At 36.3% G+C, this 50,897-nt stretch overlaps 5 protein-coding genes and 1 pseudogene across 5 annotated transcripts; 2 read left to right on the top strand and 4 right to left on the bottom strand.

Annotated features, from left to right (window-relative positions):
• Positions 1 to 5,008: 5,008 nt before the first annotated feature.
• LOC138888394 (serine/threonine-protein phosphatase 7 long form homolog) lies at positions 5,009 to 5,791 on the bottom strand. Its single transcript, XM_070170251.1, has one exon. The coding sequence runs from the start codon at positions 5,789 to 5,791 to the stop codon at positions 5,009 to 5,011; it is 783 nt and encodes a 260-aa protein (XP_070026352.1).
• Positions 5,792 to 10,793: 5,002 nt separating this feature from the next.
• Positions 10,794 to 18,527, top strand: LOC104223058 (homeobox protein knotted-1-like 2). The gene is made up of 5 exons (XM_009774408.2): positions 10,794 to 11,295; positions 11,534 to 11,653; positions 11,790 to 11,931; positions 17,495 to 17,733; positions 18,232 to 18,527. The coding sequence occupies exons 1-5, from the start codon at positions 10,990 to 10,992 to the stop codon at positions 18,382 to 18,384; spliced, it is 960 nt and encodes a 319-aa protein (XP_009772710.1). The 5' UTR covers positions 10,794 to 10,989; the 3' UTR covers positions 18,385 to 18,527.
• Positions 18,528 to 26,073: 7,546 nt separating this feature from the next.
• LOC138888393 (uncharacterized) lies at positions 26,074 to 26,484 on the bottom strand. Its single transcript, XM_070170250.1, has one exon. It carries the CDS (start codon positions 26,482 to 26,484, stop codon positions 26,074 to 26,076), a length of 411 nt encoding a protein of 136 aa, XP_070026351.1.
• Positions 26,485 to 30,523: 4,039 nt separating this feature from the next.
• Positions 30,524 to 34,267, top strand: LOC104223059 (cysteine-rich receptor-like protein kinase 42). The gene is made up of 6 exons (XM_009774410.2): positions 30,524 to 31,784; positions 32,245 to 32,364; positions 32,472 to 32,822; positions 32,914 to 33,148; positions 33,336 to 33,480; positions 33,667 to 34,267. Exons 1-6 carry the CDS (start codon positions 31,007 to 31,009, stop codon positions 34,063 to 34,065), a joined length of 2,028 nt encoding a protein of 675 aa, XP_009772712.1. The 5' UTR covers positions 30,524 to 31,006; the 3' UTR covers positions 34,066 to 34,267.
• Positions 34,268 to 39,440: 5,173 nt separating this feature from the next.
• LOC104223060 (SUMO-conjugating enzyme SCE1-like) lies at positions 39,441 to 42,748 on the bottom strand (annotated as a pseudogene).
• Positions 42,749 to 47,406: 4,658 nt separating this feature from the next.
• LOC104215687 (histone-lysine N-methyltransferase ATX4-like) lies at positions 47,407 to 49,422 on the bottom strand. The gene has a single exon (XM_009765545.2). The coding sequence runs from the start codon at positions 49,420 to 49,422 to the stop codon at positions 47,407 to 47,409; it is 2,016 nt and encodes a 671-aa protein (XP_009763847.2).
• Positions 49,423 to 50,897: the final 1,475 nt, after the last annotated feature.

Below are 50,897 nucleotides of genomic sequence, written 5' to 3'. Positions count from 1 at the left end.
TGAACCCGTGAAGGAGCTACTACTAGAGTTTGAAGATGTCATGCCACAAGACATGCCAAAGCGACTACCGCCTAGGCGCACTGTGGATCATGAAATTGAGCTGGTGCCGGGCGCGAAGCCACCTGCCCGGGCGCCTTACAGAATGTCACAACCCGAACTCACCGAGCTTCGGAGACAATTGACGGAAATGCTAGACACAGGGATTATCGTGCCCTCCAAATCCCCATACGGGTCCCCTGTGCTATTCCAAAAGAAACATGATGGTAGTCTACGACTCTGTGTGGACTATCGGGCTCTAAACAAAATTACTGTGAAGAACAAGTACCCTATTCCGTTAATGGCAGACTTGTTCGATAGACTGGGTGGTGCGACAGTGTTCACCAAAATAGACCTGAAGACAGGTTATTGGCAAGTTCGGATTGCAGAGGGTGATGAGCACAAGACGACCTGTGTGACAAGATATGGGTCGTACGATTTCCTAGTTATGCCATTCGGCTTGACTAACGCCCCAGCTACATTTTGCACTTTGATGAACCAAGTCTTCCGGGAGTACATTGATGAATTCGTGGTGGTCTACTTGGATGACATTGTGGTATATAGCCAAACATTGGAGGAACACCTGATGCACTTGCGGAAGGTCCTAGCTCGATTGCGGGAGCATGAACTATATGCGAAGCTATCTAAGTGCTCCTTTGCTCAAAAGCAAATTGACTTCCTCGGACATGTCATTGGGGAAGGGCGGATCAAGATGGACCAGCAGAAGATTCAGGCAATCACAGATTGGCCGCCACCTAAGGATATCCACGCCTTGAGGGCGTTCCTTGGTCTATGCAATTTCTATCGGCGATTCGTGAAAAACTACTCCCTCATTGCAGTACCATTGACAGAACTCCTCAAGAAGATCACGCCTTGGGAATGGGGACCCAAGCGAGCGGAGGCCTTTAACGCATTGAAAGCGGCTATGTCTAGTAGCCCCGTCTTGGCCCTTCCTGATCTGGCCAAGCCATTCGAAGTACAAACAGATGCATCTGACTATGCCCTCGGTGGCGTCTTGCTACAAGAAGGGCATCCTGTGGCGTACGAGAGCCGGAAGCTAAAAGATGCAGAGCGGCGCTATGCCGCCCATGAGAAAGAATTATTGGCTGTCGTCCACTGCTTGCGCCTCTGGAGGCACTATCTGCTGGGAACCCCGTTCGTGGTCAAGACAGACAACACAGCTGTTAGCCATTTCATGACCCAGCCGAAGTTGAATGGTCGACAGGCCAGGTGGCAGGAACTCCTAGCTGAATTCCACTTCAACCTGGAATACCGAAGTGGGAAGACCAATCATGTTGCTGATGCGCTCAGTCGGAGAGCTGATCTAGCATCAGTGTGCTTACTCGCCACCCTAAGGGGGAGCGAGGTAGCCACCTCCATCAAGGACCAGATACAAGATCTACTCATCAGAGATCCTGCTTCACAGTATTTGGTTGATTTGGTAGGACAAGGCAAGACTCGCCAGTTCTACATGGAGGAGATCTACGAAGGACTCTTCTGGCGGAATGTCATGATACTCTGTGGGCCGGCCATCCCGGTGAAGAACGCACCATGGCGTTACTTCACCGTGCATATTATTGGCCTCAAATGGCCGATGACGTTGCTCAGTATGTGAAGACTTGTCTAGTATGCCAGAAGGACAAGTCAGACCGCTTAACACAGGCGGGACTCTTGGAACCACTAGCTGTCCCAAAGAGACCTTGGGAAAGTGTTTCCCTGGATTTCATCACCGGATTGCCCAAGGTCGGAGATCTAACAACTATCTTGGTTGTGGTAGATCGGTTTTCCAAATATGCTACCTTTATTGCTGCCCCACAATATATATCAGCAGAAGATACAGCTCGACTCTTCTTCTCTCATGTCGTCAAATATTGGGGCCTACCCAAAGATATTGTTAGTGATCGTGACTCACGCTTCACTAGCAACTTTTGGACCCAACTCTTTAAGTGTCTTGGGTCGAAGCTGAATCACAGCTCAAGTTTTCATCCGCAATCTGATGGCCAGACGGAGCGGTTCAATGGTATGTTGGAGGAATATTTGCGTCATTTTGTAACCGGATCGCAGAAGAATTGGGTGAAGCTTCTGGATGCTGCTCAACTGTGTTTCAATTCACAAAAGAGCTCTAGTACAAACAAAAGCGCTTTTGAAATTGTTACCGGACAGCAACCGCTACTCCCACACACAGTCAATGCACCAAATATGTCTAAATCTCCTCGAGCTGCTAGCTTCTCTAAAGAGTGGAAGCAAAATTTGGAGATAGTGCGGAGCTATCTTGTCAAGGCTCAAAAGCGGATGAAGAGGCATGCTGATCAGAATCGTCGCTTTGTTGAATACCAAGTAGGAGACAAAGTGATGGTCAAAATTCCAAAACGTTACTTATTTGCAGGGGTCCATGACCCTCGCTTATTGCAAAAATATATTGGACCCTTGTCCATTGAAAGGCGTATTGGGAAAGTTGCATACCGGGTGGATACCCCAGCTTGGTGGAAAATTCATCATGTCTTCCATGTCAGCCTCCTGAAACCTTTTCGGGAAGACTCGGAGGATCCTTCAAGGAGCCAGCTCACAATACCCAGTATTCGAGGGCCCAATTCAACCGGGAAAAGGCGTGTTGAAGCTATCCTTGATGATAGAGTGATTCATGCCTCAAGGAAAGATCACCAAGAGTTCTTGGTAAAATGGCAGGGCTGTGATGCAGAGGAGAACACTTGGGAGAGAGGAACAAACCTCAAAGCCTACAAGAACCTAATTGAAGATTATCTTGCAAGTAAGGCGCCGAGGACGTAGCCAACTCAGGTGGGGGAGAATGTCATAGGCGGCTTTCCAGCAGTGCCTCATGACCCCTTGGGCGCGCCCCGTGGCGTCCTAGCAAGCCTTCCAATGCCTAGCGCCACAGACGGCCCCGTGGTCTTGGCCGCACCAAGTGACAAGCGCGCATGTACCTCTGTCGCCCCACCGATATCCCTCGCCAGCGCCCAACCGCAGGCAGATGCCAACAGCGCCGCGCGCGCAGACCCTGATGCAAAAGAATATGCTGCTGACAACGGACCTGTTTTCTGCCTTATAGCAAACTAAGTCTTTTTCATTGTAAATATAGAGTAGTTTTATTCCATGTACTTCCATTATGTTTCTCTAGTTTAATCAAGTCTAGTCATGTAGCTTTGGATTATTTTTTTTAAGCATTATTAGGGGGATCAAGCAATCAAACTTTCTAGCAAGCAAACATTTCTCTGTACTGGTGTCTCTCCCCCTCGACACCGCGTTGCCTTTCTGTAATAGCTTTCATTAATGCAATCAAGCTTTATTTCATTCTCAATTCTCATTCTTGTTCTCTCAATTGCTCTTGACATTGGTTTTCCCGTACGACACTGACAATCTAGTCTAGCGTACGGAGGGGACCTTAGTTGGCGGACAGCAACTGCACTGACATCAGTTGTTTAGCCTTACATCGCCCTTCCAAGGAATCTCAGGAAGGTGCCGCGTAACAATACTTGCGCCTGTGGTAGATCCGCATCGACCGCCGGGGATGAGGCATAACTCAACCTACGCCCGCCATCCACGTCCCGGGTGGGCCGATCCTCAGCTGCGGTATATGGGCATGCAAAGTACTGGTCTACATCCCCGTCGAATGTACCCGTGATCGACAATGCTCCTGACGGGGTGACCTGCGATGCTGGCAGAGATAGCTGAAGGTTGTATGAAGGCATGTTGCTGGAAGGCTCATCTACCTGAGGTATATAACCCGACTGATCATCTCTAAGCGCCTTAACTCCAAAGTCCTCATCATGTCCCTCAACAGGTGGGTCGACAGGTGCCTCAACGCCCCCTTGCTGTGGACCACCTCCTCCTCGTCCCCCACGACCCCGTGGGGCACCCCTGCCTCGTGGGGCACCCCTCCCCCGTGCCCTACCCCTACCTCGTGGGACACTCCTACCCCGATGGTAGTCCTCTGGCGCCGCATACTGAGCCTCATGGTCCAACCTTGCCGTATCTCTCGCCTGAAACAGGGTCCGACGAGCCAACTGTGCCACCCGCCGGCCATAGTCAATGACTGTAGGGATGTCGGTATGCTGCTGCATCTCCTGTCCCAACTGGTATAGGTGATGATGCCCAATAGCCTGTGAAACATTTAAAATATTAATTAAATAACGCTATATCACAATTATACGGTATTAATAAGCCAAAAAACATACCAGTGCCTCGTGCCTCCCGGCGTATGGTCTGTAGCGCTCGCCAAGTACATGAATGGGGTTCCCGATAATCAGTCGGGTGTGACGGCGGTACCATAATGCATACAGATGAATAGTGGCCTCTTGGGTAAATGTAGGTGATGGCGGAATACGGTCAACTCGCTCCTCCCAAATATGGACCTGCTGCTCTAGCCATCCCATATATATATAGTTCAGCCTGGCACGGTCATCCCGCTGATAGTGTGTATCCACCCATCCAGGCTCCCCCGGTATAGGCTGGGGACAGTGAAACTGGAGAAGCACACGCTCTGTGGCATGATACTCAACCATATCGAAGAAGATCATCGGGACGGAGGTGCTCCAAAGCAGTCGATCGACTGAGCAATAAACAGACAACTAAGCTAGCAACTCGTCGTTGTATGACGTCCAGATGAACTACCAAATAATAACATAAAAGTGAGTATGCGCAACACAACTTAATTTAAAACAAGTAAGTGTAGGTACATATTTACCTGTCCGTCCACCAGCATATCTAGCACATCCCTGACAAGGGGAGATTATGATGAGCATCGGTCCCTCAGTAGTTCCCACGCCGGAGAATCCACCTAGAATCTAGAGGGAGAAACGGATAAGCCTCACCGGACGCAAGTGGTGGTAGAGGTGGCTGCAACGGCATGATCCGCTGCCAGGCCCAAACCTAAAATAAAAGGTTGATGTAAAATTTATGAGTCATTTCGACCATATAGAATTCGGAGTAATGAACAAAGTATTCGAAAATGTTGTCACCTGTAGGAGGGGCAGAAAACCACATATGTCCACCGCTGGTCCCATGCTCGACCGGCACAAGCTCCTTTCAGGTATGCGAGAACAGCAGCACCCCAACTGTACTGGGGTAAATCATCCAACTGCTGAAGATGATGGAGAAAGCGCATACTCACGAGACTCCTCGAAGTGTTCGAGAACAAGACACACCTGAAAAACAGGAGCAGCGCCAACCGCGTGTACCTCTCAATATGGAGATCCTCCGTCTCATCGGTAATGTCTGGGTGCAAAACAGCCATATGATCTCCGATGGCTGACAAAGCAACGCGACTGCCCCCAGCGTCACCCTGAGGTCTATAACCAGTAAACTGCCCCATCATATCCAAAAACTGTGCACGGGTCATGGATCTAATGTACTGGGGCAGTGCCACAACCTGTCCATCTACGCGTAGCCCGTCCAAAACCTGAACATCCTCCAGCGTGATGGTGGCATCTCCAGTGGACAAGTGAAAAACGTGCGTCTCCGGTCGCCACCGCTCTACCAAGGCCGTGATAAGAGACCAATCAAGCTGCATCCGTCCAAGCTCAAAAATCGTATAGAAGCCTGTAGCCTGTAGGCGCGCGACTACGCGGGCATGAAAATGATGCTCCACGATGAACTCCCACAAATCGTCAGGTCTCCTAAGGCGGAGAGCCTGCATCGATAGCTGTCCCTCCCATACAAAGGAGGACCTATGGTCGCCCTGTAACACTAGTAGCTGATCCTCGGTAGGTCCAGGATGCGCAGGCGGAGGAAAGTCCATGTCGTCTACTATAATGTAAACAAAATTAATTGTGTGTATTAGTTTAAGGAATTAAATAATTAATTATGTTTAATATTGGACTGAATAATTATGTATGATTTCAGGCTCGATATTTGAGGCCCGGTAGCACCAAGTTATCCTTAATTATTATGCGTGTCAATTTCAACATTTTTAGAATTTTGTTAGCTTAATAAATTAAATAATTAATTATGTTTAAAATTGGACTGAATAATTATGTATGGGTTCGAGGCTTGATTTTTGAGGCCCGGTAGAACCGAGTTATCTTTAATTATTATGCGTGTCAATTTCAACATTTTTAGAATTTTGTTAGTTTAAGGAATTAAATTAAAAATTATTGAATTGGACTGAATAATTATGTATGGGTTTCAGGCTCGATATTTGAGGCCCGGTAGCACCAAGTTATCCTTAATTATTATGTGTGTCAATTTCAACATTTTTAGAATTTTGTTAGCTTAATAAATTAAATAATTAATTATGTTTAATATTGGACTGAATAATTATGTATGGGTTCCAGGCTCGATATTTAAGGCCCAGTAGCACCAAGTTATCCTTAATTATTATGTGTGTCAATTTCAACATTTTTTAAATTTTGTTAACTTAATAAATTAAATAATTAATTATGTTTAATATTGGACTGAATAATTATGTATGGGTTCCAGGCTCGATACTTGAGGTCCGGTAGCACCAAGTTATCCTTAATTATTATGCGTGTCAATTTCAATATTTTTAGAATTTTGTTAGCTTAATAAATTAAATAATTAATTATATTTTAAATTGGACTGAATAATTATGTATGGGTTCCAGGCTTGATTTTTGAGGCCCGGTAGCACCGAGTTATCATTAATTATTATGCGTGTCAATTTCAACATTTTTAAAATTTTGTTAGTGTAAGGAATTAAATTAAAAATTATTGAATTGGACTGAATAATTATGTATGGGTTCCAAGCTCGATATTGGAGTTAATTTTACAACATATATTAATTTGTTACTTTTGGAAGTTTATTGTTATAAATTAAATAATTAATTTTATAAAGTGTAATTGGATAGAGTTTGCAGTTACTACATACTTAAACTACATAGACTCTACGCTAAAAGGCTCTATATTTTACTACGCTAAAAGGCTCTATATTTTACTACGCTAAAAGGCTCTATATTTTACTACACTAAAAGGCTCTATATTTTACTACGCTAAAAGGCTATTTATTTTACTACGCTAAAAGGTCACTATTACATATAAAAACAACTAACATAAAATACAAATATGAATAACAAACAAAATAAATAATATTAATTTTTTAACAATATAAATAGTTTATCAAATTTTAATAATTTTTTGTACCAAAGCTAATAAATCAATCTGGGTATAAATAAGATACAAATTTAAACACAAACATAACACAAATTAACGTGGAAACACATTAAACAATACAAATATGCATGTACTATACGAGTTTCGACATAAACAAAATTGAAATACCTCGATTTAAGTTTTTTGAATTTGATTGAAATCGAATTTTTGCACCCGAAAGAAGGAATCCAAAGCTTGTCTTGTGTGTGGGACCTACACTCCTTGCTCTTTAGGTGACGGGTGGGGCCAATTTTTTTTTTTTTTTTAACTTTGACGCGGGGGAGGGGGGACTAGCAGTGCTCGATTAATTTTTTAATGGGGGAGTCGGTTCTGTCGTTGTCCAAGGAAGAAGAAGGAGTTTTATTTTATTAAAGCAATTCGCAGTATTATACTGTATTTTAGTTAAACGCAGTATAGTACTGCGAATTGCTTTAATAAAATATAGTTGAGCCCAAATTATAAGTAAAACACAGTATAGTACTGCGAATTAGTTAAAAAAAATAATTTTTAAATAATACGCAGTACTATACTGCATTTTACCTAGTTATATAACTTTTTTTTAACATTAGAAACGTGCTTTTTGTCCAAAAAAATTTCGGCGATTTGAGAGAGAATTTGAGAGCCTTTAGCTTAAAATATGTGTAGTACAAACTTGTTTACCAAAACGAGCCCAATTGTTGCTAAGAAAAAAGCGAGTTTTTATTTTGGCTCCTCATCTAGTTAGTAGTTACTCCCTCGGTTTCAATTTAATTAACACAGTCCGTTTAAAAATGAAAAACATAATTTTATATTTAGAATCAATTTACTATTTTATCCATAATGATAAGCTTTTATAGTCCTTGGCCCCACAAAACTTTAATCTCTTAAGCTTTTAGGACGGTATGTTTCAAAAATCTTCTTTTTTCCTTAAATTTTAAGTCAAATCAAAGTACATCATCTAAATTAAAATAGAGAAAGTACATTCAACCTCAATATCAAATTAGTTTAGTGTTGGCAACTGTTCATTTAGTATCATATTAACAAGTACAGTCAATCCTCTCTATAACAGCCCCTTTTGTTCCGATAATTTTTGGCTTTTATAGTGAATGGATGTTATACACCTCTAAGAACATTTGACGTAAATATTTTTTGGCTGTTATAGATAAAAATTATCCAAAAATTAATTATTTTTTCTTTTTTAAGGTTACATATAAAAGATAAGAAAATTATTCAAATTTAGAATCTCAAAAATTTATGCATATTTCACTAGTTAAGTATAAAAAAAACTAATACATTATTAATTAATTCATAACTAAATGTACAAAGATTTAAAGTTTAAACTCTAAGGCAAACATTTTAAAGCTACCTGAAAAAATAAATTCTTTCAAGATTGATAGAAGAACTTTTTAATTGTAGTTTTTTCGTAGATTTCATTCTTTTACTAGCGATACAACGCCTGAACTGGCGAAGATTCATGTCCAAATTTTCTACAAAAAGGTATCCAATGGTAAAACCTTACCCATATCGCGTGTTTATACCAAACTATATTAACTCACTATGGTTGATTAATTTAATTAGATGAGAACGCATATGATTTACCATGGTTAAAATGATTGAAGTCCATATGCAGGACACATGTCATGTATTAGTTTGGTGTAAACACCCGGTACGGGTAAGTTTTTACCGTATCCAATAGCTTTCCCTTGAAGACAATCTAAGAGCTTAACAGTTAAATTTTCTATCTATCTATCTATATATATATATATTGGAATTTGTCCAATGGACAATATATCATGTGCATATCTTCAAATCTTATATCTTATGAAAGATAGAAACTTTGTTAATCTTAATAATTCTATATGATTGTTATAGAGGGGTAATTTTAAAAAGAGCGTACTATTATAAATATGGCTATTGTTGTTATAGGTAAAAAGCAGTTATAGAGGTAAAATATAACTTAAAAATTGTTTTTGAGAAAAACGTGACTTTTATAGTGAATGACTGTTATACAAGTTTGTTGTTATTGTAATTTGTTGTTTACGGTAAATTAACAAATTAGGGATCCGTAATATCACAAGGTCTCAATCTGAATCAATCCAATATAAGTTCATAAATGTATTCTTTTAGTAAATTTTTTTATCACTAGTTATGTGCTCTTTATTATAAGTAAATCATTTATATTTTATACAAAATCTTAAAACCATAAGACATTGTTCATTTAAAAATTCATATAAATATGCCTTTTATACCACTATTCTATCCACTACAAGCACCCACCACCACCACCCTCTAACTCACAATCACCTTCTAATACCTCCGGCTTTTACCATCAGTTATCCACCATCAACCATCTTCATTGCCAAAATCTTTGTAATACTGACTATATGAATTTTCACCTTTTTACTAGAAATTTAATGTCTCATCTTGTAATTAATTCCCAACTTATTTTTCCTTCTCCTCCCTCTATGTTAAAAAATAGGACCTAAAATGACAAAATTAGTATAATTTAATGATTAAAAATTTATATTCTAGATAGTTATTCCCACTTCTCCATTATACGCTCTCATGGATCAGCCCAACTTCAAAAAGAAATTAACAAATTTAAAAAAGAATTGAATAAAGTATTGCAAAACAAGCTGCAAGCAGTAAAGTGGAAGCTGCTTTGATTCTGTGTGAAATTCTAAATACAAAGTCAAAGTATGCACTCCAATTAAATATTTAATTGGACTGACGCACGACAAAGGTCTCTCAATGGGCAGTAGCAGATGGAGTTAGAGAAAGTATTTCCACTATGAAATTTAAAATAATAAAGTTCATTTAGGAACATCAAAAGTGATACTTAAAATCGGGGAAAGAAGCATAAACAAAGTACGTGCTAGGAATTGGGAGGGAAAAAAAGTGGAATTAGCTTAATTAACAGTATCTTGGGCACCATATTAGTTAACAACAACAACAATCCAAACCCCGACATCCTTCCCTCCAAGAACTTCCCATCTTGCTCTTGGGGAGACTCTTGGTTGGAAGTGGAGGTTACTTACCATCAGAGCAACCCCTCTTGTCCACGATATTAGTTAACAAAATTTTTAATTATGATATATTTGAGAAAAAGAAAAGGAAAAAAAAAAAAGAAGAGAAAAAGAACTTTGGTGATTGTAGGCATTCTCTTATTCTTTTGTAACAAACGGATCTGGGAACATAAACTTTGAAACCAGTCACTATGTATAACTTGAATTCAATTTCTTCGGACTTAAAGTTAAATATATTGAGAACTTGTATACTTTGAGTGTAATCTAGCGGTTAAATTTTACGATTGTTGGGGTCAATTTTTCGTGATAATGTTGAGAAACCTATACACAATTAGTGCACAAGATTTAAAAGAGTTCAAGTTTTATGTATTGACGTTGAAAAATTAACACGAGCTCAATTATGAGATATTTACACGTAAAATATCTTAATAAACATTAATTGATAATCTAATAAAAATGGCATGTAATCAAGTTAAAGTTTAGTGATGATGTAAAAAAAATCTTTATAAATCCATTTAGAAGATTAAAAAAAAGATGAGAGTGCTTCCTTTTCCTGATCATCAGGTGCTGCAGCTATATAACTTTCTCCAGGTAATTCATTTATTTGTAGGCAAAAGTTTCTCTCTCCACCAAGCATCAACTCGGTCTCCTCCTTTCCACCTCTATTTCTCCTTAATTTTTACTTCTGAAAGGTTAATTAGTAACCTTATTATTCACAAATTTAAAGCAAGAAAGTAGCTAGCTAGCCTAAAGATTGTTTCTCCTTCTTGATCACAACAACGGAATTAAGAGCGAGCATAGTAGGAAATTAACATTACTTATAAATGGAGGAAATGTATGAATTTGGTTCGAGCAGTAGTGCTGTTTACTCCGTCGACGACCATTTGCAGCCGCCATATTTTGGATCGCCGCCGGCGTTTTGCGATGAGCTGCTCCCTGTGGGATTTGGATCCGGAAATATGTCGTCGGTGTGTTCGGAATCTTCGGCTGCTAATTCAGTAGTTGATAAAAGTGGGACGTCTTCTTCTAATTTACAATTAGAAGATCATCATGAGACGAATATTAGAGCAAAGATCTCTTCTCATCCTTTGTATCCTAAGCTTCTTCGTACTTACATCGACTGCCGCAAGGTAAAAAAAATTTCAGTTCGGAAACTGTTTAGTAAAAAGAGTAGGCCTAGAGAAAGAAAGTAAAAAAGGCTTATTTTCTTATGTGTTTGAAACACAATGTTCAGCTATGATTTTAGGGTTTTTGGATTGCTATATACAGTATGATTCTAGGGTTTAACCAAGAAGACCTTGGTGTTATCACTTCTTCTGTGTCAATTTTTCATCAATATTAATCTTATGGTATATATAACGTTTGCAGGTAGGAGCGCCATCTGAGATTGTTGATATGTTGGACAATATTAATATTGTCCACGAAAATGATCTTTATAGGAGATCAAATAGACTGATCACCGGTGATTCTGAGCTGGATGATTTCATGGTCTCTCTCTTTTTTCATCTCAATCCTATGAGTAGTATATATTTATCAAGCTTTCATTCCTAATTGGGGATATGCATGGGATCTATGTGTGTAGATTTGTTTGTGCTTATTTAGTGAATGGTGATATATACTGCAGGGAACTTACTGTGATGTGTTAGCAAAGTTCAAGTCGGATCTTGAAAGGCCTTTCAATGAAGCAACTACTTTTCTTAATGATATTCAAATTCAACTTACCAATCTCTGCACTACTCCGGTCACTCCGAGTAGCAATATCTCAGGTCAGTTTCTCTTTAATTATATATAAACGCCTATGTCTAGCAGCAGTTAATTAATTTGTTAGCTTTAGTTCATCGGCATGTTAGCGTACATGGAGCTCGTGTTTTTGCAGGATATAGTACATGAAATGAATTCTTTTTAATTTCCTTAATTAATAATCCTGTATGTGAGAACTCTTTCTATTTGCTCTAGTATCAGTTACAAAGATTTCAGTTATATACACTGACCCATATTAATCGTCTTGCAAATTAACCTAATTAATCTTTCAGTTTCTATCATCAGTCATTGCACATTTTTTGGGTGACTTGTGCTAATCCTCCCGAATTGAGGGGTTTAGAGACCAATTAATTTAGCAAAGAAATGCTACCTAAATATAGGTCTCAATCTCTAAATCTTACTACCTCGTATTTAGCAAGACTTCGACATTAAGCTAAAGCAGCAAAGGACTAGGTAAACCCTACATTGATGATGAGGATTGAGAGCTCTTTAAATTGATGCCATTTTAATTTCTTAAAATATTGTTCTGGTTAGGGTGTGGCATCAAAGGTCGATTGTTTCAATTGATATGTTTTACTTTTCTCTTTAGTTTGTCTAGAAAATGTCTCTTTCAGCATTTATTAAGTTTTTAACTTCAACATTCTCTTTTTATCATTAATGACACTCCCTCAGAGAAATGAGAAACGACGGACAAAATTTAAAGGATATTGTTATACACACATTTAGCTTAAATCACATGATTCAAAAGTTCTCCTTGTATTATTAAATTTTGTGCGGAGTTAAATTAAGACACATAAAATAAGACGAAAAACATAGTACTGTGTTTTTCTTTTTTTATGGCTCAAATGCTTCTCATTACTACTTTTCTTCTCGGGCTTTTTTGTTGCTTCTAGTAGTAATGGTGAAAAGTAAAAAAGAGGAACTGTAAAAGAAAAAAGAAGTGAAATGCAGAACGTCGTCTTTTAGAAAGAAAGAACAAACATTCTGAATATTGTACAAAATTCATGACCTTAAATGAGATAAATGTCCAGATTTAAGAGTGCTTTCCACAGTTGCGGGGTGTACGAAAAGCCTAGCTAGCTATGCTAGCTTTTCTTAGTTCTATCCACACTTCCTATTTTCTTGAATTTATCTGCATAAATGGGGTAAATAAAACAACTACTGTCTCACGGGCTCTGAGTGACTTGACAATTCCTAGTGCTTTCATCACTGAAGAAAGAAATGTACCACGTTATTCAGTAGATTCTTCTGAGTTTCTTTCCTTCCCAAGTCCCAACTCCTCTAAAAGTTAAAACAAAAATTCAGTTCTAAGTTTTATGCACCAACATAGAAAAATATATATATATATTTATACTATCACATACTATAAATTTTATTGATAAGTATAGTTGGGTAATCTCATAAAAATGATAATTAACTAATTATTGCACTTTTTTTTTATATTTAAGTCAAGGAGAGGGAGAAAGGGGAAGGGGATGATATGCTGTTGATGAGGTTTGAACCCTTCACTTTAACTGTGAAAGATGGAGAGTTCACCAAGGGAGCTCACCCTCAACTCCGCTATCGCATGCTAAACTCACTAGTAGAATTAAAAAAATTACATTATCAATATATGTAACTTAATTAAATCCGTGAAGAAAGAATTTTATGTTTCTGAATAGCTTATAGGTTATTATGTTTCTGACGTTTGCGAGATTATTGCCCAGAAGTGTCTCTTTTCTGTATATACAATACAAATTTGGTAATAGAATTTTATTTGCCAAAAAAAAAAAAAAAAAAAAATCCGTAAAGAAATCCTCTTAATTAGACCCCTCGAAAGAAAGTATCACCTCCACTTTGTCAAGAGAAATAGTGACGTTGGTTGGAAGGAATTGTGCAAAACTTCTAATGCACATAAAATTAAATAAATAAATCCTAAACTAAATAGAGCCTTTTCTTAACCCTCATCTTAAGCAGTCAGAAGCAGAGGGAATCTTGTTAATTATAGTGAGCATGTGATATTGTGGCAGAAACAAGTACAAGAAAAAGTTACATTGTCATGGCTTTGCATGATCTTGTCGTCCTTAGACATCCAATAAGTTTCAAGCTTCGATTCATGAATGTCTGTTGATCTTTACTTTAAGGCTTTATAACTGATATATCTAGCAAAGTTTGTGGCCATATGCATAAAGATATTCAGTTAGTACACAATGAAGTGCTGTTCAATTCAATGTCTGATACTTTTTGTTTTTAATTTGTTGTTTTGGTTAATTAGCTAGGTGGAATGGTTTTACAAATTGTATGGTCTTTTGATTATTTTAAGTTATCATCCAGTCTAGAAAAGCTGCTATTCCATGTATTGTTGAAGATAAACAGTCGAAAGATTATGACACTCTATTTTTATAATACTAACTGCTTAGTGTAAAGCTCATATATATGATGAAACCTCTCTAGTTTCGAAAAAAGGGGGGATTGCATTCCTTGCATGCAGGATTTCTGCTAGTTTTCCGAATTAGGACTACTTAGGATTTCTAGGGCTAAGTCAACTGTTTTTATCAAAGTAAGGGTTCGAATCAGACACTCTACATAATTTTCTTACTTATTTAACACATATATACGCCCAAAGAAAACGAAATTGCTTCATATTAAATGGGTTGCTGTTTTCTTCTCTTTTTCCTGTTAAGCTTCCTCTTTTAATTAATTTATTTACATTTGCATGTCTTTGAACCTTTTTTTTTTCCGTGTAATATCTTTAATTTGTGTGTTGCATGCATGTTCAATGTATAAATGGCTTTAAGTGATCATCCAAACATGACAAGAAGTTGAGTACTCCATATGTCAAGTTAAATGTCTAATAAAATTTAGATGTTTGTAGTATTCTTTTGGTACAAAGGTGGAATATCTCAGGATATTCTATGGAGTGGGATATCCCATTTTAGTGTAAAAGTTATATGATAATTAGAAACCAAATATGGGATAAAGTTAATCCCAAACTTTATTCGGAAAAAATTTATTCTTATCTCATGTACCAAACGACCTCTCATAGGTTATCACCACTTCAATTTCGATAAAAAAACAATTTGTTTGGGGGGTTTGGGGGGGGGGGTTACAACTCCTCTCTATTTTTGATAAATAAATTCATGGTGTCTTTCGTATAAGAGCTTGATCTAACTTTATATATGTTTTACAAGTCTGCTATTTAGAACAGTGTTAAGCCAAAATAATTTTAGTGCTCATTGGTGATTACACATGAACTGATGAGATAGGTACTGAGCAACATATGAAAAAATCAAGGAGTGCGTAGAATGCGGGTTATGTTAGATTAATGGCTGCAACCATGTAGTAGTACAATCTTTTTCCTATTCACTGACTCTGAAACGACAAAACGAACCTACGCCTTTGTATAAAAAGTTACCCTCTTGTTGTCCTTTTATGTTAGTATATATTCTCCTCAGTACTCACAATGAACGTCACATTTACAATGTGATGGGTTTATGCAGTTACCAAACCCAAGTGGTCATAATATCACGAAAATGTCCAAATTATCATCATATGCGATACGTTTTAAGAAGAAAATAAAAAAAAAATTGAAAATTTTGAACAAATCATAGATTATTGCGTGATTTCTTATATGGATAAAATAAATTATTTTTAAATATATATAGAAAGATTATTTTTACGGACAAAAAAAAATGCTTCACATAATATGGGACAAATGGAGTAGTTAAATTGAGCAATTAAGCTAGTGTTTGGATAGATTCTCAAATTTGTTTTGAAAAATCTGATTTGGGTGAAGTTTGGTTTGAAGATGAAAATGTGTTTGGACATAAGTTTTCAAAACATATTTCACTTCTTTTTTTCAAAAAAAAACATGAAACACGATTTATACCCACAAGTTCTAAAAAATATCACAAATACCCAACAGTACCTTTATCAATAACATTCATTATATTATTGCAAAATCATAGTCCTGAATATAAATAAATTTGGTGCAAAATTATCATTTTTATTAGGGGTGTACATAGGTCGGGTTGGTTCGGATTTTACAATTATCAAACCAAATCAATTGTGTCGGGTTATTAAATCTAAAGACCAAACCAATCCAATAAAACTCGAATTTTTCAATCTCGGGTTTTCTCGGATTTTCGGGTTATTCGGATTTTTTCGGGTTTTCTTCCAATAAAATCTTTGTAGAATAAAGCATATAACTTGTGCTCAAAATATTTCTTTAATCCTAGTAAGATACAACTATATAAAGTATTTTTCAAGAAAATAATATAAAATATGAGATGTGTCATGACATTATCCTAAATATTCAACAATAAAGACAATAAAATTATGTAATATAAATATTGTTAATTAAAAAGCCATAATAAAAATAAACATAATATAGTAGTACTGAGTCATTCTAAAATAAGTAGACTAATAAGGGAGTGTTAGTTACATGACTAAACACTAAAGACAAAATAGAAATAGGTTATGCATCTTTATCTAAATTATTGCAAAACAAAAAATAGATATCTAATATTAATGACTATAAAACTTATTGGAACATTCAAAAGTTCTAAGTACAACCTTAAATAACACCTTAAAAGACAAAATTATGAAATTTTTTAAGAAATATTTAGAATTTACACCACAATAAGTATATTTATATATTATATATATGTAATGTCGAGTTGGTTTGGTTTCGATTTGACTTTCTTTAGTTAAAACCAAACCAAATCAATTATGATTAGGTTCTTTTTTCCAACACCAAATCAAATCAAACCAAACCATAGTCGGGGCTTTTTCTCGGTTTGACTCGGATTATCGGGTTGGTGCGGTTTGTCGGTTTCTTTTGTACACCCCTAATTTTTATAATGAATTACATAATATACTATCAGATGACCGAGAAGATGAAACAACTTTGTTACAAAATAATAAATAGTGGGCTCTTTTATAAAATATAAAAGTTTGGGGTAATTTTAGAAAAAAATATAATATTGATATTTTAGGCCAAAACCAGCTAGTTTTGGGATTTGGGTTTTGGATTTTGGGAATTTGCCAAAATGTAGATAAAATATATGGCCAAACATGTATTTGCCAAAAAAATTCCAAATATATTTTAACAAAATATATGGCCAAACGGGTCCTATGGGGTCTGGGGAGGGTAGTGTGTACGCAGACCTTACCTCTACCCTAGGGTAGAGAAACTGTTTCCAAATAGACCCCCGGCATCCTTCCCTCCAAGAACTTCCCACCTTGCTCTTGGGAGACTCGAACTCACAACCTCTCGGTTGGAAGTGGGGGTTGCTTATTCTTTCAACAAAAAAGAGGTTCAGATTTACCCCTTTAACTTTTGTCTATGGTTTAAATTATCCTTAGATTGGAGTTCTCTTAGGGATTAAGGCAAAAAAAAAACTATGCAAGGGTAAGATTAGAACAAAATTACGCAATTTCTAATAGTAGAGAGACAAATTTGACTATTTTCGTAATATGAACTATTATCTGTTTTTACATTTCCCAGTTGTTACATTGTTTTCGAAGCCATAAGAAAATGTAATTAACTACACTAATTGTGATGGGTACTTTAATTTGTTTCAAAAGATGAAGGAGCGGCGGGGTTGGAGGAGGAGGAGGATACAAGCGGTGGTGGTGGAAATACAAATGATATGTGCAGATCAGAGAATGAAATTAAGGATAAGTTAATGCGTAAGTACAGTGGATATATAAGTAGTCTAAAGCAAGAATTTTGCAAGAAGAATAAGAAGGGAAAACTCCCAAAAGAAGCAAGGCAAATCTTGCTTGACTGGTGGACCACTCACTACAAATGGCCTTATCCTACGGTAACCATTTTTATTTTTCGTGAATAGAGATATTATACTAGCAATTAAAAATAGGATAAAATTATACTGAGCATCTTATAATATGCTAATTAAATGCTTACACCCATATATATGATTAAAATCCCGCTCAAATATAAAGTATTATTCCTATTTGGTAAAAGCAAACGTTTAAACTCCATTATACATCCCTTATGTAATTGTATATTAATCATAGAAAAATTACTGAAGCAAGGACCCCTCTCTCTATATATATGTGTGTGTTGTTCTTCTCATTAATCGAGTCCAAAACTTTGAAATTTTCAGTAGAAATATCTCGATAGAAAGAAGAAAAAAAAAAACTTCATAATGAAAACTCACCATCAGTAAACACATTTGATGTTCATTTGAGATGCTGTACAAATATTTATATGAGTTACAATATTGATAAACGTAAAAATATATTGTTGTGTGAAAAAAAAAAAAAGTGAATAATACAGTTATTGAACTTGGTGAATGCAGGAAGGAGAGAAAATATGTCTAGCTGAATCAACAGGTTTAGATCCGAAGCAGATTAACAATTGGTTCATTAATCAGCGAAAACGTCACTGGAAACCTTCAGAAAACATGCAGTTTGCTGATATGGAAAGCATATATGGTCATTTTTCTGAATAATTTAGCTTAGAGGAATTAATCTCTTTCCGCAATGTTTCTAATCGGACAATTTTGTCTTGCTAACAATTACATCATCCGTTCCAATTCATGTGAACCTGTTTAACTGGACACGGAGTTTAAAAAAAAATAAAGACTTTTTGGAATTTGTGGTCCTAAACAAATCAAAAAGAGCCCCAGAGTATTTGTATGGTTATAAAAGCTTCTCATTAAGGGTAGAATCGCAAGTTTAAGCTAAATTGTTTCCAAATTTAGAAAAGAGTCATTTTTCTTGGAATAGACAAAGAGGAAATAGGTTCACATAAACTGGAACAGAGAGAGTAATATAATTCTAATTCAGTTACCTTATTGCCTCTGCGATAATCTTTATGCTTCAGCTCAAGTCCCATGATGTTACTTAATTTTAGTCAAAGGTGGATTTAGGGGTGTGAAATGGGCGGGTTGAGCTGATTATGGGCGGATTAAAATGGTTGAGTCAACAAATGGGCGGGTCAGATGGGCTAAAATTTGTGTCATAGTTCAACCCGTCAAATTCTTACTAAGCCTTTTTTAATTAATGTGTATTATTTTCTTATTAATTATTTTATCAAATAAGATTTTTTTTCTTCTGTATGGTCATATATAACATATCAAACAAAAAAAGAACGGAGAAGGGCCTAAAATACCCCTTTACTATATGAAATAGGACATGCTAGCCCTCCGTTAAAAGTTGGTCTCTATTCCGCCCTAACCGTTAACAAATGGGCTCGTATATGCCCTCCATCACTAACGGGAGACTCATAAGGCTACGTGGAATATATGTGAGGGCAAGTTAGACCTAGTTTGAATTGTACAGGGGCATATATAAGTCAGTTATAATAGTCATTTCTCAAACACTTCAAAACTCCATATCAGTTTACTTTGACATCTATTTGACAACACTAAACTAATTATCACAGCAAATAAACTAAGTCATAGACACAAACATTCAAATGAACGGTAATGACTTCATTAAATCTTAGTAGCTCAAATGGGTCGAATCATAACAAAAGACAATGTCGGAATGTTCTAGTAACTCAAAGGGGTCGAATAGGAGGTGTCATTACGGACTTACTACCAATTATTTCATGGCATGGACACCTTTAAATGCTGGGAGAAGGTTTTTCAAGTGCCTGAACCATGAGGTAAGAAATATTTTTGATAGGTTCTTTTAGTTATTCCGATTTGCTTGTAAATCTGTTTTATTTATTTTTGGTTTTTAGGATGAAAAATATTCTTATTGGGAATGGCAAGATGAAGAGCTTCCTCCTAGAGTTTCAAATCTCATATGTAGTTTAAAGAAGGAAAAGGAAGCTCTAATCCGTGAAAGAAATGCTCTCCAAAGGAAAATTTGATCTTGAGAATGTTATGATGCTCATCGATCATGGAGGAATAGAAGTCTTGGAATTGGAAAGAAATGTCCTAATGAAGAAAGTGACCGATTTAGAGTACTCAATTGTGCTTGATGCTAAATTTCGGAAGAAAATGTAGATTTTCATGTGTGTGATATTAGGATGTCTTATTATGTTCTTTGGATTAGTGAGAAATAATATGTAATTTTAGTGTTATTGTGTCTTAGTTGTTGTCTTTTATTATGTAATGAAGCTTTATGTTTTTGTACAAGGATTTAATGAAGTCATTGCCGTTTATTTGAATGTCTGTGTCTATGACTTAGCTTTTATTTGTTGTGATGATTAGTTTGGTGTTATCAAATAGGTGTCTAAGTAAACTAATATGGAGTTGTGAAGTGTTTGAAAAATGACTATTATAACTGACTCATATATGCCCCTATACAATTTGAATTAGGTCTAATTTGCCCTCACATATATTCCACGTGGCTTTATGAGTCTCTCGTTAGTGATGAAGGGCATATACGAGCCCATTTGTTGACGGCAAGGGCAGAATAGAGACCAACTTTTAACGGAGGACTAGCATGTCCTATTTCATATAGTAAAAGGGCATTTTAGGCCCTTTTCCGAAAAAGAATTATTTTTTAAGATATTTTAGTAACGTTAGTCATGCATTAGACCAACTTTAGATGGGCTGAGTTGAACATATGATCGGGTCAATGACCAGCCCAACTTTAGATGGATTAGATGGGTCGAACGGGTTTGGGCTCAAATTGCCAACCCCAAAGAAACGTAAAAATAACATGGTATAGCCAGTTTTCGGGCTGATCATTCAAAAATAGTCAGCGTTTACGAAGTCAATGAAAAATAGTCACTATTTTGCTGTAATAGAGACCGGTCCAGCATAATATACTGGAGTTCGGTGCACCTATGTATGAACTCCAGCATATTATGCTGGACCAGTATACTTTGCTGACTCCAGTATAATATACTGGAGACTGGAGCACCGGTGCTCCAAACACCAGTATATTATACTGGACAATTATACTTGCTGGAACTCCAGTATATTATGCTGGAGTTCTAGTGTACTTATGTCACGACCCAATTCAGGATCATGACCGGCGCTTAGGAGTAAGTGCTCCCAAGTACGCCTCATCGGTGTTTTACAGAAAATCGGACAGAGTTTCCCCTATTTTTGGACTATCCCAAAAACTTTTCCTGTCTCAAATTAGCAACCAAACATCCTAATAGCAATTCAACAATCGACAACATATCAATTAACCAAAATAGTCTTCACCATTACTAATCAACCCACTAACAACCAGACATACTAATTTATCTCCGACTTTGAAAATAAAGAATGATACTCGACATAAGACTAATAGCAATATAATACTCATGACACTAAAAGAATGATTATGGAGCGACTCTAAAAATTCAAAGAAAAGACCATAACAATTGATGAAATCTCCGCCCACGCGAACAAGTGCGAGGCTCACCAAGAATTCTCAATCTGTGCACTCTAATTAACGAGAACCTCGCCTGCGTCAACTGTTGTCTCTGTAAAAAAAAATAACGGGGAATGAGTCGCTAGCTTAGTGAGTAATAACACTTAACCACAACCGTTTTTAATTTGGGGACAAGTCAGAAAACATGCTAGTATATCAAACAGAAAACAACATAAAAATGTCCTTTCAGAAACAATAAATAATTTTTAGTCTCATCACGCTTTTCTTGTAGTAAAATATAATTAACAATTCAGTAATAAGCTCGGTAACCATTGCATAATATCAGTATTCACATTTTGAGAGGTTTCAATGAACGAATCATATAATCGGTAAAACTGTGGACTTCTTCGCAAGAAGTCAAATATAACGATAGTCCCTACTCGAGGGAAATCGGTAGTGGTATGCTAGTTCTACCTTCCCACTAGCGAGGACTATAACTGTACTCTATAATCGGTAAATACAAGGTGCACCAGGTCTAACGAATCCGTCGTTAGCTACAGGATCCTTCAAGGTCTACTCCCATTTATACTTGTCTCTATAATCCGTATATACTCATAGAAAATATTTTAAAACAATATAGGGCATTTCGGTTCTTATCAAATCATATAATTTCTTTTCGATAACAGCAAATTCAAGTAACGGTAAAACAGATCTAGTGACAAATGAAAATATTTAAAACAATGGTAATCTTTTCCAATAACTATTTCGGTATCATATCGAGTAAAAGACTTGTCCCACATGCAACTTAAAATAATAGGTAACATATTCATATTAAAAATCATGTGTAAATCATGCAAGTTATGAAAACACAAATTGCGGTAAGATTACTACTCATAGTAATCGAGCCGGAATATAAACTTGTCACTTGCGATCACTTCGTGTGACTTTCTTCATGACCTATATTGTTACAAAATCAATCTAGGTATAAGCTTCGTGAACTACCAATATAATCAATTCCAGATCTTGTCAAATCTAATCCATTTTTCTATTTTCACTCCTCGAAATATGATCATCTATTCTTTGTTAATTAATTTAATGGAACTTAACTGGAAAGGAAATTGGTTCTTGCTTATGTGTATGTCAATATGTATATAGATGGCTTATACAGATACTTGGGAACTCAATTCCTTTGCAATATTTCACGTACTGCTTTGCAAGCCCTCAGAGACTCTCCACTAAGGTAGCATGACTAATAGATTCATTACTTCTCAATTTAGAATAATAACAATCTAATCTCATTACAATTCACTCGAAACTCAATATAACCAGTTATCAATATCACTGTTTAGCTAAAATAATCTGGATATACCTATGTTAATGGATAAAAAAAATACCTTTAAACTTGAATTAAACTCCGCTGATAGTGGCTCTCTTGCGGCACCAAATCGCTAGACACTATAAAGACCTTCTTGATTTCCTTTTTATAGATGTGAACTTGCTACTAACAACTTTTTTGTTCCTTCGATTTTTTTTTGTTGTTTTTTGAAGGAGCTTTAATGCCCCAACTCTCCTACTTTTATTCCTTTTTCTTTTAGATTGCAAGGAATTGGAATTTTACTCATTCCCAAACTCTATACGATGCCATATATCAATTATTTCTTGGGCTTTGGCCCCCCTCTTTTTTTTAGTTATTATTATTATTATTATTATTTGCTAATGACCAATACACCCTTACTTAAAATATAGGGTATTACATCCTCCCCACCTTATAAAATTCGGTCCCCGAATTTAACTTAAGTACGTACCTGTAGACTGAAACAAATGGGGGTACTTGACTCACACAACATCCTCTATTTCCTAAGTAGCTTCTTCAACTGTATGATTTCGCGATAGGACTTTTATGAACTCAATTTCTTTTGACCGTAGCTTCCTTTCTTGCCTATCGACAATAGCTATCGGTTCCTCCTCGTAAGACAACTTCTCATCAAGTGGTATAGTTGGTGCTTCAAGCACCTGAGATGAGTCTGATATACATTTTCTTAACATTGATACATGAAAATACTGGGTGAATAAAAGATAACTCAGGAGGAAGTTCCAAATTATAAGCCACCGCTCCCACTCAGTCTAGTATCTCATACGGTCCTATAAACATGGGGCTCAACTTGCCTCTTTTCCCAAACCGCACCACACCTTTCATAGGGGAGACTCGTAAGAACACTTTGTCCCCAATTGTGAACACTAAATCTCTTCTTCTCTTATCGGCATAAGACTTTTGTCTACTTTGAGCTGCAAGTAATCTCTGTCTGATCAACTGGACCTTGTCCATAGCTTCTCGTACTAGGTCGTGTCCCAATAAGTTAGTCTCACCAGCTTCAAACCATCCAATAGGAGAGCGACATCTTCTACCATACAATACTTCGTACGGTGCCATTTGAATACTGGACTGGAAGCTATTGTTGTAAGCAAATTCAGCTAAAGGTAGATAAGCATCCCAACTACCTCCAAACTTAAGAATGCAAGATCTCAACATATCCTCCAAGATCTGTATAGTACGTTCAGACTGCCCGTCTGTCTGTGGATGAAATGCAGTACTAAGATTTACTCGTGTACCCAATGCTTCTTGAAAAGATTTCTAAAAGCGTAAGGTAAATTGTGATCCTCTATTAGAGATGATGGGTATTGGAACTCCGTGAAGTCGGACAATTTCGTTCATAAATATATGTGCATACCTGACTCCACCATATATAGTCTTCACCGGCAAAAAGTGTGTTGATTTCGTCAGTCGATCTACAATCACCCATACCGAGTCATAACCTTTAAGGGTTCGTGGTAGCCCGGTGACAAAATCCATAGTAACTCTTTCCCATTTCCACTCTGGAATCTCAATTTGTTGTAGTAGTCCTGCGGGTCGCTGATGCTCAGCCTTGACCTGCTGACAAGTCAAACAACTAGAAACAAAATTAGCAACATCTTTCTTCATACCTTCCCACCAATAAAATTGCTTCAGGTCATGGTACATTTTTGTGGATCCAGGATGTATATTGTATTTAGAGTTGTGGTCTTCTTTAAGAATAGCATGTCTCAACCCATCTATGTCTGCTACACATAGCCTGTCACCCATTTGAAGAACACCATCACTTTCAACAATCATATCCTTGCTTTTACCAGCTAAGACCTCATCTCTGTATTTACATAATCGTTCATCCTCATATTGGATGGCCTTAATGTGCTCAACTAGTGAAGACTTAGCCTGAGCACAAGCCAACAATGCCTCTAAATTTTCGACACTAAATCTGATACATGTATCTTCTAGTCTCTGAATATCTTTGGCCAAAAGTCTCTTTGCAGGGGCTATATGTGCCAAACTCCCCATAGATTTTCTACTTAATGCATCAGTCACCACATTGGCTTTTCCAGGATGATACAAAATAGAATAATCATAGTCTTTGAGTAGTTCCATCCAACGACGCTGCCGAAGATTTAGATCTCTCTACTGAAAGATATACTTTAGACTTTTATGGTCAGTATAAACTCACAAGTTTCGCCGTATAGATAATGTCTCCAAAGTTTTAGAGCAAATACCACTGCAGCCATCTCCAAATCATATGTAGGATAGTTTTGCTCGTGCTTTTTCAATTGTCTCGAATCATAAGCAATAACACGACCATTTTGCATGAGAACACATCCTAATTCCACCCTCGATGCGTCACGGAATACTGTAAATCCTCCAGAACCTGATTGTAAGGCTAATATTGGTGCAGTTGTCAAACATGTTTTGAGTTTTTGAAAGCTCTGCTCACATTCCTCCATTCACTGAAACTTTGCATTTTTCTGTGTTAGCTTGGTCAGCGACGCTTCTATTCTAGAGAAAACTTGCACAAAACGCCTGTAATAGCCTGCTAAGCCTAAAAAGCTGTGAATCTCCGTAGGAGAAGTAAGCCTGGTCATTTCTGCACAGCTTCAGTTTTCTTAGGATCTACCATAATTCCATCTTTGGATAAAACATGCCCCAAAAATGCTACCAAGTCTAGCCAGAATTCACACTTCGAGAACTTAGCATAAAGCTGATGTTCTCGCAATGTCTGCAACACAGTCCTGAGGTGATCCTCATGTTCTCCTTGGCTACGAGAATATATCAGGATATCATCAATAAATACTATTACAAATCTATCCAGAAACGGCTTGAACACCCGATTCATTAAATCCATGAATTCCTCTAGAGCATTTGTCAGTCCGAAAGGCATCACAAGAAATTCATAGTGCCCGTATCGAGTCCTGAAAGCAGTCTTAGAAATATCTTCATTTTTTATTCTAAGTTGATGATAACCAGAACGGAGGTCAATCTTTGAAAAGTGGGCAGATCCTTATAACTGATCAAACATGTCATCTATACGAGACAAAGGATATTTATTACGTATTGTTATCTTGTTCAACTGCCTGTAGTCAATGCGCATTCTCAGGGATCCATCTTTCTTCTTTACAAACAGTATTAGTGCAGCCAATGGTGATACACTAGGTCTAATAAAGCCCCTATCTAACAAATCTTGTACTTGTTGCTTTAGCTCCCTCAACTCTGTTGGTGCCATTCAATATGGGGGTATCGATATGGGTTGTGTGTCAGGTAGCAAATCAATACCAAAGTCTATTTCTCGTATTGGAGGCAATCCTGGTAAATCCTCAGGAAATCAGAAAATTCTCTCACTACTGGTACATTTTCTATACTAATTGTTTCCTTTCTTGTATCATTTACAATAGCTAAGAGACCCAAACAACCTTTCTTTAGAAGTCGTTGAGCCTTCATAAAAGATACAATTTTGCAAGTCTCTGGAACCTGACTCCCTCTTAGAATAAAACTGGGTTTATTTGGTATCTCAAACTTAAACTATCTTTGCATAACAATCGACTATAGCATAGTAAGAAGATAACCAATCCATTCCCATCAGCATGTCAAAGTCAATCATATCAAGTACAATAAGGTCAGCTAGAGTATCTCTACCCTTAACCCGAATCTGACAAGCACGATACACGTATTCAACTAATAGAGACTCTCCAATAGGAGTAGCGTCTAGAAAAGGATCATTCAATAGCTCGGGTTGTCTACCAAATTTCAAAGCAAAGTACGAGGACACATAGGAGTGAGTATATCCCGGATCAATTAACGCAAGTACATCAAATGAACAAACAGAAAGAATACATGTAACCACTGCATTCGAGGCCTGAGCATCCTGTCTAGTAAATGCAAAAACTCTTGCCTGACCTCTACCAACATTTCCTTGTCCTTGATTCATAGTAGCACGGTCTCCAGCACCCCGACCTTTGTTTCATGTACCTATAGCACCTGAAGTATTACGAGTAGTCTGAGTCGGTGTAGCTGACTGAGTAGAAGCCTGGTTGAAATTTTTCGGAGGCTGAGGGCAATCCCTCAAGTGATGTCCCAACTGGCCACACCGAAAGCACTGTGAAGACATATAAGTCCTAGAATGTGGTCTGTGATGACATATGAGTCCCTGTCTGAGAACCCTGTTGTTGTTGTTGTTGTCCCTGATTTCCTACTCTTTTATTTTCACTAAAACCACCACTGAAAGCCCCTCATGTCTTGGCCTTTTTACGTAAATCACTAGCTGCACGCTCTTCACGTCCCTTGTTTTCAATCTTTCTAGCAAGGTTGACTATATCAGAGTAGGATAAAGTCTTCATCTGTGGGGCTACTGCAGTGTATAGACGACCAACCAATCCATCCACAAACCTCTGAACTCGAGCTTCTTCGATAGGCACTAAGTAAGGAGCATATATAGCCAGCTTACAGAACTTAGTGTTATATGTTAACACATCCATATCTGGAGTCTGAACCAATCTCTCAAAGTCTCTAGCATATTGTTGCATCAGACTGTCTGGAAGAAAATGATTCTTGAACAACTTAGTGAACTCGTACCATGTCAGTGGTGCTGCTCCTACTGGCCTTCTTAACAATATAGTTTTATACCATGTGTTGGCCATATCCTCTAGTTTGTATGCTACGAGCTCCACGGCTCTCTCACTAGAACATCCAAGAGCACATAATGCCTTAAGTGTCCCATCCAAGAAACTTTGAGGATCTGATGAATTATCGGAACCTGTGAATTTTGGTGATTTCAATTTCAGAAACTCTTGTAGAGATACTTCCTTATTCCCGAAAGTCTGAGTCTGTGCAGGTACTTGTGTCTGTAAAGTAGCCTGAGGAGCTGAACTTCCCCCCTGAGTAGGCACCAATGCCTCTAACACATTCAATAACCTTGACACTGCATCTGCAGGTAAGGCAACAGTAGGTACAACAGTTGGCACTGGTGGTGGAGCGTTTTGAACTCCCTGCTCTTGCACTTGATCTAGCATAACATCTTGGGTTTGACCCATGTTCCCAACTTGAGGTTGAGGAGCAGTCTGTCTTCTAGTTTGATGAACCCCAACTTGACCGCCACCCCGGGTAGCACCACGTCCAGCAGATGAGGGTGTGCGTGTCCTAGCCATCTGTGAAAGAAATATACCAAAGTCAATCTCATGTTATCTCAATGCACGATCAAAGAATGAAAGAAGGGAAAACATTCGTAGATGTTCAGTAGCCTCAAGATCATAAGTATGGGCGCCGACATACCCATGAACAAGACTCTACTAAACATTACTCCATGTCTCGGGACTTAAAGCCTAAGCTCTGATACCAACTTTGTCACGGCCCAATTCCGGCGCTTAGGAGTAAGTGCTCCCAAGTAGGCCTCATCGGTGTTTTACAGAAAATCGAACAGAGTTTCCCCTGTTTTTGGACTATCCCAAAAATTTTCCCTGTCTCAAATCAGCAACCAAACATCTTAATAGCAATTCAACAATCGACAACTTATCAATTAACCAAAATAGTCTTCACCATTACTAATGAACCCACTAACAACCAGAAATACTAATTTATCTCTGACTTTAAAAATAAAGAATGATACTCGACATAAGACTAATAGCAAAATAATACTCATGATACTAAAAGAATGACTATGGAGCGACTCTAAGAATTCAAAGAAAATCATAACAATTGATAAAATCTCCGCCCACGCAAACAAATGCGAGGCTCACCAAGAATTCTCAACTTGTGCGCTCTAATTAACGAGATTCTCGCCTGCGTCAACTGTTGTCTCTGTAAAAATGATTTGCGGGGAATGCATCGCTAGCTCAGTGAGTAATAACACTTAACCACAACCGTTTTTAATTTGGGGACAAGTCAGAAAACATGCTAGTATATCAAACAGAAAACAACATAAAAATGTCCTTTCAGAAACAATAAATAATTTTCAGTCTCATCACGCTTTTCTTGTAGTAAAATATAATTAACAATTCAGTAATAAGCTCGGTAACCATTGTATAATATCAGTATTCACATTTTGGGAGGTTTCAATGAACGAATCATGTAATCGGTAAAACTGTGGACTTCTTCGCAAGAAGTCAAATATAACGATAGTCTCTACTCGAAAGAAATCGGTAAGGGTATGCTAGTTCTACCTTTCCACTAGCGAGGACTATAACTGTACTCTGTAATCGGTAAATACAAGGTGCACCAGGTCTAACGAACCCGCCGTTAGCTACGGGATCCTTCAATGTCTACTCCCATTTATACTTGTCTCTGTAATCCGTATATACTCATAGAAAATATTTTAAAACAATATAGGGCATTTCGGTTCTTATCAAATCATATAATTTCTTTTCGATAACAGTAAATTCAAGTAACGGTAAAACAGATCTAGTGACAAATGAAAATATTTAAAACAATGGTAATCTTCTCCAATAACTATTTCGGTATCATATCTAGTAAAAGACTTGTCCCACATGTAACTTAAAATAATCAGTAACATATTCATATTAAAAATTATGTGTAAATCATGCAAGTTATGAAAACACAAATTGCGATAAGATTACTACTCACAGTAATCGAGCCGGAATATAAACTTGTCACTTGCGATCACTTCGTGTGACTTTCTTCATGACCTATACTGTTACAAAATCAATCTAGGTATAAGCTTCGTGAACTACCAATATAATCGATTCCAGATCTTGTCAAATCTAATCCATTTTTCTGTTTTCACTCCTCGGAATATGATCATCTATTCTTTGTTAATTAATTTAATGGAACTTAACTGGAAAGGAAATTGGTTCTTGCTTATGTGTATGTCAATATGTATATAGATGGCTTATACAGATACTTGGGAATTCAATTCCTTTGCAATATTTCACGTACTGTTTTGCAAGCCCTCAGAGACTTTCCACTAAGGTAGCATGACTAATAGATTCATTACTTTTCAATTTAGAATAATGACAATCTAATCTCATTACAATTCACTCGAAACTCAATATAATCAGTTATCAATATCACTTTTTAGCCAAAATAATCTGGATATACCTACGTTAACGGACAAAAAAAATACCTTGAAACTTGAATTAAACTCCGCTGATAGTTGCTTTCTTGCGGCACCAGATCGCTAGACACTGTAAAGACCTTCTTGATTTCCTCTTTATAGATGTGAACTTGCTACCAACAACTTTGTTGTTCCTTCGATTTTTTTTTTGTTGTTTGCAGGAGCTTTATTGCCTCAACTCTCCTACTCTTATTTCTTTTTCTTTGAGATTGCAAAGAATTGGAATTTTACCCATTCCCAAACTCTATACGATGCCCTATATCAATTATTTCTTGGGCTTCGGCCCCCTCTTTTTTTTTAGTTATTTTTATTTTTATTATTTGCTAATGACCAATACACCCTTACTAAAAATATAGGATATTACAACTTATGTTGGAACTCCATCATATTATGCTGCGGTTCCAGCATACTTATCCTGGAACTCCAGTATAATATGCTGGAGTTCAAGCATACTTATGCTGGAACTCCAGTATAATATACTGACGTATTTTCCGGGTTTTGAATAGTGTTTTCGCTCAAATTTATCTTTACATGAAAAGTGACTAAATTTCAATTACTTTTGAAACTAGACTATTTTTGAACGACCAATTGTAAATCTGGCTATTTAAAACTCCAAATAGCTTTTTGGGTGCTGATTCATAATTTTAAATGAGTTTCAAGTTTCAACTCACTACTTATTTATAGCAACGGGTGCACGTCAGCATCAAATAAATAAAAATTCAACTATTATATCCGAGATAAAAACGACGGTAAGGCTTCATCAAATGCGAAAAAGGTGGATTTGTCCCTGATTATAGTTTAAGCTAAATAGAAATGAACAAAATGATTTTTAGATTAAAAGAAAGCATAAAAATATTCAAAATCCAACACCTTAAATGACTTTATTACGGCCATTAATTAAGATTTAAGAACAAATTAGTAGTGATGGAACGTGGAAATTGTTATTAGACATTTATATTATCTCAACTCTCTATTTTGAAAAAGAACAAATTAAAATCGGATCGAAATCATTGACATTACTTTCAAGTTTCCTCTAACGGGGCACGCCCCCTTATTTTCTTCTCTCTTCCTCTGCAAATTTTAATTTTACAATACATTTATGCATTTTTATGTGTATTTGCATAAAATAAAAAGAGAGAGGAAGAAGAAGAAGAAGAAGAGGTGGAGAAAATTGAAGACTCAACCCTAAGATATTTCCATACACATTGACTTTAATCTTTTCAATCCTTCTCTTGCCCCGTCCAAATATGTTTATTTGTTACAGAAATACCATTTGAACATATGTAACAATTTCATTTCATATGGAATAGAGTAACTTAGGTCAAAATCAATCGTTATCCCTTTCGTTTTATACATTAAAAATAACAATTCCTATTTCGATTTAATGCATTTTCCACCAAGATACCTTGAACATGTCACGTTCATCTCCTTAATTTTCTTCATTTTTCTGTTTTCTCCTTGTCTTTGTGATCCAAGAACTTCTGTTGCTAATATTTCTTGTAAACCTCGTACAAATGTGTCAATTAACAGCGATTTATTCCCAAAATACATGGAAATCATGGGAACTCTCAATGATTTCATTTCGGAAAATAAGTCAGCAACATATTCCGTGAGCTCTACTTCACCTGATATTTATGGATTAGCGAAATGCCATAACGATCTTTCTCAGGACGAATGCAAACTTTGTTTCGTCGAAGCTAAGGATAAGCTCAACACATGCATTCCTGCACCTGGTGGCTCTGTTTATCTAGACGGTTGTTTTCTCAGATATGAAAATTATGATTTTTTCGACGAGAGCGTGCAGAAGAATTCTTCTAGTTTTGTTTGTGGTGTTCCGACGGATATAACGAATGATCAGTATATGAAAAGGGATTTTGCAGCAAGAGTGGATCGTGCAATTGCGAATGTCACAAGCATGTCTATAGTAAATAAAGGATTTGGGGCAACGATTGTGAAAAGCGGGCTGCTTGCTGTTTATGCATTAGGCCAATGTTGGGATTCATTGGACGTGGAAATATGTACTAAGTGCCTGAATAATGCTGGAGATATGATAAGAAAATGTTTGCCTGCTGCAGAAGGAAAAGCTATGAATGCTGGTTGCTATTTGAGATACTCTTCTAATAAATTCTTCGGTGATGGAGCACTAGTCCTTGCTGATAAAGGTAACAACAACAAAAATTACAAGTCGCATAAGAATAAAAAAATTGCTAGATTGTCAAACATTAGTCGAGGGAATGAGTTGTTTGTCTCTTTATGTGGTTTCGGTAATCCTTACATTATGAACTAGATTTTTGCTTTGAGTTAGGCCTAAAGGCCATATTATTAACACGGTATCAGAGTCAGGTTCATTCCTATTCTTGGTTTACCTGACATTGGGGCTCCACGTTATATTGTCTATGGTCCAAATGTCCAGTCCTGAGGGGTGCTGGGGAGTGTTTGATAGTGTGACATTAGTTGAAGGAATGAGTTGTTGGCTCGTTATATGATTTTGGGCAATGCTCACATTATGAGCTAACTTTTTTGGGTTGAGTGAGGACTAAGGTCCATTTTCTTAACAAATTCAATCGGCATTTGGGTATTTCTAGCTTACTTTTGATCTCTTGTTCAATTTTTCTTTCCCAGGACCAACGAAGCGTAAGAATATGTGGATAATTGCAGCGATTGTATTATTGACTATCCTGGGAATATTTGCTATTTTAGGAGCTTTTTTAGGCTATAGAAGATATTCTAAGGAGCAAGGAGGTATATTCGTTAATTCACATTCTGTTCTCTTCAAAATCTTCAATTCTCTATTAATTTCTGTTTGTTCATGTTCTGATGGATCTTCTGGTTATTCGTGATATACATAGGTACAAAGAGGGTTCATAAGATTCCACGGGCTCTTGAGACATCGAAACTAAATTTCAAGTACGAAATGTTAGAAAAAGCAACAGGCGGTTTTGATCCGTTAAACAAGTTGGGCCAAGGGGGATCAGGTTCAGTATATAAAGGGATTCTTCCTGATGGAAAAACTGTTGCTGTAAAAAGATTATTGTACAATACGCGCCAATGGGCAGAGGAATTCTTTAACGAGGTCAATTTGATCAGTGGTATTCAACACAAGAATGTTGTGAAACTCTTGGGTTGTAGCATAGAAGGACCAGAGAGTCTTCTGGTTTTTGATTTTGTATCTAACAAGAACCTTGATCAAGTGCTTTTTGGTAACAATACTTGATGTTTAGCCTAAGTAGCTATATTTTATTTTACCTTTTCTTGGAGCAGATACGATAATTTGATTGCTTTTTCTTGAAGATAAGAACAAACGTCAATTTTTGAGCTGGACGGAGAGGTTTCAAGTCATATTGGGAATAGCAGAAGGGCTTGCTTATCTGCATGAAGGAAACAAAGCAAAGATAATCCATAGAGATATTAAAAACAGTAATATTCTGGTCGATGAACTACTCATCCCAAAAATTGCTGATTTTGGACTTGCTCGACGTTTTGCTCCCCATAAAACTCATGTCAGTACTGGAGTTGCAGGAACCTTGTAAGTTATCAGTATTCAAAATACGTAGTTTCAAGTCTCTCCAAGAGTACATTTCAAGAGAAATATTAGTACTTGTTTTTTCAAAAGAACCCTTCAGAAGATTGAATACATTAATTACTTATCCAAAAATACTTAATCAGCTGAAGATATGCTAAAGGGCTGATAATATGATTAAATCTTGCTGTAGGGGATACCTAGCTCCTGAATATCTTCTTCAAGGATGTTTAACAGAGAAAGCAGATGTTTATTCCTTTGGCGTGGTGGCTATAGAGGTCGCGTGTTGTATAAAGAACAATGTCTTTGTGAGTGATTCCGGATCAGTTCTACAATCTGTAAGTCTCAAATCCATCTTCATTTCATGAGTGTTGGAGACATAATATAATTAAATAATTAAAAGTCTGCTCTCTCTGACAGCTTAAGCTTTTAGACGAGTTGGTCACACAATTCGTGTTGTCCTCCTTTAATTGTTGCAATTGTTTTGTCATTACCTGAGCATAAGTTTTTACCTCTTGTATTAGGTGTGGAGAAACTACAAGTTGAATAAGATTACTGAGTCCATCGACAGCAGGCTGATGAGTGATTTTCAAGAACAGGAGGCATCACGCGTGCTTCAACTAGGGCTATTGTGTACACAAACCAGAAGATTTTCGCGACCATCTATGTCTCAAGTGGTAAGAATCCTAAGAGACAAAGAAACTGAAGTTCCGGTGCCTATGCAACCTCCATTCCAAAACTCAAGTTTACTAGCCCCTCCAGATACAACAAGTAGGTCTTCATTAACTAAAGATAGTTTGTGCTCAGAATGGTATTCTACTGATGCAATGTCTATTCATTCCTCTGAGTTTGCTAGTCTATCTAGCTCTCAATCAAGTGATTTTTCGACGAGTGAAAGCAGTACACTTCTGAAAATACCTTGAGATTTTGGTTGCCATTATTCATGGAATTACATTAGTCCTCTCCAGGGCAATGACCCAAGATCAACGATTTAGAATCAACCCCTATTTTGTGCGTATGTAAACATTCAGAGCTGTGATTTGTAAATCACGTCGTTGGTTTCATTGGTCTAACTGTAACTATAATTCAAGAGGATGAAATAGATTGAATCAATAGAGCTGTGTATGGGAATGTACATTGCCAGTACTGGAAAATGCAATTCAGAGTCTTGTCCTGATATAATGGTCGTAGTAGCTGATAGCTACTCAGACCAGTATTGTCTTTCAACAAACAGAAAATACATGGTGTGGTAGAGGCATAAAACATGCTTCTTGTCCTAATGGGCTCTAGCTTTATGCAACTTCATAAAAGAGGCAATTTAAAGGGTTTTTCCAGCTTTTTAATTCAAAAGAGAATGTTTATATACTTTTAATATGCGACCAATCTCATTCAACTGATAAGAAAAGAGATCACTTTTACCCCACGAAACTATTTACATCTGATAGCCGCATTAATATATAAAATTTATATACTTTTTGTATATAACGCATAGAATTGTATATATATAGCGGCTATACAATGTTATTTTCCCTAAAAAAAATTAGAGTATACAAACAAATATGGACTAGAAGACAATCCATCATTCAAAGAGAAAATGGATACAAGAGATCTTTTGCAAAGTAATAGTAGAACCTTTTTAAGCTGGATTGGATGATGAAGAAAACTCAAGCCCCAAATATGATAAGGTGGACTTTTGTGAAAACCAGCAACGAACCTTTGGTTGGAAATGACACCCGGTAGCCACTTTTAAATATGTTGTTTGAAATATATTTATATTTTATAATATATTTAAAAATTAGTCAATTCGCTCAAACTTTGAGACACAATATCCAGAAGTTTGAATTTTGAGGTTTAAACTCTTGGACATCCTCTCCTAAAGTTTGAAAATTGTGTCCAGAAGTTTGAATCTTATGTCCTCAATTTGATATTGGCGGTTCAGAAATTCGGGACACTTAATCCTGAATTTCAAATTAGCAGCTCAAACATTCAAGACACTAAGTCTTGAAGTCCAAATTCAGGATACTTAGTCCTGAAATTTGGGTGAGTTGGCTAATCTTTAAATACATCATAAATTATGAATATATTTTAAACAATGGGCGTAAAAATGGCTACTGGTGCACTTAGCCCAATCTTTGGTAGCTCAAGAAAGATAAGAACTATTTGATAAAGCTATTGATTTATTTTCAATTTAACTTAAAAACATATTATTTTTTCAAAAACTCATTTTTCTCAAGTAAAAGAAAAATTTTGAATACAAAAGAAAAGTTGTGCCTAGTGTAAATAAAAGAAAATTTTTACTCGATAAATAATTTTTTTACCAAACACACAAGTATTGCTCGTTAGTTTCTACCTTTTAAATTAAAAGGCAGAATTGGGAGTCGCCCCGGGACGGAGCACTCGTAAAACGCTCCTGGGCTTATGTGTGGGGCTTAGTTCCGTGAGACTTACGCCTCGGCCATCGGGGTTTACGCCCCGGACACGCCCAACGCTCAGCGTACTAGGCTTGCCTAATAGAACATTATGCAATTAAATGTAACTAACCTTGTAAATCCTCAAATTTTCTTAATAAATCGCTGACTATTCAAAATTACTTTTTCCTTAATCTTAATCATTAAGTTGAGAGTATTTTATATCATAAATAAAATAAAAATTATTGTACGTTATCCACTAAGATTGTTATGATAGTTAATTTTAAATAAATTTTTCATTTAAAAAGTATTTATTTATTAACTTTTTATGTCTTTACTATATAATAGTCCATTATTTTTTATAATTATTTTTCTAAATATTATTTTTTTCACGTTTACGACATGCAATACTTAATAATTTAATAACTCAGTATTAGCTAGTAACTATTTACGAATAATTAGTTATCATGGTATTGTATGGTGAATTATGTGTCACTTTATTAACTTGTTGAAACTTAAAAATAAATTATTCTAGAGAATCATATTGAAATTGTGAATTATGTTTTTATATTAATTGTCTTTCAAGTAGAAAACATATTAAATAAAAGGAGTATTTAAGAAAAATATCAAATTATAATATCGAAATTCTTTCAAGATTCATTAGTCCTTAAGATATATATATATATATATATATATATATATATATATATATATATATATATATATATATATATATATATATATATATATATATATATATATATATATTTCGTATCGAATACATAACTTTTGATGTTTGAGTTGTAATGACGTTGTAGCTAATTTACATATTTATGATATATGTTATACTTTTTGTATTATTCATAGTTGAATTATACTTTATAAATATTTTAAATATATTATTTGTTATAATTTTATGATTTTAATGTTATTTTTATAATTATTTTTTATTTTATACTATTTTAAAATTCTTGAAATTAGTAAAATTTAAAATCCGTGGTACTTACACCCCATGTCTCAGAACTCAGGGCTTACGTTTTGAAATCGTCTCGTCAAAGGTAAAACGCCTCGCCTCACGCCCCCACCTTTTAAAACATTGGTTTCTACTTAATGGAGTTGATCTTGAAGTCTTATTTTGGAATATATAAATGCTAAATTGGTAATGCTACAAACTTTATAAAGGAAGCACCCCAATTAAATTCCCTAACTCACGAAATTTTCCATAAAAATCGATAGAAACAGATTCTTCCTAAGATTTAATAGTAGAGTATCTATTTTTGGAGGTCTTCATATAGTAAATTAATTACAGCTGCCAACCATGCATGGTCCTGTACTATTTTATGAATAAAACAAATAAGCGTCCACTACACAATACTATTATATATATGATATACATCTCTCTAGTTTAATATATATCTATTTGTTTAATACTGTGGCAGACCAACTTGCCTGCCCAGAATTATGATATTTTGTATTTGAGTGTTTTGCCCGTTGCCCTTATTCCTAAGCATGTATCATAGAATACTCTATATAAGGCAAATAAAACCCTAGTGAAAAGCCTCATTGAGTTCGCCTCCTTTTGTTCTTTCTTTTTTTTCTGATAGTTTTTTTTCCATTTATAGCAGTTTTTGTGTTTCACTTGAGGATTTTTATTAGAAGTTCATCTCTTTTGCAACCTAAGTGTAAGTCAATTCATAGCTTTGTGTTTTACACTTTAATATCAACTGTTTTAAAATCTTAACTTTTACGTCTTCCTTCAAACTGTATCAATTTTTTCGTGTATCAATTGATTTACTCATTGAAAAATATTATATATGTGCAAAATCTTCCATCCGCTTGCTAAACAATAATGAGCAAAGTGGCCATCTTTTGCGCAAAGGGAAATCATGCTTTAACTAATTAAGCACCCTATACCTATATGGTGTGTTTTTGCTGGATCTAAAAGGTTTCACATTATCTATAAGTTTGACCTTCCTAGATTCAAAGAGCAGAAATTGTTTTCTTTTACTTTCTTTGATATAATTAGCAGTATAGAGTAAATCAAATTTAAATCAATTACTCTGTATGAAATAGACAAAAAGAGGGCCAAAATCTGGCCACCCAAATGCTAGCCTAGGGTACAAATGTTTCGAGTTTTCATATTGGTAAGATTCGAGGTGATGGTCACGGTTACAATAACAACAATATATGTGTATTCAAATATTACTTCTATTTTGTGAAGGTGTATAAGTTTTCAATAGACCCTCTTCAAGGCGACGGTACATATATAAACACTTTAAATCAATTATGGAAAACACCTCGCATCGTAGCATAATTTGGACGAATGGATGATAGCAAGTTGTTTTACAATAATTTTGTGTGACAATATGACAAATTTTATTTTGTGTCTATACAACTTACATTAGTTGTACGAGCTTTCTTTTTGTCTCACAAATTTGTGGACCCCAATCTTACACTTCTGAGTTCATAAAAATTTGAATCCATAAAACTATGAGAGTTGTCTCATTTGTGTGAGACATAAAATAAAATTCTTCGTGCCAATACATATATGGACACAAACAGTCAAATGCTTTGTCAATGTTTTACTAAGTAGTTAGGTAGGGCGTTATAATAAAAGCTTCAATACCTTAAACGTAATTATTTGTATATATATATATATCCAAAAACCTTTTTACAACTTAAATTCAAATATTACCTTTTTGAGATATTATCAAATATATGTCGAAAACGCCCAACATAAATATATGTACATAACACTAATTAAGAGGCTGTTCGGCCATGAAATTTTTTTATTTTTTGCGAAAAGCTTTTATTTTTTTTTTCGAAATTATTGTTGCCATAAAATTTTCAATTTTCACTCAATAAATTCTGGAATTTTTCAAAAATTTGAAAAACTCCAAAAAATTATTTTTCAAAATTCACTTAGATCACTCACAAAAATTCAAAAACAACCAAAAATTATACTTATGTCCGAACACAACTCTAATTTTTAAATAGAAAAAGAAATTCACTCTTTTGCAGAATTTTACAATTCTTATATCCAAACGCCCACTAAAAGAAGGGTCATAGGGGAGTTTTTATCCGGTCTGTTTCTCGCACCTGGTACGCCTCCAAATATAACAAGTTCCTGTGGTTCTCACTAATCAAGGCCTATTACCCTTAAAATAAAAAATTTATATCATGGTTTATTCAGTAAACGTTGAATTTTTTTTTTATTGTAACATTTGAATAGGGGATTTTGGAAATAAAAATTAATCCGGTTGTTTTCCTGTACATAATTTTATCATGCTAAACACAGATAAAGTTTAAATTGTCCACTAATCCCTAATTACAATCCACTTTGAAGGTTACTAATCACATCATCTTAAGTCACAACTCATTCCGAGTGTTTACACAAAATCACTTGTTAGAGATTTCATATAGCTAGGTTTACTTCTTCTTGTCCTCAGCAAAATAATTATAAACATCATATTTCATTTTGATCATAATTTTAAGGGCCAGTTTTACCATAAAAAAATATTCAGTTTTTTCGAAATTTCTTTCACTTTTTTCGAAATTAGCATTTGTCCATGAAAATTTTAAATTTTCACTTAAAGTTCGATTTCAGAAATTCCAGAAATATGTTTTAAAATTTTCGCTTCAAAGTACTCACAAAAATTTAAAAACAACTCCAAATTGTGTTCATGTCCAAACACAAACTCTTTCAGCTTGAAATTCTTTTTCACTTTTATTCCAGAATTTCACATTTGTTATGTCCAAACGCCACTAACTCTCAAATGTTGATCCTTAGAGTTTGAGGTCCTGAACACTAACATTTAATTTTAAAATAGTACAGAATTAGCCACACAGGAGAGCATTCTCCAACCACATACACATTTGAATGACTGAGGTAGCCACAGAAACGAGACGTTGCTAAGAATTAAGAGAAAGTTTACCCATAGTCAAGTTTAAATACACAGTTTAAAAGCATAGCTAATATTAGAGTGGAGCTGGATATTTCTTTGCCTGCTCCTTCACTCGTCTCTTGTACTCAGCTTTATCCTGCAAAAAATGATAGCCACATTATTTTTAATGACAATCACATCTATTCGGTCAATTCAGCTAAATCTAGGAACACTCTTGTCTCGAATCTATGAGGTTATTTCCATACAAAATTATATCACCAAATGCATAATTTTTATCATAACTGCAAGAGGGAAATTAAGGATTTTTTTCACTAGAAATTAAAATATGAATCCATTTAATCATCACTTCCCTTCTACAACCAAGTAGTGGCTAGAATTACAAGTATCATGGATTTCAAGTACCCTACAAATTGGTTGTTACTAGGCAATATGCATAGATGATTCAAATACGGCAATTGACAACATTGTAAGGATTAGATATAAGAAAATAATCTGCGAAAGTGTTGAATGTCAAAAATTTAAATGCCAATTTGTGGGAAATTGACCAAATACACGTCAATCTCAAGTACAATACCTGCATAAAGAGCTTATTACAGTCGAATTGAGCTGCAGAACTGGGATTTGGCTCGTCTGAGTAATTCTTGGATACCCACCAAAATTTGTTTAACTGTAATCGCTGGACTCCACCCCTAAAGAAAGGTAATTGCGACTTTAAGAATCCATAGATTCAATTGAAAGCTGTAAACACCAATCAGCAACACACAAAATAACACAATGGCAGCAACAAGTACTTACATTGTTTGGATTGAGGATAGACAAACATACATCTCCTGAACCATAGACATTAATATGAAAGAAACCTTGAGGAAACTTGCACAACGGGGGTTGGCTAGGATAGTCTTCACTGAAGTGCATCGTCAGTGGATAGTGACCTCCCTCCCAGTCAGTCTGTGCCAGTCGTAAAATTTGTAACATTATTCTTGATAATCAATTGAATGAATAGGGTGAAGAGAGGGGAAATAAGGGATTTGAATTACAGTAAACACAAGCAAAATGCCGTACCAGGAAAAACCAACAATATCTAGTTTTAACCCAATCCCTAAATTTCCAAAAAAGAAACTAAAAGACTTGAAAAGAAAAGGCAAATGATTCAGTAACTCAAGAGTCAGAGAAAGAGAGCGCATTTTCACAAGCAATGTGGGATAGATTGTGCGCGGCCTGTTGCTCAGTCCTACTTTTTGGGGCAAACAACATGAACTCTGATTCGATCCAAATATCATTGCCAAGGGATTCTCTGTATCCCCAAAATTCTAAGTGTACTCCAAGGACTTGAATGTCCATCGCGCAACAATAGCAAATTGATTCAGGTCTAAATTTAACACAATCATTCATATCATCACTATTTACACCTCTAAGATTGATCAAATTGATGAATACTTAGCAGATTTCGTGCTCCCGTGGATTTCAGTCATTCAGCTGTTTCACCTGGAAGTAATGAGAAAAAGGACATATTTCAAACACCATGAAGCCAAACTTTCTCTTTCGTCCAAATGTCCTAAAAGTTCTCCAGGTACAAAATTGTTACTCTTGACACAAAAAAAACAGACCCCATGTTCAGTTTCCAGTTGGCATGTTCATCCCTTAAGCAATAAGTGGATGCTGGATGGTGAACTGGATTGGTCACTTATAAAGGGCTAGCAAACGTGGTATCGGTGGTTGCAGTGCCCCAGTTGAAACTGTTTGTAGATCCAAGCCTCAAAGTGAAAACTTTAAGCCCAAAGCTAGTTGAAACTGTTAGTAGACTCAACCCCATGAGTTCTATCGGAATTTGCATTCCTTACAAAAGGACAAGGCAACTCAATAAAATTAGTGGTCTAAAACTAAAATTTAACAAGAACTTTATGCCTTTTTAATAGAATATATATACATGTCCCACACATATACAAAAGTTAGTTTTGTCTTTTCTCATATTTGTTGTTTATAGTGTAGTATTCATAAAGCATTTTAACTCCACCTAGTACACACTACCCTCCCCAGAACCCACTACGTGGGTTTATACTGGATATGTTATATAGTAATATTATTTGTATTAGTACATATTAATTTAAGTTATACAAAAGATTTGAGTCATGTGCTTGCAATATATTACTTTGGATGTTATAAAAAAATTATTTACTAATATGAAAATTTAACTATAAATTTATAAAATATTTCTACTGCTAAAAGTTGGTAGTTTTTCTTTTTCTTTTATATAAAGATTTTGTACTTTTTTTTACAAACTTCAATATTTTCTAAGAGAAAACAACAACAATGACAACAACGGCAGACCCAATAGTTTCCCACAAGTGGGGTCTGGGAGGGTAAAATGTACGTAGCCTTACCCCTACCCCTGGAACGGCAGATAGGTTGTTTTCGATATTGTCTAAGAGAAAACAATTAGAAAACTAACTATTAAAATTTTTTGGACCACAAAATTTGGGAGCCTAAAGCAAATGCTATACTAGCCTTTCCCCTTCTGCCAAGGGTTCTCAGTCTTGAACTTGGGACCGGATCCTAAGCTCGAACTTGAGACCTGGGTACTTACCTCCAGCACAACCTTTGATAAATACATTTTGGGTCCACAACAAACATAGGACAAGAAAAGAAATCCCAGTAGCATTGGCTTTTGATCTTTACTTAAAATTTAACAACAGGGGCAGTGAAGAAACAATGGAAGAAACTTACCCCACGTTTACCAGGGATAGTACAATGCCAAACCATCAAATTGACAGAGCCATCAGGACCAGTCTCCGGCTTTGCCACAAAACCCTAACAATAAAATTGACATAAGCAACAATTAAACCCCATTAATGTACACTTTTATTTTAGTTTTCCATCCCGTGTTTGATATCCGCCTGAGGCCTGAATAATTTAGATTCGCGCAAGAAAGTCCCCTTTGGGGGTAAAACATACCCTGCCAAAGGTGATTCCATTTCAGGCTAGGCTCGAACCCAAGACTTTTGGTTAGGTACAGAGAGGTGCTACCACGCCACAAACCTTTGGTGTTTAAAAAGGAAGAAGTTATATAAGCAGAAGTAAGCTGTTAAGAAACGCACATATGGGTGATTCTTACGCCATGCTTTCCTCTCCTCAGCCAGACGACCACGCGCAATTCCGCCAACCATGTTTCCTTCTATTAATAATATCACAAGCTAAAGGCTTTTCCTTCTTTCTAGGAAAACTAAAACTTGAGATTGAGTTATAAGTTAATTTTTCTAAGAAACCAGGGTGGAACGGGAAACCAAAGGGTATTATTTCTTGGGAAGCCAAAGGGTTTTATGCACTCTTAGTAGGCGTTTGGACATAAGATTTGTAAAGTTTCAAAAAATGGTCCAAAAAAATTTTCGAGTGAAAATGGTATTTGAAATTTAGAGTTGTGTTTGGATATAAATTTCAGTTTAGATTATTTTTGAAAGTTTTATGAGTGATTTGAATAAAAAAATTAAAAAATAGTTTTTTAGAATTTTTAAAAATTTCTAAAATGTATTTCAGCTGAAAATTAAAATTTTTACTACAAATGCTGATTCTGGAAAGAACAAAAGGTTGTTAGTTTATTCTGTTTCTATTTATTAAACTATTCAAATTTCAGCCGCGTACAAGATTTTTCCCTCGCAAAAAGACAAATTACCTGCATGTGTGCTTCACTAATTCAATATGATAACAAATGGATACTCCCATTTCTGACTTCCACGCTGCCATCACTGGCAAAATATTAGTAATTGTAAGAAACATTCACAGTCATCAATCAAGTGGATTGGAATAATTTTGTTAGGACCGTAAAAATCAATCTTCTCGGCTTTGTCAATATCTTCAATAGTTTGGTCTGAGAGTTGTTAGATATTTGCCATAATTTTCTTATCATATTTGATTTTTCTATTTGTTGAAGAAAAAGGCAATATAATTATCTTAATTGGGTTTCCTTTTTGTAGAAGAAAATTATAATTCTCCTATACTTAGTTTTGACATCCAGTTTCGATCTCTCATCTTTAGGAACATGCACACAAGCTTTACACCTAAAAATTCTCAAGTGATTATAAGAAACATCTTTGGCAAACCAAACTCTGTCTGGGACATCACCATCCAAAGCAACTGCAGGAGACAAATTGATAACATAGGCAACAGTGTTAAGTGCTTCCGCCCAAAATGTATTTGGAAGTTTAGCCTCTGAAAGTAAGCATCTAACTCTCTCAACTAGAGTTCTATTCATCCTTTCTGCCAAACCATTCAATTGAGGTGTCTTGGGCGGAGTTTTCTGATGACGAATTCCTTTTTCCTTGCAATAGTTATCAAAGGGACTACAATATTCACCACCATTGTCAGTACAAATACATTTTAATTTCTTCCCCGTCTGTCTCTCAGCTAAGGCCTGAAATTCCTTAAATACGCTAAGTGCTTGATCTTTAGATTTCAAAGAATACACCCAGAGCTTACGAGAATAATCATCAATGAAGGTCACAAAGTAAAGTGCACCACCTTTTGACTTTACTTTAAAGGGACCACACAAATCAGGTGTCACACGGAAGCTAACAGTGGTATCAGAGCCTTGGTTAATTATTCGGGTTGTTACGGAATTGAGGCGAATATGAGCAAGATGGTATGTTTAAATGAGAGAAATTATAATGTTTGGAGAAGCAAGATGAAAGACTTGTTGTTCGTGAAGAAGATGCATCTACCCGTTTTTTTAGCTCATAAACTCGAGAGTATATCCGATGAAGATTGAAATTTCGAGCACCAACAAGTATATGGATATATACGGCAATGGGTTGAAGATAATGTTCGCAACCATATTGTGAACAAGATACATGCGAAATCATTGTGGGAAAAGCTAGAGACTCTTTATGCTTCAAAAATCGGGAACAACAAATTATTTCTGCTAAAGCAATTGATGACCTTTAAATACAAGGAAGGCAGCCCTATCCTTGATCACATAAATGATTTTCAGGGCGTCCTTGATCAACTATCTGGAATGAGAGTTAATTTTGATGATGAGATACAAGGACTTTGGCTTCTTAATACTCTGCCAGACTCTTGGGAAACTCTTCGTGTTTCTTTGACAAATTCAGCTCCTGGAGGTAAGGTGACCATGGAATATGCCAAGAGTGGTGTGTTGAACGAGGAAGTAAGGAGAAAATCTCAGGGTTCGTCCTCACAAACAGATATCTTGGTTACAGAAGACCGGGGGAGAGATAGAACAAGAGGCTCAAGGAATAGAGGTAAAAGTAGAAGCAAGTCAAGGTCCAAATACTATAATATTGCATGCAACCACTGTGGCAAGAAATGACACATCAAAAGGTTTTGCCGCAAGTTGAATCAAGACACTAGAGAAGGAAAGAAAGCTGAAAATAACGAGAACAATGTTGCTGCTATTGTTCGAGATGACCTTCTTTTTGCTTATGATGAAAACGTCATCAATTTGGTATCCCATGAGACGAGCTGGATAGTAGATTCTGGAGCTACCTCACATGTCACACCAAGAAAAGACTTTTTCTCATCTTATACTCATGTTGATTCTGGAGTGTTAAAGATGGGCAATGCCAGTGAAGTTAAGGTGTTTGGTGTTGGCACAGTTTGTTTGAAAACTAATAATGGTTCAACGTTAGTTCTTCAAGATGTCAAGCATGCTCCAGACTTCCCTTTCAATTTGATCTCCGCAGGAAGATTAGACGATGAAGGTTACCATAATGCCCTCTTTAATGGCCAATGGAAGCTCACCAAGGGCTCGTTAGTAGTAGCTCGAGGAGTAAAGTCTGGTCAATTATATGTGACAGAAGGCTCTATTCTTAATGACTCCATAAATCTGGTGGAAAGTGATACTTTATCAGAATTGTGGCACCGAAGACTGAATCATATGAGCGAGAGGGGGATTACGTGTTTGGCTAAGAAAAATTTACATTCTGGAGTGAAACAAGCAAAGTTGAAAAGGTGTATCCATTGTTTAGCTGGCAAACAGAAAAGGGTTTCCTTTCATAGCCATCCTCCCTCAAGAAAGCCCGATTTATTGGAGCTAGTATACTCTGATTTGTGTGGTCCCTTTAAAGTAAAGTCAAAAGGTGGTGCACTTTACTTCGTGACCTTCATTGATGATCATTCTCGTAAGCTCTGGGTGTATCCTTTGAAATCTAAAGATCAAGCACTTGGCGTGTTTAAGGAATTTCAGGCCTTAGCTGAGAGACAGACGGGGAAGAAATTAAAATGTATTCGTAGTGACAATGGTGGTGAATATTGTGGTCCCTTTGATAACTATTGCAAGGAAAAAGGAATTCGCCATCAGAAAACTCCGCCCAAGACACCTCAATTGAATGGTTTGGCAGAGAGGATGAATAGAACTCTAGTTGAGAGAGTTAGATGCTTACTTTCAGAGGCTAAACTTCCAAATACATTTTGGGCGGAAGCACTTAACACTGTTGCCTATGTTATCAATTTATCTCCTGCAGTTGCTTTGGATGGTGATGTCCCAGACAGAGTTTGGTTTGCCAAAGATGTTTCTTATAATCACTTGAGAGTTTTTGGGTGTAAAGCTTGTGTGCATGTTCCTAAAGATGAGAGATCGAAACTGGATGTCAAAACTAAGCAGTGCATCTTTATTGGTTATGGTCAAGATGAGCTTGGTTATCGTTTTTATGATCCAGTTGACCGAACCACGTTAAATATTTGTGTCTCTTTTGGTATATTTCTCCTTTGTTGTATGATTTATCGTCGCTCAATATTTACTTAGCTAGTTTCCGTATGACACCTGATTTTTACGGTCCTAACAAGTGGTATCAGAGCCAGCTTCGAACGAGGTTCAAGACAGGTTCATCTTGGCGGGTTCAGTTCTAGCCGCAACATATTTGACGATAAGCGTGATTTTTGTCTGAGAAATTTGACCAGTGTGCTACGCACGTTGAGACAAACTTTGTGGTGGAGATTTGGAGATGCAACCTGTTGAAAGTTTTGTGAAGAAGTTGGATCAAGTTTATTTTGTCAGAAAATTCCGGCCAAGGGGGAGAATTGTTAGGTGTTTGCCATAATTTTCTTACCATATTCGATTTTCCTATTTGTTGAAGGAAAGGGCAATATAATTACCTTAATTGGGTTTTCCTTTTTGTAGAAGAAAATTATAATTCTCCTATACTTAGCTAGTCCTTTTTCTTGTAGGAAAAGGTTTGGACTTCTATAAATTGAGGATCCGTCCTTCTCATTCAGCAGCATCCACAATGTAGCCATAGGGGCTTGAGAGTAGTGTTTAGGGGGAGAACTTTACGGGACAAGTGTTAGTGTGTCACTTGTGTTTGCCTCTTCGTGAGGTTGTTCTCTCGATATTTTGTACTCTCTTTTTATATAGTGGATTGCTCATCTCCGCAGTGGACGTAGGTCAGTTGACCGAACCACGTTAAATGTTTGTGTCTCTTTTGGTATATTTCTCCTTTGTTGTATGATTTATCGTCGCTCAATGTTTGCTTAGCTAGCTTCCGTATGACACCTGATTTTTACGGTCCTAACAAAATTGGAGATAATCGGGCCTAATATATATATATGTTGTTAAGAAGAGGTACATGATCTTACTTTCTAGTACATAATAAATTCCATACGTGTGTCAAAAGAACTTGGGCAATAATACGAGGAAACTCAAAACTCTCAAAAAAAAAAAAAAAAAAAAACGCTTAAATCCAACGAAAGAAAGATGAAACAATTATACTCATCAATTACACATCCACCTAGGAGACCAATTTCTTCACTTGTCCCTACCATTTACAAATTACAACAAACGAGAAAAGAAAGAAAGTCTTCCAAAAATTGAGTGAAACAGTTACGTTGAATATAAACATGAACAAACATGAACCACGAAGTCATTTGCAAGTTAAACATAAATTAAAGAATCGAACTAACTATAATTTGGAGAAGTAACAATTCTTGTCTGCTTTTTGCTACTCTAATTCATGAATTTCCTACAGTTAGGAGCACCACATAGGCAAGGGACTTTAGGCTCATCACTCTCATCAGCCTCAAACCTGTAATCAAAGGTTAACTCATCCCCTGCTAAAACATCCGTTTTAGCTATAAGAACAATCCGATCCTCTTCTTCTCCAAGACTCATGATCCTCGCGAAGCAATTTGGCATGCACGAGTGGTTGATTAATCTTGCTATGGTTCCTTTCATTGTGGCATCAATCACTACTTCTTCGTTTATCCTAAAGAAGTAACAGTCCTTCCCTTGTGACCTATAGCGACGCTCTCTGAGGTCGGCAACGCTGCCCCTAATCCTCTCACCAACATATTCAGCAACCATTTCTCCTTCTTCAATCTCTCTCTTTGCGAAAAGACCCCATCCATGTATACCGGATTTTCCAAAGCATATCCGATGGTTTATCGTTCTATTCAAATAATGCAATCTCTCTCTCAAAGTTGGAAAATTCCTTTCTTCTTGATATTGTTTTGAGCTTAAACTATGTATCAACTTTAACGAATGATGGTGAGGCCTCGTTAGCCTGTGGACTATTGGCTCCAGTTTAACTTTCTTGTTCGTTGATGGTCTAAAAACACGGCATCTAGCTGCAGAGAAGGGATCTGGTTCATTAGTTTCAGCTGATGATGCATCAGAAGTCATGAGCCTTAAACCTTTTAAGACCCGACCTCCATTTATTCCATGAAGCGTATTTTGATTCGAGTAAACTCCATTAGGAGTTCGCATGACTAAAATGTTATCCACGCTTGGGGCCTTATGAGAAGCACAATAGGATAACCATTTAGTAGTTTGCGTTCCATTCTTCTCTGAACAATGCATTTCCATGTAGTATCCAGCGCGAAAAGCACACATTGTATGATAAGACACTGTGCATTTGCAACATTGTATGCAAGAACCATGAGTCTGTTGGCATATACTGCATGTTTGATGAAAGGACTTTGGCGGAATTGCAAGAAGTCCTATAGCAGGTTCCATTTTCTCGTCGTTGGCAAAACCGATTTCAGGTCTAAACCAAGCACAAGTGACATGAACCCAAAAAGGATCAACATCAGTAGGTTTCAATGCACCCCCTTTGACAGGACAAAGGCAACATTCCCTGTCAACTTGTGGAGTTTCACAAGCCCGGCAAACCCAAGAAGCAAAATCGCGAACCCCTTTAGCGCCATAACATTCTTGATGAACAGCAATCTGGCACCTGTTGCATATAATAATCTTGTTGAAATCCCAATCTTCAATCCATCTACAAATAGCGCAACGCTCCGAAGTCCACTTTGCATTAACAGGTTTGTACTTTTCTTGCAAGAGTGAAATCAGTTGCTGCTTATCTAATTTCAAAGGATTAAAACCATGAGTATTTTTATTTTCAACCCATTCACCGAGTGGTTGCATAGATATTTTTACCTTAATGCTGGCCTTCCACTTTTTGGCTCTGGAACCAGCATGTTTTTCCCATTCACCAACTTTCTGCTTCTTAGAGCTGCATGAACCACACTTGCATTGAACCATATGAAGTCCTGGGAAATAAATCCCTTCTATTCCATTGCAAATTACAGCTATATTCTCTTGCGGCAGAGGTAACGAATTACTGATTTGTGGTGTATCAGATTTTGCTTTGCAGTCGGGGCATAACAAATTTTCGTTAAGATTACTGGAGAAATTCTTACATGCCGAGCAGCATACATTGATCTTCCTCAATTTGAATGAGTACTCAGGAAAAAGATGGGATCTTGGACTTGGTATCCGGTCTTTACTTTCTGCTGAAAAGGGGTAATCTTGAACAGGGGGCAGGAAATTTGGATATTTGATTTCTTTGATATTCAATTGAAATCTAAAATCTCTGAATTCTCTAAGTGGAGGAACCCCGAAAACATCATGAGTTTTCTGTTTCTTGGATGTAATAAACCAATTTTCCCTATCAATTTCTTCGTCGATCTCTTTCTTGTTTGTTTTACGTTTCACAGTCATCTTCTTTCTCTTCTTCATGTACATCGAAGCAATTTATACTCCCAAAACCCTTAAATCATATAAACCCGATCGCAATTTGCTCAGAACCGCTATTTCACAAGAACGAAATTATTATTGACATAAACAGAGCGATTGTAAATTACTTCTTCAACTGTTTCTACAGTTTGCAGAGAGAATTTTGCCGGAAAAAAAGAGAGACCTAGATGGAAAATAAACGCCAAGGGCATAATCATAAAGGAAGAGATTAAGGAACAGCATGTTCTATTCCCAGTTGTACAAGGATTTTCTCCTATTTATAGTTTTCCTTCTGGTCGATCGTCTTCTAATGTTTAGGTGGGTCCCCCGGAAACGGGCTCGGACTGGGCCTAGCAACTTCATCAGACAATATAGGCCCATTGGGTCATCATTCTACGGGCAGTGGAAATAGACCAGGTAGCCACTTTTAAGTATGTTGTATAAAATATATCCATAGTTTACAATATATTTAAAAATTAGCCAATTTCGCTCAAACTTCAGGATACGACGTCCTAGAGTTCAAACCTCAAAATTCAAACTTTAGGACATCATGTCCTAAAGTTCGAAAATTGTGTCCTGAAGTTCGAATCTTATGTTCTGTATTTTAAATTAGTAATTCAGAAATTCAGAACACTTAGTCCAGCTGCTAAAAAATTCAGGATACTAAGTCATGAATTTTCAAATTCAGGATAGTGAATTGGCTAATCTTTAAATACATTATAAATTATGGATATATTTTAAATAGCGGTCTTAAAAGTGTGCAAATAGCCATTCATAGAGATGCTATTTAAAGATTAACCAGTATTTATTTTGTCCTGAAATTTTATACTAAAAATCTTGACTTTAGGACAATTCAGGACCTTTTTATCCTGGAAAATTGAAGTGCAAAACTGAAATTCAGGATACACTGGCTAATTCCTAAATAGCAACCCTTTAGAGTGGCTACCCAGTGTCATTTCTACTCATTCGACGAACATTTCGGAGCAAGTACACAAATAAACATTCTCAGGGATGCTATTTAGATATTAGTCAGCACTTATTTTGTCTTGAAATTTTAAATTAAAAATCTTAACTCCGGGACAATTCAGGACATTTTGGTCCTAAAAAGTTAAAATTCAAGACGCACTGGCTAATTCTTAAATAGCAGTCCTTTAAAGTGGCTACCTAGTGTTATTTCTACGAACATTTGCAGCCCTGGGCCTAGCGCCTTTATCAGACAATATAGACCCATTGGGTCATCATTCGACGGGGCAGTGGAAATGACACCAGGTAGTCACTTTTAAGTATGTTGTTTAAAATATATCCGTAGTTTATAGTGTATTTAAAGATTAATCAATTTCGCTCAAACTTCATGACACGACGTCCTAGAGTTTAAACCTCAAAATTCAAACTTCAGGACATCGATCATAAAGTTCAAAAAATGTGTCTTGAAGTTCAAATCTTATGTCATGTATTTTAAATTAGTAATTCAAAAATTT

Source organism: Nicotiana sylvestris, chromosome 3, assembly GCF_000393655.2.
Source record: "Nicotiana sylvestris chromosome 3, ASM39365v2, whole genome shotgun sequence".
In the NCBI taxonomy this organism is placed as follows: domain Eukaryota; kingdom Viridiplantae; phylum Streptophyta; class Magnoliopsida; order Solanales; family Solanaceae; genus Nicotiana; species Nicotiana sylvestris.
The sequence above is the reverse complement of the archived record's forward strand: the minus strand, read 5'-3'. Positions and strand labels throughout refer to the sequence as shown.

Coding starts and splice junctions, on each gene's coding strand:
- LOC104223059 (XM_009774410.2), top strand. CDS start 31,007: ATGCATTTTCCACCAAGATACCTTGAACATGTCACGTTCATCTCCTTA. Junction 32,365..32,471: donor ATATTCTAAGGAGCAAGGAG/GTATATTCGTTA, acceptor TGATATACATAG/GTACAAAGAGGGTTCATAAG. Junction 33,149..33,335: donor ACTGGAGTTGCAGGAACCTT/GTAAGTTATCAG, acceptor ATCTTGCTGTAG/GGGATACCTAGCTCCTGAAT.
- LOC138888393 (XM_070170250.1), bottom strand. CDS start 26,484: ATGAATCAAGGACAAGGAAATGTTGGTAGAGGTCAGGCAAGAGTTTTT.
- LOC104223058 (XM_009774408.2), top strand. CDS start 10,990: ATGGAGGAAATGTATGAATTTGGTTCGAGCAGTAGTGCTGTTTACTCC. Junction 11,932..17,494: donor TCCGAGTAGCAATATCTCAG/GTCAGTTTCTCT, acceptor TTGTTTCAAAAG/ATGAAGGAGCGGCGGGGTTG. Junction 17,734..18,231: donor ACAAATGGCCTTATCCTACG/GTAACCATTTTT, acceptor TGGTGAATGCAG/GAAGGAGAGAAAATATGTCT.
- LOC138888394 (XM_070170251.1), bottom strand. CDS start 5,791: ATGGACTTTCCTCCGCCTGCGCATCCTGGACCTACCGAGGATCAGCTA.
- LOC104215687 (XM_009765545.2), bottom strand. CDS start 49,422: ATGAAGAAGAGAAAGAAGATGACTGTGAAACGTAAAACAAACAAGAAA.